Raw genomic sequence first — 72,089 nt, 5'->3', positions numbered from 1 at the left:
GGGATTCTATAAGGAACGGTGACGTCCTAAGAAGATGATGAATTATGACACTTAGAAACTAATGTCTTCAAAAACTTTATAATATAAACATACCTTAAATTCTATCTAAATGTGCTCTAGACTTATCTAGTATGTCTACTCTACCACTTAAGATGATTGTAACCTACTCTAGTAAGGTAAATTGTAGGTATGTAAATGCGAAAACATAAATAAGGTAGATAGACAAACTCAGCGCAAGGGATTTTTATCTGTGGTATCGGTGGCACACAAACCACTCCTAGTCCACGTTGAAGCTCCACAAAAGATATGCTCCTGGTCACTAAATCTCTTCCGATCACGGTTCTTGAGCTACCAAGTCACTAAGACAAGGACTCAAGTACGATAAGCTACCAAGCCACCACGACGAACTCTCAACTCTAGCATCTCTTCCAGTCACTTATACGCCATCTTCACTTCGGAGCTTTAGTCACAAAGACAAGGGCCTCTACGTCCCCGTACAATCTTCTTGCCGTCGCTTCACACCAAGTTAGAGGGTCAATAAGTTACCGACGAGTCATAAAGACTCTAAGGCGCCAGCGTACCTCTCACTACACTGTTGGATCACTTCTTGATCCACTATCTATGTTGCAGCATTTAACAACACTTCTCTCTAGGCCTATAAGCACTAATCACTATCTAATTTTGTACTTAATCACCTTGGATGATCGCTTTTAGCATTTTGATGTCTTGGATGTCTTCTCAAGTGTATATGGGCTTCTCTAGACTCTAGTACCTTCAAATGGCCGAGTGGATGGGTATTTACAGCCTCAAACCTGCCAACTAGTCGTTGCTCTAACAGCTCAACTTCATTGTGAACACCGGATGATCCGATGTAGACAGTTTGTTCTTACGGACCATCCGGTGTGTACGCCATCACAAAATTGCCTTTGAAACTCCACTTACAACTCTTTTGAACACTGGATGTTCCTGTGTAACATTCACTCCATCATCGGACTATCCAGTGTGTTGACTTGAGCCTGACCACGCCACTTCTTCTCTGTGCAAAAATCTCCAGCGTTCACAATCTTCATCACCGGACCTTCTAGTGTGTACAACACCATCTTTTCAGGATATTTCACACACTTTGTTAAATGCTCCAGTGAAGCCTCCCGTGTGCATATTTTCATCGCCGGACATTCCGGCGTGTTGATCTTCGGTCTTCCACTGTTGCACCCTCTCTGCAACAAATGCTCCAATGTAAGCATCCGATGTCTTCAATACTCTAAGCGTCGGACCTTCCGGTGTATGGAAACTTATCTGGCTTCTTCTAACAAGAATGTTCCGATGTGTCTAGTCCTCTGAGCATCAAAACTTCTAGTGTAGTCAATTTTCCTTGAACTTGTTCCAATTAAACCGAACTTTGTCCCAACTGTGATGGTTTCTTCATGTATTGCATCCAAGAGACATATAAACATATATTCTTGAATAACATGTTAGTCCCAATGGCTACGTTGTCATTAATCCCCAAAATCATAATCATGGCCTAATAGGATCATTTTCATTACAATCTCCTCCCTTTTTTTTGTGATTGATGATAACACAACCAAAGCAATAGGCAAATGATACCAATTAAGAAAATACAAGATTTCAAAAGCTCACAAGACCATACCTCTTTGCTTGGATGCATGGTAAGAACAAATTATGATACCAATTGTAAGGACAACCATATTCTTACCAACATTATATCTCCCTTTTTGCTACAATTTCCCTTAACATTATATCCCCCTTTTAATTGTGGCTGACATGTAGATAGTTCTTCCTTTTTCTCCATTGTCACTATCTCCCTTGATCGACTCATGCAAGAGTTTCTTCACCTTTGTCAATTCGAGATGCATCCCTTTTTAGCAACAATTTACCCAAGGTACTTCTTGCATCTTACTTCACCCTTGCATCTTGCTTCTCTTGCATCTTACTTTGGTCTCAAAATTCTCTCACTTTGTCAACAATCTCAAAAAGGCTACAAACACATGTTGAACTCAATGGAAAATATTAGAGCATTTTGGAGAGAGCTTCATAAAACATGATCTATATGAATGATGCCACTTATGAAGAATTATGAAGAATTGATATCAATTGAAAAGACATACAATTGTAAAGATATGAGACATTGATATCAATTGAAAAAAATAAGCAAGGATCATAATTCATGAAACCCACATGATATAATCTAAACTCCTCCTATATGTGTGTATACATATAATGAGATCCACTTGTGAATACCACATATAGGAATGTAGCAATATATGTATAACTAGACAATAAGTAGAAGTAGGAAGTTTAAACCATATCATGTATGGAGGTAACTTAAATGTAGGAATAAATTGATAATGATACCAATTGAAGCCTTTAAACATTGCATACCTCCAATGAATTGTAGATTACTATATGAGACTACAAAGATATCAATTGCAATACATATTAGTCTCAAATTCACAACCCATAAGATATGCTCTTCCTAAATGTGTGTATACAAGTTTTGAATACTTGTGAGATATATGCACTTGTTATTGATATCAATTGTGAGATATATGCACTTATTATTGATAACAAGGAACCCTTCAACTAGGTTTAGATCTATCTAAGCTTTTCAAGAACCTCATTGTAAACAGTCTCAAAGATTAATAGAAGATAAATAGGATGGAGTGCTATTATTCTAAGGGAGGCCTGAACATATATAAATATCTGTGTGTGATGTGTGATTTGACTACTAGAAGTATCCCCTATGAAGGGATCGGTGACGTCCTAAGAGGGGGGGGGGGGTGAATTAGGACACTTCGAACCTATTCGGCTCTAAAAACTAAACAAGATAAATCTATATCAATTTCTATCTAAATGTGCTCTAGGTTCATCTAGTGAGTCTACCCTACCAATCAAAAGAGCTTGCAACCTATCTAGGAAGGCAAATTGCAACAAAGTAAATGCAGAAATATAAATAAGGTAGAGAGAGCAAACTCGGTATAAGGATGTTTATCTCGTGGTATCGATGGCATGAATGCCACCTCTAGTCCACATTGGAGCTTCACAAAGGATATGCTCCCGGTCGGCACCCGATCACGGCTCTTGAGCCACCAAGTCACAAAGACAAGGCCTCCACCCGGATGAGCCACCAAGCACCAAGGCAAGGTCTCACCATTAGCCTCTCTTCCCGTCCCTTGCCGTTGTGATCACTTCGGAGCTTGACTCACCAAGGTAAGGGTCTCCACGTCCCTGTACACTTGTCTTGCCGCCGCTCCACACCAAGTCGGAGGGTAAACTAGTTTGAGCCACCAAAGCCTAAGATGCCAGCGAGTCATCAAGACTCCAAAGCGTCGACATACCACTTGGTACAATCTAGGATCACTCTTTGATCCCTTCTTCAAGCTACAGCACCTAGCTACAACTTACTCTAGGCCTATAAGCACTAAACACTTTCTAATATTATACTTAATTGCCTTAGATAATCACTTTAAGCACTTTGGTGGCTTGGATGTCTTCTTCAAGTGTGTATGCGCTTCTCAAGACTCCAACATCATGCCATGCCTTCAAATGACTGAGAGGAGGTGTATTTATAGCCTCAAACCCACGCACTAGCCGTTAACCCAACGGCTCAGAAAAGTTGTTAACATCGGATGATCCGGTGAGAACAATAGTACTAACACCGGATCATCCGGTGAGTACACTCTCACAAACTAGCCATTGAAACCCCCACTCATGCATCTATGAACACCAGACACTATGGTGTATACTTCATCTCCATCACTAAACTATCCAGTGAGTTATCCTGAACCACCCGAGTCTTTCTTTCTTCACTGTGTAAATTGCTCCGGTGAAAACATCCAGTGCATATCACTTCATCATCGGACTATCCGTTGTCATGAACTTCATTCTTCCTCTTTGCACTATTCATTATCCAGTATATTTTCCGGTGTAGCCTTGCTTCATCACCAGACCTTCCGGCATGTTCATCTTCGATCTTCCATGGCTGTAAACTTCTCTGGTGGAAATGCTCTAGTGTGTATCTTTCTTTGATCACTGGACTATTTGGTGGGTTGTTCTATTCTGCCTTCTCGATAGAAACACTCCAGTGTTGCCATGCTTTGATCAACAGACTATCCAATGAGACTTAGCCTTTATTCTTCTGCATGACACCCTTCTTTGGAAGAATTACTCTGGTAAGCACATTTGCTAATCACTGGACCTTCCGGTGGGTTCTTGAGGTTTCTCTCCCCCTTTGTCAAATATGCTCCGGTAAGCTCAACATCCATAGCACCGGACCATCCGAAAAGGCAAATCTTCTTGAGACTTCTTCAATTCGACCAAATTTTGTCCTGGTTGTGGTGGCTTCCTCATGTATTGCATCTATGCGATCTACTAATATATATTCTTGATAAACATGTTAGTCCCATTAACTATGTTATCATTAATCACTAAAATCATAATTATGGCATAATAGAGTCATTTTCGCTATAATCTCCCTTTTTTTGATTGATGACAACACAATCAAATCAAGTGGCAAATAATAAATGATACAAAATATAAAGATCATAAGTGAGCACAAAGTCTTATCATATTGCTTGGATGCATGTTCTTACCATTTAGTCCTCTTTTGTTGTGGTTCCCCCTTTCTCCATCGCCACTATCTCCCTTGATCAACCCATGCAAGAGCTTCTTCTTCTCTCCTCCACAATGTTCATCTTGCAACTTGCATCTTGCTTTGGTCATCAAAATTCTCCTCCTTTATCAACAATCTCTCAAAAAGGCTATATGCACATATTGAACTCGAAGGGAAAAATATTAGAGCACGTGGGAGAGAGCTTCACAAATCATGATCCAATTAAAATGATACTAATTGTATGGATATCACTATAAAATTGTAGGCTATGAAAACATATGGATCATAATTTATGAAACTCATATAATATAGTCTAAACTCCCCCTATATATATGCATATATACAATGAGAAAGAAATATGTGCATAACTAGACAATATGTCAAGATAGGAAGTTTAAACTATATTATGCATGGAGGTAGTTTAAATAAATAAAAGATTTGACAATGATACTAATAAAAGCATGTAAGCACTGCATACCTCTGGGGATATGTTGATTGTTCCATGAGACTACAAGAAATACAACTTAGAACATATGTTAGTCTCAAAATCACAACCTATAGGATATACTATCCCTAAATATGTACATACAAATGTTGAATACTTATGAGATATATACATTTATTATTTATAACAATAGGGATTTATCCTATAGATTGGATCATGGCACATGAAATATACCAATTGTGAAAATTAGTGCCATGAAATAAACCTATAACTAATAAACCATGTAGGTTGCTCATGGGTTAGAGATAAATACAAACAACTTACCATATGAAAATATACACTAGGCATTGCAATAAATTGAAATAAGAATATGCAATCCTAGACGAGACAAATAAGCTAAAAACAAAAAAAAAACCAAAATACATGAACATAAGTCTAGCTACCATTTTACCTTTTTTACCTTTGGATGGGGATTTGGTTATATGTTGATCATGATTTTCATCAAAGCATCCAAACTACTTGTATACTTAACTTCTTTGCTTGAACCTTCACTTTATCTTGTGAGCCAAGTCTCTAAATCCCTATAGCCACTTCGGGCTTCAAGTGTTCTTTGGAACCCAAACCGATTGGGACCCCTTCATGTTGGTGATGACTTCCTTAGGCACCTAAATGGGTTGGTTCCACCTCCAATCCTTTCTTCCAAACATGTGTGCAACCACCTTACCATTGTCTTTCTTCTTGAGCTTGTAGTGGTTGCTCTTGGTCTTGATCTTGTAGTTGGGCTTGGTGTAGAGATTGGACGTCTTGTTGGAGAAGTTAATCATCTTTTTTCCCTTGGTATACTTCTTCACTTGTTTGCATTGGAAGGACTTGTGGCATTCTTGATGCCATTTGAAGCATGTTACGGTGGACCCCTCCGTAAGCTTATTCACCATAAAAGCACGGTTATCTTGAGAAGGTTGGACCTGTCCTTTTCCCTTTAAACTCGTCAAATCCTTATTGAGCTTCTCCACTTCTTACTTAAGCTCACCATTCTCTTGTATAATGAGGCTGCTAGATGATTCTATAACAACATTCTCAATACAAATTTTATTGCAAAAGAGTGAGCTAGATAAAGCAATTAAATCATCACAAGAAGTAGAAGCATCTACCTTATGATTGAAATTAAATAGAGAGGTAGATTACTTCAAAGGGACCTTAGTTTGAGATTCAATGCACTCAAATTTAGCCTTAAGTTCATCATGCTCATTGTTTAGCAAATTAAATTTTCTCAATAATTGTTCTTAATTAGAAAGAAAGTTAGCATGAATGTCATTAAGTGCATTGAATTTCTTAAGCTCTTTTGATTGTTTCTTAAGATCCCTTTGTTTTTCATTGATCAAATGAAAGAGTTCGTCACAGGAGGGAGAATCCTCATCGGATTTATCATCACTTACATCGTTATCCATACATTTGGTCATGAGATACTTGTGTGATGACTTGCGCGATGACTTGTGTGATGATGACCTTGAGGAAGAGCTTCTCTTGGAGGGGAGGATGGTGAGATTCTCATCACTTGAGCTTGACTCTTTATTGTCACTCACCCATCTTCCTATGCTTGCAAATGCTTTGGCTCTTCCCCTTGTCTCTCTTGTTCTTGGTCTTCTTCTTCTCCTTCTTGATATGATCAATTGTTTTGACTGAGTTCTTCATAGAGATTGGGTGATCAATATTAGCATTGATTTTCTTGATGTTCTTTTCCACTTGTGAGATAAACTTTCGTGACTTCGGGATCTATCTCTTCATTCCCTGAGGTGCTTTGCTCTCTTTCTTCATAGCTCTCTTTATCTTTATCTCCATCATCTTCACTTGAGCTTGACTCTTGCTCTTGTCTTCTCATCCTTGCCTTCATATGTTGGCATTGAGCTTGCTTATTTGTGAGAGCAAGGTTCTTTGTGTTGGATGAGGAAGAAGCTTTCACCCCCATGTTCATTGTTATCTCATGTGTGGTTATCTTGCTGAGCGCTTGACTTGGAGTCATCTTCTTAATGTCATTGTTGTTGTAGATGATGGAGACTATCAACTTATATTTTGAAAGAAAAGCTTAAAGTATTCTTCTCACCACTTGATCATCTTCAATTGGCGTCAAACTTAACCCATTGATCTCATTGACAAGAATATTAAAATGTGAGTATATGTCATTAGCACTTTCATAGGGTAGTTACTTGATGCCATTAAGCTTAGTAACAAGCATATGATATTTCTCATTGCGCACATCCTTTGTACCTTTATGTATTTTAATGAGACTAGTCCAAATATCATGTGCATTGGTGAGAGAATAAACACGATTAAATACATTAACACATATAGATGATAAAAGGATAATTTTGCCATTGCATCTAGTTGCCTCTCCTTGTTAGTGATGCGTTGCCTCATCCCTTCCTCGATGACTCTCCAAACATCTAACCCTCGGGCTTGTAGATAGCAAGTCATTAGAATTTTCCACCGAGAAAAATTTGTGCCATCGAAAAGTAGAGCACTATGGGAATCCATCTTAGCCCTGGACGTCACAACTCACTAGACGGTGAAGCCTAACCGATCACAATGAGACTAAGTCTCAAATGCCATTAGAATTGGCGAAACCTTGTGAAAGGTGTGAAGCTTTAACATAAATTGAAGAGCTAGATGTGAGCCCTAACTCTGATACAAATTGAAGGAATCAGTGACGTTCTAAGAGGGGGGTGAATTAGGACACTTAGAATCTATTTGACTCCAAAAACTACATAAGGTAAACCTATATCAATTTCTATCTAAATATGCTCTAGTAAAAAACGGTGTTGGTCGATTAGACCGCTGGGACCAGCAGTTAGATCACTACTTTGCGGTTAGACTGCTGGAAGTCCAGCGCTAGCAGTGATCTTTCCACCGCATTCCGCACATGACAAAACCTTTCAACTGTGAGAGAGACTCGATCCAACAACCACGATCATCATCTCAATACGTTAACGAACATATCACACTTAGGGGCATAGTATAGCTAATTAATTGTTCAAAAGCTAATGGAAAAGAGGGTACACTCTATTTGCTTCTCTTATCTTCACCATATTTGGGCCACTCGCCTAAAGGCGATCATCCTTAACCCAATAAGAAGGAAATGAGTCAGGAATCAAGATTAAACATTTTACCTACAAGAAGATGTACGACAAAATCTAAGACAAGGTGAGGAATAAAGGAGAGAAAACACTTAATATCTAAAGATAAATTTTAGTTGGTTGCTTTAGTGATGTTGACACATTTTATTAAACCACATCTTAAGTATTTTTTGGCTACTTCATTAAACCAAGCTCTGATACTATGCTATAACGAACCGTCCAAATAGTATTCTAATTATTCACTGAGTCGATCATTTACATAGTCACTAACACAATGATTAATCAGAATATCATCCCGGTAGTCCTAGCATGTGTTTTGTGCCCAAGATCAGAACACACTCCTTCACAATATATATCAGCACAACAAAGCTTAATAAGGAGTGAGTAATGAAATTATATTACAAATCTTTAGAGGATTATCATTTACAATAATTTATAATACAACACTCAAACACTAGGAGGATGAAAGAACAGTCTCACCACCTAGCCACCTAGAGATTACATAGCGTAAAACAAAATCTATGGACAACAAAAGATGGGTGAAGCCATTTGCCCTGAGGCACCACTTCAAAACCTTGTCACTCGAGTAGTTTGCACTACTCCTGCCCGTCACCTATATCGGTGGGTGTGAAGTAACCAAACACTAGCTCCTCCTCACCTATAGCACCTGTAAAAGCAGCGTGAGTACAAACGTACTCGCAAGACTTAATTCATATAGGTACATATAATAACCCGACTTAAAGGATTATGCAGTTGGATAAGTTAGCAAGGAATCGGCCATAAGGTTAAGTAGATTCATATGTAAAAGCAATTTTTGACACAAAGGTGTGAGCATCTATACTTAACCACATATACCCTTCTATCCTGAAATTCCTAACAGAAATATATCTGTAACCGAACCATCTTATCTCATCAATAGCCTTCACCAAACATGTCCCAACATACCATGCCATCATCCCACATCGGTACTCTACGACTGTTGCAAATGAAAAGAAGCATGCTCATGACCGAGAGCTCGGTGATTCGAATTGTTCTTACACCCTACAGGGGGTACTCTTGTACCCACACAACACGAGATCACCGCCCATACAACCTGTTAGTTGCGAGTGATGATTCACGTACCCACCCCAAACCTTTGTTCCCATGCCGAGCCATATGGAGGCCACCTAGATCCCGAGCCTACGACGACTTACTGGCACAATCTCAGACACCTCTAAAAGCATTCTCGCTCACATCTTGGCGCATGAGTCAAATGAACGCGTTGACTTACGGTGCTTGGTTTACCCGTCACATATCCTGGTACGTGGTAAGTAAGATAAGTGTAGAGCCAACTGCAACAACGGTTGGTGCTTAAACGATGCAAGCAGTGTATAGCATCCGGGTTCCTTTTCCGACCTACCCCTAGCATTGTCCACATTTCACCTCATTCTCAAGACTCATACTTCCCAATATCATAATTATCTTGGTGAACAATAAAATAAGCCCTAAGATCGTAAACAATGATTGAATCACTGCTCAATTTCTACCGATGACCTATGCATTGCTAAACATTTTGGTCAACCTTTTTAGTTAGGCATCAACAATATTCTACCCAGGCTACAATGATATGAATCATCAATAATTCAAAGTAGAAGTAATGCATCAACATAGGTTCTACCCATATAACCCAATACAAATTCACTAATATGCACAACATACATATAGCATAATTTACCATTTAGACTCGACATGATTCAAAATACAAGGTGGAATAGGCTTAGATGCTTGCCTTGCTGCTTCGACGCTTCACTCATTCACAAATCCAGTTCGGCGTCGATCTTGACCACTTGGACCAGCGGCGCATCAGTCTCTAAACAAAACACGAATGCATCGAATAAACGAACGAACAATGGAATGCATGCAACATGTTTGATAAGAAAAGCATCATGTTTCAAAAGCATTTACAAAAGATCGGCAATGAATGGGGTTAGAAAAGGTTTGAACCTCAACTTGGACAACTAAAGACTACAGTGCATTGTGTAGCTAGTGGTCAGAACAGAAGAAGTGACAGTCAGACCATCGGCATGCAGAGAGTTTCGTGCTCTGGCGATCAAACCAGACCCCTGGATGGTCAGACCGGCCCTAGTGGTGGTCTGACTCCTGACTACGGAGTCTAACTTGTAACTAATTGGCTAAGTTTCATCCCGGTGGTCAGACCAGCCATAATGGCGATCGGACCGCTGGGCCTACTGGTGCCACCTCGGTGAGGTTGCCGGTGAAAGCACCGGCGTTGCCTTCGACCATGAAGGGTACCAAAATGCTCTAGGAGACTAGTAGAGTGCTTCTAGGGTGGTTTGGACAACATTCATCGAGCCAACTTGGAAAGCTCCATGGATGGGATCTAGGCTAGGGTGGAGCTCCAGTCTAAATTGAATGGGAACCGATTAGGGCTTAGGAACGACGGGAAAAGGATAGGAGATATCTCACCTTAGCATATGGAAGCTTTCTATTGGAGGGGATCACTCCAAGGAAGCTTCGATTTGAAGATCGGGCTCCAGGGTGGTGTATGGGCTTAAGGTGAATGAACGCGCGTAGTAATTCCTCCGACAAAGATGAGGTAGGGGATGAGCTCGGGGAAGCCTTCGGGAAGCTTAGAGGATCCTCTCCCATTGATCTCCGGTCGTTGGGGCCGTCCTCCCTTCTCTCCCTCGGTTAGTGTGAAGAGAGTGAGTGAGAGTGAGAAGGAAGTGAGAGAGAGAGACCGATCGATGGTTTAAGTGGAAAGCCACTGTAGTTGTTAGACCACGAGCTTGGATGGTCAGACCGTCCTGGGATAGAGGCCAAAATGGCTCTGCACGCCTCTGGTGGTCAGACCGACGGTAGTGCGGTTGGACCGCCAGGAGAGGGTCTTCTTCCAATTTCTTCCTAAGGATTTAGGGTCTTCATAACCATCTCCAAACTATTTCTACTTAAAATAAGTGGTGAACACATGTATAAACTTAAGACATATTTTTGAAACATGTTTAAAATACTTAAAATATGATTTTAAGACACCATGATGATTATACATACTTAATTACATAATTAACACCTTAAGATGTGACAACTAGGTTTACATCTATCTAGGCTTGTCGAGAACCCCTTTCTAAACAGTCCCAGAGATTAATATAAGATAAGTACGATGTAGGGCTTTTATTCTAAGGGATGCTTGAATCTGTATAAATCTCTGTGTATGACGTGTGGTTCTATTGCTGTAAGTATCCCCTACTTCATTCACAAGTTCGTAAGATTTGCGGTTTACAAATTGTCAATAATTTAGTTTAATTCCTAAGAATTACGTGTCCCAAATTTAAATAGAACCAACTAGAAATTATAAATTTGGGACTAGAATTATTTTGGGGATTAATGAAATTAATTTAATAATCCATGGTTGTAATCTGACTAAAGTTGTTTATAATCATGAATTGTCAAATTTAATTCTTCGCTAATGAAATAATTTGTTCCTTTTCATTTATGTCTAATGGTATGCGGAGTAGAGTTAATTTCATGCCAGATAATTAATTATTAATTTTATGATATTCATAAATTTAATGTTTAAATCTAGCCATGAATCCTTCAGTAATTACTGGTACCTGAATGGAGTATAACAACTCACTAGGACTAATTTTCCTGCTTGAAAGAGCATATTCTCATTGTTCTTGGGGTTATAGATCTAGATTAAGCACTTAGAGAATCTGCTCTCACTGCACCAGCCCTTGAAGATCATAACCTTAATGAGAAAACTAAGGTCTGTGAGGCTGCAAAGGAAAAGTGAGAACGGTCCAACCATATTTCTCTTATGATCATGAAGAACACAATATTAGTTGGGATTAGGAAAGCAATTCCTAAGTCCGATTGTGCTAAGATGTACTTGGCATAAGTGGAGGAGCATTTCAAAGTTTACACTAGTGCAGTGATCATGAAAATACTAACAACTAATATGATAATTCATGCGGTGATAGAGAATATATCATGATGATGAATGATATGGCTGCAAAGTTAAATGGTATAGACATGGAGATTTCTGAGGGCTTCTTAGTTAATTTCATTATGACAACTCTCCCTATTGAGTATTGTCCATTCAAGGTCAACTATTACATGCATAAGGAGAAGTTGACTATGACTAAGCTCATTGATATGTGCGTTCACGAAGAGGAGCAGCTAAAGGCTGAGAAAAAAAAAGGATTATGCTCGTCTTGCCACCATGAACCTAGGAAGAGAAAGTTCAAGGGCAAAGCTAAGTCTAAGAAAAAATTGTGCTCTTTGCCTAAGAATGAAGCAAGCAAGTCAGGGCTTTAAGGTCCAAAACAGATGCTACTAAAGGCCTCAAATGCAATTTTTTGTAAGTATAATGGGCATGTGATGAATAATTGCAAGGGATTTAAGATATGTCTTGCTAAAAAGGGTGAGGATGCAATTTCCATGGTTGATGAATCCTTTTTGTTGATTTTTCCCTTAATACTTGGTGGATTGATTCTGGTGCCACCGTGCATGTTACTAATTTCATGCAGGGATTCCTTACCGTGAGGACACTAGAAAGGGGGAGCAAAGTCTTAGAGTAGAAAATGGGGAAAAAAAAATTATGTTGAAGCTATTGGGATCCTTCCATTAGTGCTAAAGAGTGGTTTCACCCTCCGTCTTAAGAATGTCATTTATGGTCCTAGTATGAGGAGGAACCTTATTTTATTTTTATATTGAATGATGATAAATTTGAATGTAACTTTGGAAACTATAAATGTGTTATTAAGTTTAATTCTAATAATATTAGTCTTATGACTAAACAAGATAAACTCTATATGCTTCTTCTGAAAGAGTACTCTGAATCCATAAATATGCGTGATATGACAAATAAGCGTAAGGGGAGTGTAGGTGATGAGATTTCATTAAAATTGTGACAATGTCGTTTAGGTCACATTTCGAAGAGAAGAATGGAACATCTCATTCAGTAATGGATATTTCAAGCTCTAGACTTCTTTGACTCATGCCACTACATTGATTGTATTAAGGGAAAATATGTAAAACAAATTAAGAAAGAAGTCATTCGTATTATAGGACTTTTAGAATTGATCTATACTGATATTTGTGGACCTTACCTTTTCATGATTGTGGATGGATATGATTCTCTATTACGTTCACTGATTTTTCCCGTTATGGATATATTTTTCTAATTCGTGATCATTTTGAATCGTTTGATAAATTTAAGATGTTTAAAGCATAAGTAGAAAATTAGCATAACTTAAAGATTAATGTAATGAGATCAGATTGATGAGGAGAATATTATGGGAGGCATGCCACTCATGTATAAATTCCTGGTCTCTTTGCTAAATTGTTTCAAGAAAATTGTATAATTACCTAGTATTCAACACCTAGTAAAACTCAATAAAATAGAGTAGCTGAAAAACATATGGTACAGAGCATGATTAGTAACTCCAGTTTGCTAGGAGCATATGGGATGTTGAGTTAAGAAATATATCTATGGACTAAAACAAACATCTAGATAGTGGTATCTTAAGTTTGATGAGGTGATAAGGAAGTTTAATTTTAAAGAAGATGAGGTGGACAATTGCATATACATTAAGACCAGCGGGAGCAAGTTTATCTTTTTAGTGCTATATGTAGATGATATCATATTTTCCAGCAATGATTTAGACATGTTGTATAAGACCAAAAGATTCCTTTTATCTAACTTTGACATGAAAGAAGTTGAGAATACCTCTAATGTTCTAGGCATTAAAATTCACCGAGATAGATCTAAAGTGGTGTTAGGACTATCCCAAAGAGCTTATATTGAGACAGTCCTTATAAAAATATAATATGCATAACTGATCTTTCACTCCTACCCCTATTGTTAAGGACGATAAGTTTGGTGTGTTTCAATATCAAAGAAATTAATTAGAAGCTGATCAAATGAAAATAATTCTTTAAGCATCAACTATTGGGAGTATTATGTATGCTTAAATATGTACTTGTCCTAATTTGGTATTTGTAACTGGGATGCTTGATAGATCTAAGTCTAATCTAGATCTCTATAAAACTACCAAGAAAGCCCTATACTATTTGCAAGGGACTAAGAACCACAAGCTTATGTATAGGAAGACTGATAAGCTTGAGGTTTTGGACTACTCATATGCTGATTTTGTAGGATGCATGGATACTAAGAAATCCACGTTAGGATATATTTTACGCTTGCAAGGGGAGTAATATCATGAAAGAGCTGCAAACAAACCCTTATTAGAGCTTTAACAATGCAATCTAAATTTGCGGCATGTTATAAGGCTACACGACATGTCATTTGTCTTGAGAATTTTATCCCGAGACTTAGAGTGGTGGATAGCATTTCTAAACCACCAATATTATACTACAATGACAAAGCTCCATAATTTTCCTTTCAAGTAATAGCAAGTCAAATGGTGCTATCAAACACATTGGCATCAAGTACCTTGTTGTGAATGATATAATTTAGGATCAAACAATTGATATTCAGCATATAAATACTAAGTCTATGCTTGTTGATCCCCTTACTAAATATTTGCCACCAAATATCTTTCGAGAACATATTGCCGACGTGGGTCTAACGGAAAGCCTATAATTTTGGAGTAATGATGATATGGACATGAGATCTCAAATTTTGATTCTAGATTAAAGAAGTTTGTTCTTTCTCTCACTAAGTTAACATAATGGTTAATGACAAGCAAATTATGATGAGGAACATAAGAAGGGAGTGTGACTTCATGCATATACAAACTCTCAAATACCAGAAATAATAACATATATCAAGATGAAGTATTATACTATAGATAATGAAGGTTTCAATGATAATTAGACAGTCGTTGTAACTAAATTACCTTAGTATAATGCTTTTGTCGAGTGCAAAATAATGATGTTACCCATTCAATCAAGTAGTAGAATGTTAGACCATAATATGATCTTGGGCTAAAGTTAGTTCATAACTTAACATACAATATGACTTAATTAAACAATTAAGCTATCATTAAGGGTTAATTAATAATTGCACTTTTGATTGGAGGGCTAAATGCAAAATGTTAGATCCTAAGTTAGTTAACAATATAAATAAAAGGGGGGCAGCCTTGAACTCAAGTTTTAATCACAATCATTAACTCTAGTTTAGTAACTGTCCCCTAAAAACCCTTCTCAAAATCCAATCCGGAGGACGCTAAGCTGATCTAAATGCCGATTCATGCCGCTGGGGATCTCCCTCGACTATGATCAAGCCAACTACAACAACTAAAGGGGTGGCTTAGCCTAATTCAAGTTAATCTCTCTTAATTCTATATTAATTAGCGCTCCTATTCATGTGATTAGTGAAGTTCTTGGTCCTAAGTTTAGATTACTTCCTAACATTCAGGTAATGCACTACACACACGGAAAGTTCAAGAGTCAAGAGAGAATGACAAAAGATTATGACAATTTATTCAGGTGCACTGCCCCCTGCAGCGATCGGACTACATACACTGGAAATTAACGAGTTTACCATTGAAAAATACGGTGGTAAACGAGTGACGAATCGAATCATTTGTTACAGGTTTTTTTTTTCTGGTGGGCGTGTGTGTGCTCCCCCACGGGCGCACGCACGAGTTAGAGGGAATTGAACGAACGAATGTAATACGCGCGCAGGCAGCCTGGCTCGACAGACGGACGACACCCTTAATCAGAGCACCTTTGGCCTCCTTCCTTTCCCCTTTCATTGCGCCGCCGTCGTGGTCGTAGTCATGCCTTCAGCTGCAACCCGTCACCTGCTCCACTGCAGTACACAGTACAAAAGATGCCGCTAGGTTAGTTGGATGAGATCTCGCGGTTAGTTGTTTGTGCCTACCATGTCAACTTGGCGCCGAAAAATGATGCCAACTTGGCATCGTGCGCGCGTGAAGTTGCACTGGTGCTGGCAGTGAGCTATGGATCTAGGAGCTGCAACATTTTGTCATCAAGGCTTCAATGTTGCTACCTTTGGGAGGAGGGGCCACGACAGTGGGCTTGGAGATGATGGCAGGGACGGCGGCGGTGGAGATCGGCGGGAAGAAGTGGGCGGCGGGGACGCCCAGCCCCTGCGAGCTGTGGTACTGGTATTGGTAGAACGGGTACACCGGCATCATGCCGTTGGGCGCCACCATGCCGCCCTGTGCCGCCGCCGGGTACGTGAAGTGTCCCTGCAGGTAGGACCCGGCCGTGCCTGCGGCCGCGGCTTGGCCTAGCTTCTGCTCCCAAATAACAACACAAAAACGCACAGAGATTAGCTCATTGATCCAAGCCTACGAGTTGATCTGGCAGTAACATTATTAATTAGTAAAAGAGATGGTTGAAAGAAACGAGAGAGATCAGATTATTTACCGCGTTGTAGCTCAGGTCAGCGACGTAGTTTGGAGAGTACCTGAACAGAACGCGTTGGCGTTGCACAAAACCACACATCGATCAGTACCGGTATCACGTAGCCTAGTTGCAATAAACAGGACCAAGAAGCGACAGATCTATGGCGTTGTTAACTACGGTGCTCCTTTGTTTCAACACATGGCCAGTAGCATTACATTTCCCTTTCTTTTCTGCTGCCGTGCAGGCCGCCACGTGGGCACGTGCGAGCACGACGAGGCAGCTGGCTGGCGCGCGCGGTCCGGTCCAGGTCCAGGTCCAGCCTGTGCGCGGCTGTGCCTGTGCGCCCCCGCCTGTCGCGTACTCGCGTGCTCCCAAGCCTCTGACATGCAGGTGTGCCCACGCGACCGGTCCCCGCGCCACCCTCTGACGTGCGGGCCCCGCCTGCCCCTGGGCAGAGGCGCGAGCCGTGCGGTGCCCACCAGCTAGCGCGCGGCCGGACACGAAAACCTCGTAGCCCCGCACGCACAGAGAATTCGCGGTGCTCGTGGCGCGCGCACGACGGATCGTAATTCCGTGGCGCAAATTTTCGCTTGAAACGTTGGAATTGTAGGAGCGTGCGCGTACGTACCCGTAGGTGGTGGCCGCGGGGTAGAAGGGGAGCACGCCGTGGTAATGCTGTTGCGCGCCGTGGGCGTAGTGCGCGGCGGGCGGCGTCGTCGTCGTCGAGGGGTGGTAATACCATGGCACCGGCGACACGCCTCTGGACCCCATCGCGATGGCTGCGAGTTCATTCCCGCGAAGCGCGCGCGCGCCAAAAACATGTGATCGCTTGTCAGTACGCACGTTAACAGCAGTGACTAACTAAACATGTGAGCCTACCTGGCGCGGGCTGGTGAGGGGAGGGGAGAGCGGGCGCGTGCGGCGCCGGGGTGGCCGGAGGCGAGGGGCGGAGGAGGTGCGGCGGCTGGGGCCGCGGCTTGGCCCCGAGGGAGGCGAGGTTGCAGTTGGCGCGGCGGCCGTTGATGACGGGGGTGGCGTCCTCGCACGCCTTCTTGGCTGCGTCCGCCTCCGTGAACGTCACCTGTCCCATGGATGCATGCAAATTGCGGACGAGCGCGTCAGAAGAATGCCATGCCATGCGATGCGTGCGTTGCGAGCAAACTAAACCAGGGAGGGAAGGGAGAGGGACTGACGAAGCCGTAGCCCTTGGAGCGGCCGGTGAGCTTGTCGGAGATGATGACAGCCTCGAGGATGTCGCCGTAGCGCTCGAAGTGCTCGCGGAGGGTGTCCTTGTGCGTCTCCCACGCCAGCCCGCCCACGAACACCTTCGTCAGCGTCGTGTCCCCGAACGCTGCCGCCACTGGCTGCGGCTGCTGCCCCATCATCGTCATTGCCGGCCGGCTGCGCGCTGCCTTCTTCGTGCCGAGCTCAACGGCGAGATGTGCGCGAGAGTGGAATTGCAGGGCGAGAGCGACTGGTGAAAGGAGGCGAGGAGGGGTTGGCGTTTTATATAGGCCGGAGTTTATAATTCGGGGGAGGGAGGGAGAGTGGTGGTTGGGCGGGCGGATAACGGAAACAGAAGCGCTACTCCTAGTCTGTCGCCTGGTCCTCTAGCCTGGCAACAATTGCCTCTGCCTCTAGCGCCCTGTAGGGAGAGGAGAGGGGGAGATTCCCATCTCTCTTCACCTCCCCTCTCATGCAGCTCTGCATCCGTAACAGAAAAGATCTCCATGTCTTTTTCTCACTCCAAGCATAACTAAACACACCACTGCCGTGGGCCATGGTTAATCCAGCAGCCAGATGGGGTTTTAACCGGCGTGCATTGATAAATTCTACACGGTGGATACTCTCGGGTGTGATCAGAAATTATTCATTCATTCACAGCCGGACGGCCCGGAGACGAGCAGATGGGCGAGTGGGCAGCCAAAACGGATCGAGGTGGAGGAGCTTTACCACACAACGTGCTGGCGTTGCTCTTGCAGATTTGCCTTCACCACACAACGTGCTGACGCCTTCCCTTTCCTTGGCTAGCTATCATCTCGCTCTGCATCATCCCCTGGCGTGATTAACAATTGCACTAATCTAGCAACCCTTCTGATGAAAAGGAATCCTTTCCATTTCCTTTCCTTGTAGTATTATACTGCCAGTACAGCACATGGGGATACAGTTGTACATGGGTATTTTTATTTTTAAGAGGAAAAAAGTGCACTTATGACGCGCTACTCCCGAAAGGCATCTACAGTAGATCATGCCACGCGATGCACTGATGGCGCAGGGTAGGATCACACATTTCCTGGCAAGAAAACATGAGACTGACAGACCCGGCCAAATGTAGGAGTATATATAATGGACAAAGTGTCTCTGTTCAGAAATAAGTATAGATATTTTTTATTCGATTTTTAAAATTTTATTTTGATTAAGGTTTTTTTATAAAATATATCATTTATATCTATAAAACATATATAGCGTAAAATCATTTTGAACTATGAACTTAATTGTATAATTTTTATACGCTATATATTCTTATAAATTGATTAAATGTTAATCAAAGTATATAAAATTTAATTTTTCTAAAAATAAATACACCAACTATTTCTGCTAAGAGGGAGTATAACTCAGCAGGTACGGTCAGGGCCGTTATACACGCACTTGTACGTACGGGCAACAACCAATGTATGCGCGCGGACGCACTCCTTATGTTTCAACCAAGAACAGAACTGCTGGCTTTTACTCCGTGATCCAATAATCGTCATCCTTAAACAGACCCCGGCATCTCGCATCATCGATCGCGTGGCGTGGCAACTGGCAAGGCACGGGGCGGGGCAAAAGTAGATCGAGTATTCCCGGTGACGCCAACACCGGGCGGGGCTACGACGTACGCCCAGATGCACGGCGGTCCCCAATCGCACGTGAGACGGGGGCCCAAAACGGCTCGCGTGACCGTGTCCTCCATTGGCCGATCGGTCGATGGATCCGTCGCTGCCAACTGCGCGCGTGCCGTGCCGCCCGCCGATCGATCGGGCGGGCTCCCCTTTTCTCGTGAAACATCATCGTCCCGGGGGGGCTCGCACCGGCGACGCGCGTGTATATGACCTGGATCGATCCATCGATCGGTGTCGCTCCTTTTCTCTGCCATGCACCACTCCAGTCGCCGTCGTTGTTTCTTTCCTTGGACTGTGCCTCTTTTGGCAACGCGCATGTACGTACGTGCAGAAGGCACATGGACACGGCGTACGGACGAAGCAGTCGGCATACAGGGGAAGCTCGCAAATGCATGAGTTGAAGCCTGACGAGATGCCTTACGTGAGCACGCAGATAGCTGCAGGCCATGACTCTTGAGTGTATGTATTCTAGTTCGGTCGAGATATGTATCTGGGTAACGGAAGCACTAGAAATACAAAGACGGTACGGTGTCAGCACGGTTACACGAGTCGCTTACGCCGAAGATGAGCTAGCAGATGCATCTTGAGCTAAGCCATTTTTCCTTTTCTTTTTTGATGTTTTGAAGCAAAACTATTTTTCTTTTACATCATATTTTCTCTCTCCAAAACTCAAGGCAAACTCAAAGAAAAAAAAGGAGTTCATCTCCAGGTAATCGTGAGATCAAGAACCGACAATCTGTCAAGGGATCATGCAGATATGCCATTTCTCCAAATGGAATCTCGAATTTCTCAAACTAATGTGGTGCTAGCATATATGCGGAAAAAATGTCACCGACTGACCACTGCTGTTACAGAGAAAAGAGTTACATCGTACTGTCAGAAAGATACGATGATGCAATCTTGGACGGAACGGGATGTACGTACGTACGTACATTGATTCAGATTGATGCAATGCATGTGGTTTGTGGCTGTCTCAAACATTATTTTTTGCGTGCAGCGCCACTGAGTTCTGACTAGTGAATGCTTCGGCAACATGATCTCTAACGTGCGCGCTGTAGCTGTTGGAGACCAGTGTTCATGCATGTGAAATCTTTTTGCTACCACATGATGCCTCTGCTCCACACAAGAAGCTTTTCAACCATTTAACCAGCATATTCTGATCGAGCAGGAGCAGGCCGGCAATATCAGCAACCAAAAACAACGCAAATTTGAAACTAGCCAGCCTCCAAAAGTAGCAAGTCCGCCTGGTTAGTTTTTAGTTAACCATGTCTGCCTCACTGCCTGCACGCAAAACGTCCGGTGGGGCCCCGACATCAGCGCAGCAGTAGCAACACCATGCTTGAAATACTGTACCGGTGCGGACCCGGAGAGCATGAGCAGAGCTGCAGAGAGCCAGACGCTTCTAATATGACCATGACCAGATCCGGAAGCCCAGATGTGATGTGACTATCCTCTCCTCGCTCCGATCCCCACGGCGCCCGGTGCCGCCGCAGCACACGCCGATGGACGGAACGGAACGGACGGACGGATCGTGGCGATGGGTACGTGATGATGGGCGGGATTGCGGGGATCCGCCCGTCCGCGCGCGCACCGCAAGTGTCCGGGGGCGGGCACATGCTCCTCCCCCGCTTGCGAGAATCTCTGCCCCCCTCCGCAGGCCACCCACTGCTGCCCTGCGTGCCCGCAACGTGGACAACTGGAACTCCTGTCTACATGCCTGGATCGATGTCCCCTTCCTTCCTGTCTCCGCATTACAGCGCTGGACTGCACTAAGAGAAGAGATCTATCGATCGAGGTTTGACTGGACCGGGGGTCGGAGGAGACTCGCGAGCAAGCTAGGGACAAGGCTGGGCTGGGAGCTAGCTGTAAGACCTGAGCCATGAGCTGGCAGGAAAAGGGCAAAGGGAGAGAGAATAACCCACCAGATGGGGTTTCAGACTTCAGAAAAGGTGTGAGAGAGGGAAGGAAGAGATGGCTTTGTTTAGAACGTTTTTAGATTACAAGACAGGCAGCTGATGGCCCATGCGTGTTTTTATCGAGGGCACGCAGTGACTTTTGCGCCCTTCGATTTGCACGGTCGTCTCTCTCGGCTGAGTAATTAACTGCTAAGCTTCTGAAATCTGAAAAGGCTGCACTGTATATATGCATGCAAATATTTTCTGATGTATTCTGGAAGGGAGCTGTGTAGCTCCAAAGTGAACTGGTAATTTCCGAGCCTCGCAAACTTCTCACTGGCGGGTACACTGCCTAATTTAGCCACGTACCTATATTCTAGCCAGTACGTAGTTTCTACTGAGAGTTTATAAAGGGTGCACTTGCATGTAAGAACAGCGAAGCTTGATGAGGAAGAGGGATGGCTGGATCATGGACGCAAATGTGTTAAGTGTTTATTCGGTAAAGCTCTAGCTCGAAGAAGATATATATTTTTTTAGTTTAAATAATTTTTAGAGTTAAAGCTCACTTACACCGAATCAGAAATGGCTAAATGGGCGATCCGATCCGACACGGTACGGGCTCATTGAGGCATGGCCCGTCCACGGTATGGTAGGTTCGATGATTTTTTTTGCCCGTCAGCTCGTGGAAAATTAAAAAAATCACAAAAACTTGCTTTCACTCGGAATCGAACACCCGACCTTCTATTTGAGAGTCAAAAATACTATCATTGCACCACATATCCTATATGGTATTAAATCTAAACAAATTATATAAAATACTAAAAAATATAAACAGTTAAACGGACCGTACCGTGCCGTGCCGCGACTCTGGCCTAAGTAGTCGTGCCATGCCGGCCCGGCCCGTTAGCCATCGTGCCGTGCCGTGCCTAAGCCGGGCCAAAATGGTCGTGCCTCGTGCCGACCCATTTGGCTCGGCCCACTTAGCCATCTTTACACCAAATATGTTTGTGTGAGATATTCTATTTATATTTTACACTAAAAACATATTCTTAAATAATTTTATTTTAATCAACAAACTTTAAATCAAAGGTGTAGTCCGAAGCTAGAGCAGTGATAATCATACCTAAATACATGATCCTATGGTCGCCAATGCTCTGTCTTGCTTTAGTTCTTTCAGTTTTTATAATCTAAAATTAAAATAAATAAATAATTTTTTTATCATAGTTTTTTATAATTCAATTGAAAGCAAGAAGCTGATTTCACTCTCTCTTTTTTTATAGATAGTGAATGTCTATTTTACTGAACTATCCATCAAAAAAATTTAGAATTCACAATCTAAAAGTCTTTTACAATTCAATTCTTTACGATCTATAACCTATATGTTATTTTTTATAATCCTTAATTGAAATAAACAGACACTTACAAACCACCTCCGCGTGACGTACAAACTTCAAATTAGAGTGGAGCCGAGAGCTAAGCCTTAATGAACATATCTAAGTACAATAAACCCACCACCCAGATGGTGCACTGCGTGCACATGTGTGAGCAAGCTGGCCAGCAGCCATAATGGACAGGAAGGAGATCTGCAACTTATCATCCATCTGATTGGACCATCTGCCCATCTGTCTCAGCTTCTCTCCCAGCTTCTCATACTTTCATCTGCTCTTGTCTGCATCATAGCGATCGAGTCATGCATGCCGCTACGTTGGATACGAACATACAAATGGGCGTCGTTTCGAGGCCTCCCGCCTGTGTTATTTTCTCTAACTATATTCCATTCCTTTCCTTTCCTTCTTATTCTTATTTTCTTTATTTTTTTAATCTTCAACAGTTTCTCTTTAAAAGAATTCATATAGAAAAGGAGAGAGAGTCCTGTTATAGAGGGAATGATCTTAATAATTCCTTCGTGACAAGAATCTTGAAGAAAAATCGTTGGAGCACTGAAAGAAACAAAAATTCCTTCACGAATGAATTCTTGTCCACGAAAGGACTCCCTTTGGAGATGATCTTAGTACCCCTGCCGCGTTTGCCCAGTGCATGTACTGATATGCAGTGTGCGGGTGCAATGCTGCACACTGCATATCAGTACACATGCAAACGTGTGGCATGCAAGTGGATTTTTTTTCTCAAAAATTGACACTCTGGAAATCCATCCGGTGTAGTCTCCGGTGAGTTCATTTCGGCCATCAGAATATTCGATGTATGTTAAGACGCAGTTTAGGGTTCCAACCGAATTAAACTCGCTGGAAGGACCGGTGTTCAGAAATCTGTTCTCGCCGGAACATTCGGTGTTCAAACCAAATCCGAGTCGGTTTAGATTCAAAGATTTGCTCAGATTTCTTTCGTATTTTTAGCCGAACAGGACGTGTTTAGGGTTAGAATAGAGTCCTACTTTGATTTCCTATGACCAAGAACACATCTCCCTTATAAATAGTTGAGGGTGGCGGTCGATTGAAAAAAACAACTCAGTCAATCACAACTATTGCTACTTTTCGTTCTACTTTACTTTTATGCACTTTATGGTAGTTTTAAGTAGTTCTTTGCTACTACTTTGAAACCCCATGGTAGTTCTTTGTTGATTTTCTCGTAAATTGTTTGGGCGTAGATTCCCAAACTTGCCGGTCGAAATTCTTTGCTTGTTTGCTTGTAAACAAGTCACGTGTCGCTGTGAAAATCGATAGTTATCTAGGACGGATCTATGTGTTACGTGGGATTGCCAAATTCCTCACCCTACATAAATTGGCGACTCCGCTGGAGAACGACGATTCTCCCTCAATACCTTCACCTAGGGTTTCGATGTCTACTTCATGACCAAGCTACTACTGCACCATGTCTAAAGAGGAGGGAGCTGAAATCAACATGGATAATATCATATCGCCGACGCTTGAGGAGCTTCCCGAGGAGGATCGCCAAGCTATTAAAGCCAAAAGTAGGAGGTGGAGAAGATGATGCTTGCTTGCTATCAGAAAACAAGACAAAGCGTCATCAAGAAGAGCAATCCTATGTCGATCGTGCACGCCAAGCTTGAGGTAAAGACTAATGTAAGTGATTCCACTCATGATTTACAAGAACACATTGCACATATAGTTGATCAATTTGTTGGTACTGCTATGTTTAATAATTTTAAAATATTGGTGAAAAGTCTAGATCATGTGCTATCTAATTGTGTTAGGACTTTGGTAATTGAATTGCAAGATGAAAAAGTAAAAACATCCACAATTGCATGATGCTAGCACCTCTAATTCCAATGGTAATAACCAATTTCAGAAAGTACATTTAGGTTCATCAGCAGAATTTATAACACCTTTGCCTACACAACAAAATATGCCGATGAAACAAACCCATAAACGAGCCAATTTGGGTTCGGCCAACATGGTGACACCTACATTTAATACATTAAGTACTAATGTAACACCCTGGTTTTTATAATTCTTTAAAATTTTCTTAGAATTTAATTAGGGTTTAACTAAATAAAAAAGGTTAAAACCTATTTTTAAAAATAAATTTAATTTTGCCAAAGGTTATACCTTGGTTGTATACATTTATGCTGAATAGGTGCATTAAGGTTTTATTATGTAAAAAAAATTGAAAACCTCGAGGCGTGCTGTTTGAATTTTGGAAAAAAAAAAGTTTGAAAATGTCTCATAAAAAGAAAATCTCTTTTCTTTTCTAGGCCAAATTTCTTTTTCTTTTCTTCCTTTTCCTGTCGGCCCACTCTTCTTTCTTCTCCCAGACTGAGCCCACTCTCCTCTCTCCATCTCTTGGCCTCCCCTCCCGCCTGGGTCACATGCTGGCCTAGCCGCTCCTCCCCGCCTCCCTCTGTTGGCGCCTGACCGATCCCCACCTCCCTTCTTCCTCTGATGCGCGGGTCGTGCGTCGTCTTACTCCTCGCGCCTAAGCTAGACTCTGTGTCACCTGTTCCGGATACGAACGCCGCCGCTCTCGCGAGCCCGTATCCTAACAACCCCCAAGCCTATCTGATTCCCTCGTGTTCTCCCCGCCTTTATAAGCCCGCACGCCCCCTTCTTTTGATCTATTTTGTCAAACCCTAGCCCCCTGCCACCTATCTCCATTGCCGATCTCGCTGAGCTCGCGTCGTCACTGCTCCGGAGTTGCTCTGCCCTCACCGACCGGCTCGTAGACCCCTCCTTGTCACCCATCGGTCGTCGAAAGAGCTTCTCCGTCTCTCGTCGAGTTGCACTGCCGTTGAGTCCTGTGGACGCGCTCGTGTGAGCCTCGGTAAGGACCCCTTCCCTCTCAAACGGGAAAGCCTTAGCCTCCGTGATGTTTTCCGTCGCTCGCTGTCGACCATAGCCTGCCTTGGCGTCGCACTGGTAAAAATTAGGTGAAGCATCGCCGTGCTAAGACCTCTGCCACAGCTGTTCCCCTTCCACCGTTGTCGGCGCCAATTGCCTCTCCTCTCTCATCCACTGTCTAATCTAAAAGCCACGGTCCAGATTAGATCTAGAATACCTCTTTGTCCACCCAATCACATGATGACACGTGGTTGCATAAGCTCAGTCAGCACTTGTGACACCTCAGCCCGCCATGTCAACAACCACCTCAGCCTAAGAGCCAACGTATCAAGCCACGTCAGCAGAGCCTTTACCCAGTTAATTCTAATTGTTTTTAATTCGGCAAAATTGGCAATTTTTCACTTTATCCCCTAAATTTCTCGATATTTACCAAAACCCTATCTTTTTATAGTTTAGTCCCTAAACTTTTTTTATTTACAAATAGGTTCCTCTATTTTTATAAAAAGGCCCCTATCCTCTCTGTTTTATTCAAAACAAGTCCTTTTCTTTTACAGATTTAACCCTAAACTTATTTTTAGCATAACTTTCTCATTTTAGCTCCGATTAAGATGATTTTTGTGCTCTTGTGTTCGTAGCAGCATGTACTATCTTTTAGTACTTTTTTCATGGATGTTAGCTATTGTTTGGTATACTGTTTCTAGTTAGTTTTATTATGTGCTTTTTTTTGGTGTGTTTTGAGAGCAAACGAGGAGTAGTTCGAGAATCTCCATGACCAAGTCTTTGAAGAGTCTGAGCAGCAAGTTGGAAGAGGCAAATGCCCTTAGACATTATGATCCTCGTTTTTTTAAATATGTTTTTTATTCCAAATATGCATGCTATTAATTCTGAATCTTATTTACATATAGTACCATATTTCATATACATGAAACCTTAGATCTTGAGCAAAGATATGCTAGTGATGATGGTTACAGTTATATTGTTGGTTTGGCAATTGCTCAAGTGACCTAAATATGGACCGGTTCATGGAGCGATAACCCAAGAAGTATCATACCAACCACAAGACCTGGTATGTGGCATGCTTAACCTATTAATTAGTTGATTCGAGTGTTGTGCATGCCAAAACATAATAGTGGATGTGTGGGGATGGATAAGGCCAGAACTATTTGGTTAGTGGTATGGGATGTGTAGTGGAAGGAAAGAGTGAAATCTTGCTGGAGCTACAAGGTGCAAAAGGGGACTTCTGGGTGGCATGAAAACCACTTTGACAGTGGTAAGTGGGCATGCACATACTGGATGAAACTTTGTAACGGCCTTGTAATGATTTTTCGGACAACACACTATGGGTGTGTGTTAAGTGTTTCATGGAAACATCAATAAGGAAAAAATGACTCGTGGAGAAAGCTAGATAACCTCTACAGAGTGTACAATCTGATATATCAGTCGTGCTCACGGTCATAAGAGACTTGGATCCTTACATGATTAGTTGGTTTGGATTAGTTAGTTTGGTTGGATGGTTCTTTGTTACCTATGATGGGTATCAAGTCGGATGGTTTGGGAACCTGAAGTGGTTTCAGGTAGTTAGGAAACATGTGGAGATGTTTCTAGGAGAGGGAAGTCTAATGAATCGTATGGATAAATAGGATGCTTTTGGCAGCCTTTCCTTGAGCAGCTTTTGGCAGTACAAACACAGATTCTACAAGGAGTGGCCCAGACAATGGCCCATATGCAGCAGAATACCCTCGCCGCCCCTGCACCGCAATACCAACACTGTGACAAGCTCAGAGAATTCCAAAGGACTAAGTCGCCTAACTTCTTTTATGCTGCTGAACCTATGGATGCTGATGACTGGCTCAAGGTCATTGAGAAGAAGCTTTCAATCTCTTAGTGCAACATCAGAGAGAAAGTTTTGTTTACTTCACACCAGCTGATGGGATCTACCGCAGGCTGGTGGGATGCCTATGTCACTGCTCATGAAGAACCTAAGGATACGAGGACCATTCGTCTTGTGTCACCTGCTCAAGTGCACGCGATTGTCACTGTTGTCTAGCCTGTCATCGTCGTCTAGGCGAGAAGAAAAGGCAGGAGGGAAGCGACGCATCGCCGGACGCGCGATGGGTGATGAAGTAGTGCCGGTGGGCTCATGCTATCGCTGTCAAGGCCGACCTGGCCTGCTGACCTAGCCAGCACGGACGGGTGGCCGGGCCGCGTCTGGCCATTTCTTCGACAGAAACGACGGACGTAGGCACCGATTTTTTTTATTTATAAATTCTTATTTTTGAAATTAGCATAAATATACGTTCATTTCAAAATTAGCAAAAATATGCTCTTCTCGTCTTTTTAGTAGGCGAGATATATAAAAATCACCCTTCAGAGAGCGAGGAGATATCACAGTGGTCTACTCGGTTGCCACAGAAAGGAAAAAGGTTTCATCCGATGGGCGGGCGATAAGTTAAAAATCTCCCGCTCAGCAGGCAACAATGCCCCCTCCCCCCGCCCTTGGTGGGGGCCAGAAAAGGTATCGCCTGCTAGACGAGCAACAAGTTCAAAAAATCGCCCACCTAACGGGTAACAATAGTCCCCCTCCCGCACCATTGGTGGGGCCAGCAAAACTTTTCGCTTATTGGACGAGCGATAGGATGAAACAAATCTAACAATTGCCTGTCCCAGTTAGGCGGCACACCTCCTGTACTAACGCATCAGTCACAGGAGGAGTATGTGATGCCTACTCCTAGCGGCCACCCTACGTGAACAGTGATCTTGCCATACCCTCTCACGTACTCAGCGGATCACATGAGAGCATGAGACAACAAGCTGGCGAGAAGTGGGATGCTTAGGGGGATCGCCTCAAAGTGGGAACGAATTTAGGGACTAGTTTGTATCATATATTTTGTACATATTATTCTACTTTGTTTGTTTGTACCGTACATACGATTTCTTTTTTTCAACTTCACTCCCCTATTAGCATTGCAACAGAGGACTCTAAGCAATTGTTCTATGCAAATAGAAAATGAAAGGAAGGAGGGGTAGAAAGTGTTGGCTCAGCCCAGAGGAAGAACGAAAACAGGGTGACAAAAACACAAAAAGAAATGTCCTTTAGCACAAGGTCTTCTCGGTTTTCTATTTATTTAGGATGACCTTAAATTAATTATAAGTCTCATTTAACTACTTATGTATAATTGCTTCATTAATATTTTTGTTAATTAATTTACTAACTATTAATTTACCAATGTAAAATTGTGTTATTACATCATACCAGGGTGCCAAAGATTCATGTAGAAATAACCCCTCGGAGTGCCATATTGGCATGACTGTCCATTGTGCTTGTATGGCCACCAAGCCCGAATGGCGACGTCTTTCGATGGGAAGACTTTTAGTCGGAGGTTCTTTCGGTGTCCCGGGATAGAACTTGATTTCATATTATCCCCTCCTTTCCGACTCTTTCATGGCTTCCAATTTCATATTCTAAACTACACTCCTTACACCACGTTTATCAACGACAACTTTGTCGCTTCAAGCAATAGATCGACATGGGGGTGAATTAGAGAGGTCAAAACCAAAGGGAAGTACAAACTTATGATGGAAGAAGCACGCCAGAGGCAGGAGGCACGTTAGGTGCGACATGAGGAATGTCAATGGTGAGAATAGGCATGCAAGCGACAGACTGAAGAGCTTCAAAGGTGGGAGGAGGAACACCGCCTTCGAGAGGAGGAATTAAAGAGGCAGGAGGACAAACCTTAGAGGTGTTAGGCTCTCCTACGCTTCCAAGAAAAGGAGCGCGAAGCGATGTATGCGAGAAGGTGAAAATATCCCCAATCCACACAGTAGAAATTTTGTTCTATCCCCAATATTCTAATATTCAAAATCATGTACCACACAGTAGAAATTATGTACCATGATCTTTATAATAACCCTAGGCATGTATATGTGAGTAAAATACCAGATTCTATTCCTCTTCATAAAACTTAAATTTCTTAAAGTAATATATGGAATCTTCATATGACTGCAGTTTAAGAAATGGAGGATGTACAATTTTTTTTTTTAAAAACACTTCTAGCCCACCAAGTGGGAGAGAATTACTTCTCTTCCATTGGATGGGTGAGAAGAGCCTTTGCAATCCTTCTCTGCCACATCGACATATCGCCCATGGGTAATTTTTATTCATGTTTTGTTAATTTCTAAAATGGACCCATATTTTTGCTAATTCTGAAAATAAAAACATATAAATAAAAAATTGTAGCAACGGATGTGCACGGTGACCGGTGGCAAAACCACCGACAGGTTCATGAGCTGGAATTTTGTCCAAAACAGAAAGAACTCTAGCGCAAATCTAGCCTTTCCCAGCCGTAATTTAAAGGTCCCAAACACCTTTATCGTCTTATCGGGATTGCCTCCTTCATAATTCCGAGCGATCAAACTGCAAATTCCTTCATCTCAAAAAAAAAAAAAAATCTGGAAATTCGTAATGGCCGTACCCAAGAATTTGAGGCCCTCGTGCGAAACATAAAATGAGGCCCTGTGCCTAAGAAATGCCATTACCAAAATACATTTTTATATCGCCATAATTATAACATATATGTTTTTCTTGAGAGGAGTAAAAAAAATATGCTTTTCTTAATCACAATACTAAGAATTACATTAAACATTTATGCTAAAAGGGTAAAGGTAGCCTTCACACTAACCGATATCTTAACTTCTGCTGAAAAGCATCATCCGTCTAGTATTTCTTGAAATGAAATCTTCGATTATATCTTCATAATTAATCTTATCTAAAATATCACTTTCAGTGTTATCGTTATCAATTCATTGAGTCTTTCTTGTGTCATAGTAGAACGTAAGTAGGACTTTAACAGCTTTAGTTTAGAAAAGCTACTTCCTACAGATGCAACAATCACAGAAATGGTTAACAAAATTCTATATGCAATAACGGTATAACCTAGCCTTTTCACAAACTTTAGGATATTAAGAGGGTCCAAATTTTTCTTAGAGATGAAATCTTGGATGAACTTTAACTCCACATACAATTATTTGCCATCAATGTCATAATATTCTCCACTCTTAAGTGTAGCCTCAAGATGACCATAAGAAGATAACAAACTCTTATCATCCAAGGAGCATGATATATGCGAAGTAAACAATAAACCAAAAGTATTTTGGTGCCCCTGGTATTGTTCAAACCTCCTAGTAAGTGAAGTGATAGCTTGATCAACAACACGTATAAAATAATTGACCTTAAATGACTCCTCTACTGATTGTGAAGGAATAGATACATCATCAGAACTCCCGTCAAATTGTCCTTTTCTTTTGATTTTACGCTTGGTAGGGAATGTTGGATTAACATTCATCTCAAGTGCAATTTCTTTTGCAGTTTCTAATACATCTAAAAACCAGTTTATCTGTACTTACAAAAAAGGAAATTAGCCCTTGTACTTTATCAATTGCAATATCAATAAGCATATCATTTGCTTGTAACTACTTCTTGACCAAATTAACAGCAAATAATATTTCATAGCAGATGATTATTGCCACTAAAAAATCAAAGTCACCAAGTTCATTGCTCGCCAAGGATGTAGCTTCACTACTTGTTTTTGGATCATTATCATTGTTAGCTACTTGGAGTAAAGCTTCCCTTATTTCCTAAATTTGAAACCTTATAGCCTTAACACTATCAACATGACTCTACCAATGAGTAGATGATATTGACTTGAGAGTCAATCCTACCATGTTATCTTTCAAAATTTGTCATTTCTTAGTAGAATTAGCAAATATTGTATAGATACATTGTATAACTCCAAAAAAATCTTTTGCTTTACCACAAGTTTTTTCCATATTACATAGTGTTAAATCAAGACTATGACAACTACAAGTAGAATAAAAAGCTCTAGGATTTATATCCAAGAGTTTCTCTTGTACCCCTTGATTTTTTTCTTTCATATTTGACCAATTGTCATAGCCTTGTCCTCTCACATTGTCTAGATCAAGGTCAAGATTTTTCAATTCATTTTATAAAACATCAAAGAGTCCTTATCCAGTGGTATTATTTATATCCAAAAAAACCTAAAAAGAATTCTTCAATGCAAATAGAATATCAACATATCTTATGATCAAAAACAATTATTCTTGGTGGCTTGCATTGGGTACAGTCAAGTATAACTGAGAAATATTTTGATTCTTCTATTTTTCTAATAATTTCAGACCCGATTGCTGAAAAAATCAAATTTATTAACTCATTTTGGATGCCATGACCAAGGTAATGGACTTGAATCTCATCATTTGTGATGCGATGAACATGCTCTTGGATAATTGGGTCAAATTCAACCAACATTTCAACCATGCCTAAGAAAATTCTATTACTATCTTGGTACAACTTGCCATTAGTACCGCGAAATGCTAGATTATGTTTTGCAAGAAATTTCATAATCAAAATAATTCTAAACGAAACTTTTCTCCAATGGTCCTTTTCCTTCTCAAGTTCTCGCTAAGCAACTTTATCAATAGTTTGATTCTTTTGCATCATGAGACACAAATCATACCATATGGTCATATTCAAATCATGTTCTGCACTAGTTTCATGCTCTTTTAAGTCTAGTGCTAAGATGTGGCCAATCATTGAAATCCTCATTTGCTAACGGATCTTTTCCATGCCCCCTTCTAAATAATTTTCAGCATAAATAAAATATTCTATCGAGCTCTTTGCAATATACAAATCATCTCTATCGCACTTCTCTCCATTGATAGAACTCTAGTGTATTGTACTGTAGAAAACCTTATAAAGAGTCTTATCTTTAGGGCCTTTCTGAATCCACAAAGCTTTTTTAGACCCTTTTGGACCAAAATATCAAATAAATTTAGGATCAAATGCATTCCAATTTCTTAGATCAAATATATTAGGCTGAAAAGAAGCATCCATATCATTGTTACTTTCAGTACTAGATGACCTATCCATGCTTCCGTCAAAATCATCTGTTTTACCGCTAATTTCATCAACATTGTTATCAGGATTAATTGGTCCCGAATCAATTTATGCTATGTGAGCCTCAGCATTGTTAGCGTCATTGCCATGACCCTGTCAACATTAGCATCACAAGTTTGATTTTCAGAAGTAATTTGAGATCCTTTTACAACAAATCTGTCAAGAGCACCCCTTTGAGTATGAGCTAGCTCTTCAAATCTTTTTTTTCCTCTTACACTCTTCATATCCAAAATCATATTTCCTAATTCTAGAAGATATGATGAGAAAATAAAAATTCCTCTTTCACAAATAGAACAGAACTCATGTCTGAAAATGAAGATTCCGACATCAGGAAGCTCATGCCAGCAAGAAAAGAAAAGAAATCTGCTCGTACCTTGATGCGATTTGCGATGTAGAGTTGCAGACCTGAAGTCTAGAAATTCGGAGCCCGTGGCTGCACTGATGACTGATCGCACACCTCTTCCTTGGCAGGTTAGCAACCAATCATCGTAGCCCCATGCCCCCAATCTGAGCTCAGTAAGAATCATAGAATGAACAGACAAGAGGAGAGGGGATGGATTGTCATTTTTGGGGAAATTAGGAGGGGAGAAATTAATTTTCACGTACTTGATGCGATTTGTAGAGTTGTAGACCTGAAGTCTAAAAATTCGGATTAAGGAGAAGAAGCACCATAGGCGTTCGACGGGGAGCTCGCCGAGGAGGATGTGCGGTCCATGAGGGAGAGAGCTTTGTGAGGAGAAGGGCCGTTAGCCTGTTAAATGGAGAGAGCGGTGGTTGCTGCTGCAAGCTTTCCCTTCGTGTTGTGCATTCACTCGTGTCTAAGATTATGAAGAGACAAAGATACAACACATGGTATAGACCTTTCTTTTTCTCGAATACGGGGAGATTTATATATCATTATATTATATTAAAAAGAAGAAGAAAAACTAAATAGCTAAGTTGACTCAGTTTTAAAGAAAACCGGAGCTAAAAATCTCACAACGGCAAGATTTGAAGATACTGGCAAACAACACTGATATGATAATATGATCTCAATTCGAAATAAACCCATATACCAAAAGGTACAACCTGATAGACAGCTCTAACCCAACTCAACTCACGCGCTAATCAACCAGACAACCGTGTCCCTCTCAACTTGATCAGCAGAGCCTTTCCCGCGCCGCATCTCCCTCACTCGGCCAGCAAAGACCTGCTCCTAAATCGTTATCATAAAGCGTCAATCCAGCAAGAAGAGTCGTCACAGACCGAGGAAGTAGGAGCAATATCTACAAAGAAATATGCAGATACTGAAGGGCACGATAGCCATCCGAGACAACGCATTCGAAAAGAGAGCAACGATGACACCATCATCACTCGACCAGAGAACCGATCAGAATTTTCACCTAAGTAGCCACAAGGAAGGAATAGTCCCTAAAAATACCAACGTCATCGACACCAGCATACAGTTAGGCAAAGCTTGGCCTGCAACTCCTCTACCCAGAGCTCCCCACCCCGACTACAAAGCCCCCTGTCGAGCCCGCCGACCCAAGGCTGGCCAGGCAAACACAGCTGCGACATCCTAACTTCAAACCCATCGCTAGCACGACGGCCTTATTCTCGAACGTTGACGCTGATGGAGGGAGGAGTCACCCTGGAGGCAGGGTCCCTGAAAGAACTATATTCCCGCTTTATACTAAAATGGTATATTATCTTATTAACTCATGCTAAGTACTAGTACTTACGTAATTTTTTTGGGCCCCTAATTTTGGAGGTCCTGTTCCGTCGGGCACCCTGAATTTGCTCATCTACGGGCCCGGTATATAGCAAGTCACGCTCACAGATAAAACTAGACAAGAAACAGTGGCACTAAATGACCACAGAGCAATTGCAACATAGTCCAATAGACTCGGCAAAGATGTCTGAAAGAACCAATTACACAACCTTACAAGACATAATAGTCCACATCATCCACACACACATCCCTTCCAGAGGATGAGACCATACGAATCGCCACAGAAAATCCACATTACCGGCACACACACACATGAACAAACCACACATTTACTCTTCGACAGCATCGGTTGCTCTTGCACACTTGTTCTCGCCCAGGGCTGTCTCTGCAAACGCCATACTCCCTAAGCCACCAGCACATACAACGCGTAGACGATCCCCGGTATGTACCCGAGTATTGTCAGCACGAGATCGATCCAGAACTCCACCTGCATCATGCGCACCATCCATGTCATTAAAAAAAAAAAAGCACAACACAGCGTATACGCAAGAAGAACCTATGCTTGTAGAACTGGTTCATGTAATAAATATATCGTCAGTTTCACTTACGCCGCAGCCGTAACGCAGGAAGACGCCGACGGGCGGGAGGAAGATGGCGAGGAGCACCTCCAGGAACGTCGCCGACGCCATGGCTCACTCACTGTCTAAATCTGCTCCCTTTCCAGAATGCTTTCTTCCCTCCTCTTTTCTCACTCTGAAAATTCGTCTGGGATTAACTACGCTCAATCCAAAGTGCCTGATTGAAGGTGGCACACGGCCCGTTTATATAGCGAATTCGCGGCAGTTTTTTGGCGACTGCCCGGCCCATTCGGTCGGGAGAGGGTACGTGTCCCGGGGGTGGCACGAGGCAGGGGCGGTTGCGCCCCACGTCGGCGGTTCTTGCGTGCGGGACTCGGGCACTGGAACTGTGCGGATCAGACGCGGGCAAACGCTGCTTTCAGTGGCCCTTTCTGGTGCCTTCTGTGTGATCCGCCGTGGCTCCGTGGCCCTTTTTTCCAGAGTACAAGTAGGACGTACACCGACAGTCTCTTACTCTAAAAAATGGGTCCGAGACGAGTAGGCTAGCTTGGCTGTTTGCTGATATGATACGATCGTAACAGGGGCCTAAACACTGTGGGTTTGGAGAGTTTGCGGGCGATTTGTTTTTGCCTTTTGCAGTAGCCACAGCTGGCGGTTCGTCTTTATCGCCGTACAAGGCATGCATGACTCTTGAGTTCGTGTGGTTAATGTGATGCGTTTTATTACAGTTTATATACAGTCATATACGTCACGATTCTCCACTCGTGATCAAATGGGTTCACGATTGTGATGAGCGCCGGAGGGTTGAAACTGTAGTCGTGCTGTTGTGGAATGTAGACTAGCAATCTACCGCTGCGCACCGGTTGGCGATGGCATTGATGCGCTTCAGTGGGCCGGGCCTAATCTTCAAATGGGGGCGGGCCTTACCCGTGGTGCCTGACTGGCCCTTACAAAAGCATTGCAACAGGAGTAACTTGCACAGAGGGTAAAATTTCACTGGCCGTATGAACTATCAAGACTCTTTATCTGCGTTGAAATTCATTTTGAAGATATATGTGAAAAAATCATAAGATACGTAAAAAAATCAACAAATAAATGAATATCATGTAGAAGGAATAAACGGAGGAAATAACTTATATGTCCACACTCTTTATGGAGTTGCCTTTCCCCATCCTGCACAGGTGCCCGCGGCCCATATTTACTCGCAAGTGGGAAAGAAAACCCGAACGAAATTCACTTGGAAGTATGAACAAGCATCAGATCCGATGGACTAATCGGCAAACTTCCGCTGAGAAAAGACCAACTGGCATACTGAACTCTGAACAAACAGCATTTTTTATGGGTGCTTGAGCATGCAATTTTGGATCTGAAGAATCATTTGGATATTCGATATTTTAGGTTTAAGGCCGTCCATGAATGCCTTAGAGTGTACACAGACAGACAGCATCGTCCGTGGATGCATATGTACAGTCCGTAATTTTGCCAGATTTCAAGACACGCCTAAACTATCCCATTTTTGTTTGGAGCAATCTAAACTATCCCATTTACAGCGCATCGGATTTATGCGACCTCGCTGCGCTGATGCCGTCAGGCCTAAGATATCGCATCTAGTATGATTCAGCCAAGCCACCCGAATCAAATGGATCATCGCATGAAAGGAGCACTAAGTGCAGCTCCCCACAACCGCGATCTCATCTTTGAGAGTCTTCCTCTTGCCCTCGTGCTTGCTCCCGGCCTTCCCAGGCTTTTTCAGCGTCTGCAGTGGCACATCAGCGAATTAACGTATCAGAAGTTCAGTCAGAACCGACAATTTTCAGAAGTGCTCCATCGCGGCATAGCTCCAGTAATTATATAGCTGGTGTGATATACCGGGACAACGCTCGAGTGATTTTAGCTTGTACGAGACACTGACCTTCTTGAGCAGCATGTCAGTCTGCCGCTCCATCTGTCGGATCTGCTCCACGGTCATGCCGTACCACTCGTCGATCCACGCGAAGCACAGCCGGTGGCACGCCAAGAACAGCGCCCTCTCCCCCTGCAAGGACGGAATCGGCTGCGTTTAGCCCTGAACTTCTGAAACTCAGAAGGAAAGAAAAAAGCTCTGAACTTCTGAACGTTTCGTCATTGTGCCAAGGTGCAGCCTGACGGGCTAACTGGTGATGTTCAGAGAATGCCAATACAACTGCAAGGCATGATCGCAACATACCGTAATGATGCAGTCTTCGAGCCGTTCGCCCAAGCCCCAGATAGGAGCGTCCATGATCACCAGCTTGTATGTGGTCATTACCGGACGGCACGAATCCTGCAGGAAACACCAACCACGCACACGCATATGTGATATGTATGTCACTTGACGACTGCAGTAACAGGATTCTGAATAGCACCATTGGCAGATACTAATTGAGAAATTCTGTATGACTGCATACCATCCATCCCTTTAGAAGAGGGCCTCGCTCTGTTCTTTGTGACTTGAAGGTTGTCAGGTTGATGTTTGGAGCACTGATAACCTTACTCCAGTAGTCTCGCGATATAGATGCGATGTCGATGATCTCGACTTCTCTTGCAGCTAATTGCTCAGTGGTCAAATTATGCGCCTGATGTATAGTAGTAGTACATTCTTAGTATTTTGTTCTTTGAAACACTGATATTCTTACGATGGTTACAGTGAACTAACATTTTCGGAGCAACCATTGTCAGGCCTATTTACGGTGTCGATGGTCAATGAACACTTGCTGAAAAGTGGGCACTGATGACAAATGATGAAGACAACCAAGTTAGCTCTCAGATATCTGTTATCTTAATATTTGAGAGAAAAAAGAGCCACCAGTTCGCTCTTAAAGTCATAAAATTACCACATTAATCTAAAAAAGAAAATGATCTAGACTACTCATTGTTATGCCCATGTTATGAACTCTAACACTCTAGATTAAACCAAAGAATTCATAACAACGATTAATAAATAGGTAATTCGAATTGAAATATATAGAAAATTCACAGTTCAATTTCCATATGGTTTGAAAAGCAAAACATCTAAATAAACAGTCCAAATAAAATACAATTAATACTAATTGAAATTGGTGTTAGAATAGAAAAGAGAAGGATCCATATCAAATATAGTCTTAGAAAAAAATCAAATTATTATAAAAATCAAATACCTAAATAAAGAGTCCATGCAAATACAATTAATGAATAGCTAAAATTCATAATAAAAAATAATGAAATTTTTTTCAAAAATTTTGCTAAGATAATAAATTAAGAAGTATCGTGTAGCTTAAGACCATCACATCAGGCACACAGTAGGCAAGACATAACACGGCATTTTTTATATTTGTTGGGATGCCTACACTTGACACGCAATTTTGATTAAAACGTATACGGATCGAACTAATATATGTATACGATTCGGGTACAAGTTTGAAATATAAATAATTTTCTCTTTCGCTAACATAATTTTTATCTCTTCTTCTAATTTTATGCATTTTGTAATTAAACGACATTAACCTCGTAAAAAAGCTAAATAGACTAATTTTTAATCAAAGGTTATTGTGACAAAATATTACAGGGCCGGCCACCTCGCTAGTTCAGATATAAATGAAGTGTCTGGTTTTGAGAAGTACTTTTAAATACCTTGGTCACTAGTGCGTGTCAGAGTAGATGGAGTTCACCGCACACATGAAAACATAATGGAAAAAGTTAAGCGCAATTTTTCACCCGCCGAATATTACATTGCAGATTCTACTTTAAAATAGCCAAAATGTAATTGCTAACCTGTTCTGCTCTTTGGAAATGCACACCACGAGTCATTATGCACTGTGAGAGCACTGGCGGGCGCAAAGCCCTTCATCCAAGATGGAATTTTGCTGGAAACTTTTAATTGTTAAACAAACAGAATTGGATAAATTGGAAACTCATGGTCCTAGTTAATTACATATTTTGCATGACAACTGTACTGATTGCCAGTAGTTTGCATGGTCTTCATTACCTTTGTCTTTGTTTATTCAGTTATTCTTGTCAAAATGTTAATAAAAAGTTTAATCCATAAAATAACTATCCCCTAAATCTTAACAAACATGTTTCTGAAACAATCTTAGCATTGCTTAAAACAAATATGCTTAAAAGAATGAATTATATCATGAAATAAATATACATACATACCTCTGCAAATGATAAACTTTTGATCTGAATTGGCCCTTGCCAAGCTGCTCATCCTCAAATGGAACCTGCTGCAGTACCTCTACACCCTCTTTGCTGTTTGTGTTTTGCTGCTCCATCTTCATGATAGTATAGCTGATCCCTATTTCGTACTGTAACACAATAGTTTATCTTGATCAGCTCATTTATCAACTCAACTACAAGAATCCAAAACTTCAGTTGAGAACTTTCTATTTTGCTTTTCGATCATCGTACCTCTTCCATGGACATAGGCATGACGATCCGGCTTTGTGCAAGATTGAAGTCAAGGTATGCCCAAATTCATACAGAAACACAAACATGGGCAGAAAAAGTTGCGTACATAAAGTAAGATTCTGTTAACATAACAATTTCGGAAGGATACAACTCCTTGATCTGAACCATGGCTGAAGTAGTATCAAGATGGCCAAGTTTGATGGCTTCCTGAATCGCTGTTGAGAGGGAGGAGAGGAAGAGCTTTTGCCTGTTTCCCTCCTATTTGGTGGTTGAAGATGGCAATGGAGAAAGCATGGAACAATACTTAATGCTTCAAACTGTTGTTTATATTTATTCCATGGATGCCCTCCTACAAATGTGAAATCCCATGCTCCCCCCATTTAGAATATACTAACGCATCAACCTGTGCGATTGCACAGGCTAGAAATTTAGCATACAACTGAATTTTAGATATTTGTGTTAATAATAATTGTATGCTAAGATACATCAGCTATTTATATTTAAATATTAGAATATAAAATATAAATATAATTTTTATTCATAATATTGAAATCATATTTATTATTTGTGAATAGATCTAATTTATAATTTTCATTTTATGTGTTATGCAAATTGATTTTTATTTGTTTCTTGATTTTTTGAAATTATTATTATTTTTAATATCGTCACCGTATCTCATATTATTTTTTTGAAATACATTATAAATTCTTTGATATTACTTTTATGTGATAATCCGTAATATGTTTGCGTTCTGTTGTTTTAATTTTGTAATATTTGATTACACGCATATTTAATTGGCATATTTTAATTGATTTGGAAAAGTGTGTTTATTGCTAGTAACTAAGTTGGAGTTTACTAACGTAATCTCGTTGGACAAAGGGTATCTATAAAAAAAAGAAGGAAAGATCAGGAAAGAAGTAGTCTTAGAGTTGGACTCTGATTTGTTTTTTAATCTTTTGTTTCTTCTGATTGTTGATCTATGGTTACAGTTAGTCAATCAATCAATTCGACGGTTGGATGTTTTGCTTTTTTATGAGAATTTCTAGGATTTTCTTAGGATTAATGTGGAGGCACCAAAAGAAGCCTCCAATTAGTAAATATAAGATGGTATTGCACGCATCAAAATTCAGAACAGGGCAGAAGGGATTCATCCTTCCAGTGTTAAACTGAAGTTTTAGGAGGATCAACATGCAAAGAATCTTAAAACAAAGCAAATATATAGGTCTACATCAAGCGAGCTGTGAGGTGCGGTAGTTACAAACGTCACTGGTTACCTTTATGTAACGTATCTTGCAGCTTATGGAAAAAGATGCTGGCGTCCGCCCGGCCGCCCATACAATTGTGCCCACCCCTTTTCGTTCTTTTGCCAGGGGAAAACACCTGGCCAGGAGGAATTTATGTCCTGGAAATGCACCATTCTATCACGCAACCACGAAGTCTTGGCTGTTGATTGTCTGATCCAGTGGCCGAAGCCGATTGCAACGAAGATCGCCAAACATCACCTAATAAACCCCTTCCTGACAGGCTTGCACTCAAGAATATATAGCAACAAATGGTTTAAACCGATAAAGTATTAGTATTAGATAGCTTCTCACAACTATTTCTAGGATGTCTTCAGCAACTTTCCAGCCTGAGTCAATTTACATGTTCTCTATAAATATATTCACCATGCTTTTCTCGGTTCCTGTAATTTGAAACTGAGAGCAAAGTATATCTGAATATATGAACTCCGAGACTGACATTTTACTGAACGCTAATTGTTTCATATGTATGTCCGGAAGCTTGCTGATCATTCAATCATGGTACAAGTGGACAATGGAAGAATTGTTTTGATTAATTGTAAGTTCAAATAAGTGGACTTGGTCGGCAACAGCTAACACCGACACCAAACACAAACTGATTTTTCTAAAAAAAAAATTAGGTGTATAAACACAAACAGAGCAGCTCGTGAAACGGATAATGCCGTCTAAATGTGCGGCCGTCCTAATTCGTCTGTTGGCGAGTACTATTGTTTTATCCCAGGAATTAAATTCTGGAGTTTAAAGGGTTCTCTATAATTGAAATGAAATGGCAGCGCTGAGGCCGTGGAAGATGCGGTAGGGCACCATTTCTTTCTGAAGTGAGTTGGGAAGAAGATTCTGATGGATATTCCATAATATACCAGTGGATGGTCCTTGTACCATTTTGCCTACTTCTTCCACCCATCACGTAATCTTGGCTTGGGATTACTTCTTGGCTTTTTTCTTCATCTCATTTCTAATGCATTCATCTGCAAAGAGTTCCTTCAAACATTTGAAGTCTCCCCCTGTTTTTTAGCTTGTTTACGGTCTTACCAAGAGGTATCAAAATTATAACTTAAGTTTGGTACATGAGGTAATAAAATTTGATACAGGTACCAATTTTTATTACCTCTCAAGTTATAATCAGTGGTACCCTTCTAATGATGGTAAAGAAACTCTTTTTTTTTTCAGGGTACAATTTTTTAATCATTAACTCTTGCCCGCTAATTTTGCTCTTTTTTACCCTTCATTCGACATATGCAGCTCTCCGTGTTTCAATTAAGTTTGGATTTGAGAACAGCGAAGTGCACACAATATTGGGTTATGAAGATACCGACGAAATGAGATCGGAGGCCCGAGTAAGCATAGCGTCGCCTTAACAGCCCGTCCCGTATGTGCTATTGGGCTTTGAGAGCCCACGAATGAATAACACGCTGCGATTTTAGTTGCATGTGCGTTTGCAGGTAAAAAAAAAAAAGCAACATATTTCACCGTATTTGTAAAAAGAGATAACATATCGGTGTATTTATAAAGCTAGCACTCGTATTCAGTACCTCAAATTCTGAAAAAACCTTGGAACGGTGGGCCCAGTGCCGAATATGGGCAACAATGTCGTATTCGGCACCTCAGGTACCGAAAATTACCTGTATTCGGTACCTGAGTGCTGAATATGGTGCACAATGCCGTATTCGGTACGGCCCGGCCTGCTGTGCGGTCATATCGTGTCTCTGCTTTCGGCACGCGGTCATGCCGAGTCGTCTCGTCGTCACTTCGTGTCTCTGTTGTCCCCAGTAATTAGTGATCCTCGCGCTGTCGTTTTTTGCTATAAAATGAGAACGCGCTTGTGAGGAGTAGCATCAACGCATGCACGAGCCGCAATGCGAGAGGAGAGCAGAAGCACGAGTGAAGGAAGATAGGAGAGGAGAAGCAACAGTGCAACGCATGGAGAGGAGAGGAGAGGAGAAGCAACGCGAGATGAGGAGTAGTAGCAGCGCGAGGAGAGGAGAATCCGCCCGAGGCGAGGAGGAGTAGCCGTGATATACAATAAGTACTTAAATTATATTTTTAATTAGTACTTACAGCAATAATAGTAATTAGAGTAAGTAAAGTGTTTAATCCATTTAATTACATTTGTTCAATTATTTGCTTGGTTTGATTATATGAATATGATTATTTGCTTAGTTAGTGTGATAGTAATTAGTGTGAATTTGTATAATAGTAATTAGCGTGATGTTGTGTAATAGTAATTATTTGCTTAGGTTAGTAGATTATATAATAGTAATTAGCACGTAAACATCTAATTAGCATTGTTAATTACTTAAATATTTAGCATGTGTATCGTGCAAACATCTAAGTAGTAATTTTATTAGGTGTACCTTTGTTTAGCAGATACGGTATGATTTTTCATATTTTTTATGGAGAACGTCCCGCAGTTTTGCACGGGAAGCTTGTAACAATTTAGAACTATCAGCACATAGAGAGTTCAGTTGAGGTGCCTAATGACCTAGATGACCTGAAATCACATGTTATGAGCCTTTTGCATGTAAATCAGCAATCATATAATGTTGTCATGGAGGGTGTGCGGCCACGGGTTGTTCCAAACAGCTAGGTCATTGTCCATACATTGTTCGAGATGAGAAGGAACAACGTATGGGCTTTGTACTCACGCAAGGCATTAGGGGAGAACTTTGATATGAGGGTTACGTAAATATAGTGCCACGACTGATGCATGGTGATGCAGTGACTACCGTGGAAGTATCAGGCCATCAGGTGATGCATGAAGATGATGGAGGGTATGTAGGGGAGGGCAGTTCTGGTAGGGAGGGAGCTAGAGTGGACCTTTCTGATGTAGATGCAGGATGCATGGATGATTAAGCCGGTGGTAGAGGGGATGAAGAAGATGCTAACAATGATGACCCGATACTGGTGATCCAGTACTTTTGTGGTGTTGGTTTGCTGGATTGTGACATCATTGAGTATAACACCTTATCTAACTAGGGATACCAGAATATGCAATAGTTTTGTAACATGGGGGAGGTCATCCACTTTATTAGCAACTATGCTGTAATGATAAGAAGGGACCACAAGTGCGCACGGTCTAATCCTATAGAGTATGAGGTCAGGTGTATCAAGCACCTGATTTGTCCTTACTTCGTATGAGCACATAAGCCGAAATATAAGAACTATTTTGTGATCAGTAGACACATCACACATATATACAGCAAAGAGGCTATTAGAATATGAGCCATGCCATTGATGCGAGGTTTATATCCCAACTCCTCATCACCCTTGTTGGCACGAACATTTATTTGTCGCCAAAATCCATTATGGAGGAGGTGCAGACTAAAATGTGTATGCTGATCAATTACCATACCGCATGGTGAGTGAAGCAGAATGCATTGAAGATGTTGTTTGGAAGCTTCGAGGAGTCTTACAACTATGCTCCGAGGCTACAGCAGAAGATTGTCATGATGAATCTAGGGACCCAGTGGGCGATGGCAGATGAGCCGATCAAGCTAGAGGATGGATCATACATCACCACTGACCGATACCTCATTAGGTTATTATGATCCTTTGGACAATGCATCGAAGCTTTCAGATATTGCAGGCCGATTCTATGCGTGGATGCCACATTTCTGAGTAGCAAGTATCATGGGACCCTTATGACAACAATGGCGGTGGATGCAAATAATCAGATAATTTCTCTCGCTTTCGCAATGGTTGAGAGTAAGAACAATGATAGATGGTTGTGGTTCCTCACTTTGTTGAGGACACATGTCGTGGGCAACAGAGAACGAGTTTACATCATCTCTGACCGCAACAAGGGCCTTCTGCATGCGTTGGACGTGCTGCATGATAGCATAAACTACTCCATTACATGACCTGATGTGGAGAGAAGGTGGTGCATGCACCACTTGGGAGCGAACCTGTACACAAGGTACCGTAGCAAATCTCTTGTAAAGAGATTCAAAGGTTTGTGTCTACATAACCAGCATGCAAAGTTCAACGAGATATAGATAGAGTTAAATGAGACCACTCGTAAGATAATGACAGATCAATAAGAACAGGAGGACCATCTGCGAACGCAAATGGTTGGGGAACAAACTATCGCTAGCCGTTCATGTGCTACGTTTAGCCAGTGGATAGCGGGGAAGCTGGTGGAGCGTTGGGCCCTAATCCATGACACTCACGGTGCTAGGTTAGCACTTAGAATTTAAATGATCATATTGAACCCTAGTTATGCAAATAGGCCTTCTAAATTTTTTAATGCCATGTTAGGTACACCATCATAACAACAAACATAGCGGAGGCGTTCAACAATGTCCTAAAAGAGTACGAGGCCTTCTGTTGTGTGCCATCATTGAGCTCACATTCTATAGAACGATGGACTAGTTCCAAGACCATGGTAATGCTGCTATGAATTACAGCACGCAGTTTGCACCTAAGATGGAGGCAATCTTATCCAGAAGGAGGAATAAGGCACACTTTCATCATACGAGGATCTACGACATGGCCAACAATGACTTCAAGGTCATGTGCCGTTGTAGGTATGCTTCACGGTATAGTACGGGGGACACTGTACAGCAATGTCAACTTGGGCCTCACGAGGTGAAGTGCACATGCAATAAGCCAAAACTGCACTATATCTCGTGCTCGTATGTCTTAGCCGCTTGCAAGGACATGAACGGCAATGACGGATCACAGTACGTAGCATCGTACTTCACGATAGATGCATTGAGGAGCGCATGGCTTCCAAAAATGCGGTCCTTCAACATCGAAAGTAGCTACAAAACGATCGAAGGGTCTACGTGGGTATCTTATCCTCAAGCACGACGCACGAATCCTGGAAATCCTAGATCTACAAGGCTGCAAGGTGACATGGATGAAGCAGATGCTGTTGACGGCCTACGCAAGTGCAAACTTTGCAAACAACCTGGCCATGACAGGAGGACATGCCTGACCCGATAGTAAACTATCATGCACTATCGAACTGTAGTGTTTTAGATTTTGTTGCATTTTATTGAACCATGAAGCTTGTTTTTACCTATTTATTGAACCATGAAGCTTGTAACATATTCAAATTTGGTATTTACATACTTATTGAACCATGAAGAGTGTAGTATATTCTTTTTTATTATTCACATACGTATTGAACCATGAAGTTTGTAATGTATTCATATTTGCTGTTCACCTACTTATTGAACTATGTAGATTGAAATCCTTGTCATGGTTGATGTTGGTCTTCCCAAGCTTATTCAGCAGTGGTACGATGAGAACCATAGGGGACAGATGATTTTTACAAGGCAGCAGGTACTACAATTATATGTGCTTTTTAGTTATCAAGATAATTTGCTACTAACTCAATACATGTATTGGATACCTTTTGCAGTTGCTTCCGTTGCAAGCCCGATGTGTCCACATGATTAAGGAGTTGGACCCTTGATTCCACAAGCCACTCGCACGAGCAGGCTCACTACCTTTCGCTCTCATGATGGTCGGAGCTCCCATGACAGGTGGTGGTAGGACACCTCTCCCGCTAATTGTGGAACCACTGCTCATAGGTCTCGTTGACCGATGGTGTTCTGAGACGCACATGTTCCACTTTCCTTTTGGCAAGATAGCCGTAACATTGAGGGATGTAGCCATGCTAACCGGGCTGCCAATTAGGGGTGCCCCGTTAGTAGTTTCGTGACCAGCAAAGGAGTAGTGGAAGGGTTACGTTGAGGGCGGGTAATTATTTTTTATGTACTGCACTTCAAATATTATAGTGCTATTGAAGATTCATTGACCCTCTGTATCTTGTAGGTTTGATGTTCCATCTGACAAGAAGGATGTTGGCCTCTCCAAGTCCTGGATTCATGGGCTGCCACAGTCTGGTCCATACCCATCGGATGCAGACGAGGCTACAGTTATACATCACTATAAGGTGTACTTGTATGTCCTGCTAGGAGGCATCATGTTCTACAACACGACAGGCGATTATATCATTTCCCATATTGTATAGTTTGTGAGTCAGCTCTCTTCACATCCTTATGAGTCGACATCTTACAGTTGGGGATCTGCTGTGCTGGCTACTACCTACAGAGGATTGTGTAATGCAACCTAGCGATCAAAGAAGAAAGGATTTGTAACAGGCTGCCTACACCTCTTACAACTATGGAGCTGGAAGTACCTCCCAGTTTGTCAGCCTTGGATGCTCAAGAGCTACTATCCAGTCCCCATCTCATATGGCATCAGATGACATAAGGCCTACGATAGGGTATCGGTGGATGCATGCTAGGCTGAGATGGAGTTAGCAACAAGACCATAGTAGCTACTCCCGGGTGATCAATGGTTTGGACGTTCTTAGTGCAGATCTCGTGGAGTGGGATCCATGGCGTATGGCACGAGTGACCGAAATTACGACTGGCAGGAGCATCGCATCATATTGTTGGCGTGACTCAGGCTTATGGATGACTATATGCTTCTTATTGTATATGAACAACATGAAAGTATATTCGCTTGAGCATGTATAGAGGCAGTTCGGGTACTGACAGGTAGTGCCAGTACCTTCCCCACGGGACGCCGATTGGGTGCACGAGTAAGTGTATTATTATAGGTAGCATTAGTATCTTAGATGATCAATGTTAATATATTATAACTGTGTATGTCACGTACAGGAGGAGCGCACAGGGGGGCGTAGGCATGTGAGACTGGGCATCCATGAATCCCGAGCACATATAGAGGTGGACGAAGTCAACCGCGGTGGATGTCGTTGTTTCTGCTGCACAATACGGCGATGGCACATATTGGGAGTACCTTTCGTGGTACCATCCGCACACACGTTCCACCTTACTCAGCGGATTTATACAGCCAACCACCAGACCATTCCCTAAGAATCGTGCCCGCCTTCTTCATGTTGTGGTACGTGATGCAGTACTTATAACGATTTTCATTGGTTAAACCTCCATATTACTAACATGACCCTCATCTTATATAGACCAAAGAGGCGTACACGATGCATACGCAGGCAGAGCAAGCTTGTGGGGAACCAAGCTGGTCATCAATGCGGAGGGAACATAACCCTCTCTGGGAATACATGAAGACGAGAGGGTCCCGCTTCCTATCTGCTATACGTGGTCTAGGTGATTGTGACCCACGTTAGAGGGGTATGACGTACCAGCAATGGACCCATCCTATGCCTCCCACAGTATGCGCTTGTCCAGTGCCCGTGATGAACTCATTCGCGCACAGTCGTAAGAGGCATCTTAAGCTTTGGAGCATCATGTATCACGTACCGGTACTGAGGTCGAGGAGTGCACACATGCATCTTTGCCCGAGCAGTATACACTGGGTTCACAGGCCCCTAGTGGACACAACCTCCTCATACTACGATGACACCTTCACCTGCAGCTTCAATGCATCATGAGGACGTCATTGACTGTACGCAGGAGACGCCTAACTGGAGCGGTACGCATAATTTTGACTGGGCTACTGCAATGCAGACCGCAAGCTTCACCGATCTCCTCAGCAGACAGTACCCCCAATATCCCAATGCACCTAGGGTTCACATTGGTACCAGCAGGATGAGCCTTCGGGACACCAGACTCCATCGGGACACGTTCTAGGGGTGTCGACATTTCCTTATGAGGATCTGTCATCATGGTACATGCAGGGCCGAGTTAGCGGGTCTAGATACACGTTCGGTGGGGATCACATAGGGCAGGACGATGATGACGAATCAATTATTGCTGCTGAGACGCGTGACCTTATCCTTTCTTCTATAGTACCACACATCTTTCTCTCTCTATTGTAACATCGTTCAAAGCATCAAATGCAAACACAAACTGCTGCAACCATACCCTGCTGTCATCACAACACCTCTGTCGTGAGTCAGACTTTAGACATGAAGTGACCACATGACATAGCTTGAAGCATGAAATGACAACACCCTACTGCCAGCACAACATCTATGTCTTGACTCACACTTTAGCCAGGAAGTGACTACACGATACACCTTTAACCATGAAATAACAACACCTCTGTCCTGACTAATGCTTCATACACGAACTAATCACATGACTCAGCTTTTACCATTCACATCGGATTCTATCAAGCATACCTCGAGTTTGATGTTAGTCACAATTCTGGCAACTACGAGACATATCTACTCCACGAATTGCTTGACCTTGATATTAGTGACAACTCTGATACTTCTATGTACCAAGTCTGTCACTCCTGTGACTGAGCATAATAGTCAAAACATTCGGAGGAATGGATGGTTGCACCATTGAAGTCCTTCAGCAAGGTCATATGCACAGAGACAAATCGACCACACGAATCTACTCTCCAAGTAAACCTAGCCATGCTGGGGTACCACATGCTTTTTCTTTACATTGTTTTGCAAATTAGATACAATCAGATATATACTCAACTTTCTGTAAATATCATTTATCATTGAGTAAAAAGGCATCACTGTCAAATGTCCAAACAAGAACATGGTGCTTTAGACATTAAATGACCACATGACACAGCTTTAAGCATGAAATGACAGTACCCTGTTGGCAGCACAACATCTCTGTCGTGAATCACACTGTACACACGAAGTGATCACACAACACAGCTTTAAGCATGAAATGATAACACCTCTGTCGTGAGTCAATCTTTAGACAAGAAGTGACCACACACCTTAGTTTTAACTATGAAATGACAACACCTCTGTCCTGACGCAGGATTTAGACACACCAATTCTTGTGCTAGTGTCCTCTTATGACTAATGTTGTAGCACGAGCACCTTAGGGACTAGAATAGACTAGGGTTATATCACTAGCATCTCGAGGACTAACATTAATTGCAGCTCTAGCATGAACCATTTGATTGTATGAACCGTTCAACACATAAGAATTGCTTGCTTTAGGATGAATGCTTGAAGCAGCCATTGACTTTGGATCAAGATCAAAGGGATAGATGTTACTTCCACACCCACTAAAAATCTATTCTACGAGCAAACATGCCTCCAAAATCATGCAGTCACAGGCAACTACAACAATTTCTCAACCTTCAGGGATGAACATTAGTGATAAGAGGACACCAGCACAACATCTCTGTCTTGAATCAGGCTTTAGACATGAAGTGACCATACGACAGAGCTTTAAGCATTAAATGACAACACCTCTATCGTGAGACACCCTTTATACACGAAGTGATAGCACAACTCAGCTTTAACCATGAAATGATAACACCTCTGTCGTGATTCAATCTTTAGACAAGAAGTGACCACACTACATAGATTTAATTATGAAATGACAACACCTCTGTCGTGAGTCATGCAATAGACACGAACTGACTATACGACTCAGCTTTCATAGAAATCCATGCCTCCATACAGGGGCAACAATAACTCATGTTGAACTTTTGCAGAATGAAATGACCACACTAAGCAACAACTTTCGCAGGGAATCTCTGCAAAGTATCAGTGCCACAACTTTTTCAGCTTTCACAGGGAATCCTATGTTCCAGCCCCTAGCCAAGCCTATGCACTGAGTTCATGAACCAGCCCCAGCCACCAAAATAACCCCACCCTCATCCATGGATAGACCAGTCCTTCCTCAGCACTCTCAACTGCAATGTCTTCCTCAGCTCCACCAAGCCCACCCAAGAAACATGGGGGGATTTTCATCCTCGTGGGGTCAAACTACCGATGTGCTTCTATGGCGACTATTGTAGGCTTCGCGAGTCCCAGGACATCTCATACACCTATGATCTACGCTTCTTCATATGTGCCAACTACCAGTAGACAAGTCTCGACATGGACCGTATAAGTACTCACCGGTATAGCGACATACATCGCTCATGTGGCACTTTCCATATGATTTCATGCACTATCTTACTAATCTCTCATCTTCATTCATTTCTCTAGTCTCCTCCACCTCTTTGTGACTTCATAGAATGGCTGGATATGGATCAAAGTGACGACCAGAAGCAATGGGTCCAAATGAGCATGCGGTGGAGGAGGGAAGCGTACGAACGCTAGAAGTACGAGCAACAGCAGGAGGAACTATGGCTTAAGCGTCAGGAGGAGGAGCGCATGAGGAAGGCAGTGGAGGAGGGCGCCGCGGCTGAAGCTCGCGAGTATGAGAGGGAAAGGAAGCGGGAGATAGCCCGTCACGCTAAGGCTTCGGGCCCCGATTCTCTGAGGAAGGGCAAATATCCCAGGTGCACTAAGTATGGAGCATCTTTTGTAAACCGATCTATTCCAGGGTTTTTTTTTCGAAATTTGAAGTACCGAATACGAGTGCTAAATTTGTAAATACACCGGTATGTTATCTATTGGCAAATACGCCGACGTATGTTGTCTATTTTTCCATCTTTGCCTCTCAAATGATGGCCTTGTGCTAAAAAACAAATACGTGAAGACAAAGTATTTTTATCATTTCATGTTGAATTATTTTATTCAAATTGAATTAAAAGAGAATATCACATAAATAATAAAAATACATATAAATGGAGCATTACAAAGGAACTCACTTTTTTATCAAATAATATAGGGTTGAAAAAAAAAAATTTATAAATTAGTACGTCACATGAGAAGAATTTTAATGAATTTTTATAGATTTTTGAGAATTTATTTGAGGCATTAAATATTGCTAGAATTTATAAAAGTTTGCTTATTTGAAGAATTTTAATTAGATACTGGCTCAGGTTTTTTGGATCAAATCAATTAAAATGGGTTGCTAGTGATCTCTAGTTTGCTCGTAAAAATGTTTAGAATTTTTGGACTATTTTTGTACTAAAAAAATCATGAGTTAAATAAAAACTTATATTTTTTTTTGACTTCTTAGCTTCTGCTATAGCTTCCTAGCTTCTTGCGAGCCTGGTGCATGGCAGAGGTCGTATTCGACACTCGAGGTGCTGAATATGGTACTGTTCATCATTTTTGGCACCTCAGATGCCGAATACAGGGAGTTTTTGGCACATGAGGTGTTGAATACGGTGAATAGTCACGTATTTGATACTTCAGGTGCTGAATACAGTGGGGTCGGGTTTTTTTCGGTGTTTGAGGTACTAAATTCAGGTTTTGGGATTTTGAGGTGCCGAATACAAGTGCTAGATTTGCAAATACGTCGATATGTTGTTTATTTTAATAAATACACTGACATATATTATCTATTTTTTTATTTTTGCCTCGTTTGAATTGTAAAGTAGACTGGTCGTACATCTAAATATCATCGGAGCGCTTCTATCTCACAGTTAACAAGATACGTTCACAATACATCTGCAAAGTTAGTACCTAGATGTGCACACATGACTTCTTCCCTCCCGAAGAACTGTCAACGACAATACAATATTGTTCCATCATCATCTAGATAATTTTAGGCTCGCTTGGACACTCTGAATGTGGAGCCAAGGATCTGTTTGGATCCATGCGGCATGATTCCACGGTGATAGCTAGCACACTGGAGATCGGCCCCTAGCTAGCTCCTAGCATGCACTGACAGAATAGTGAGTAGTTTCCAGGAAGTCGTGCATGATTAAACAAAGACAGCACCGGCAATCGCAGACAGCAGACTAATGAGGTTCGACAATTTGGTACTTCGCCGCCGGCGACGATGACCGTGCGTCAGGCTACCCACGGCGGGCATCGATGGTCAGGTGCATGGTTGGCATGAGAGCGAGACTTGGAAACCGTTAATAAGACGGCATGCATTAATGCCAGTCCAAGTACGGTTTGGAGATAAGAGTTAGGCAGCCTTTTTTGGTGTCTTTTGTGATGGCGAGTTAGTACCTCTGTTCTTAAATATACGTCGTCTTAAAATATACAATCAAATTTTATAAAATTTAATTATTAATATACACAAAATTATTAGAATTTAACATATTAAAATAATAATAATACATTTGCCAAAAAAATACTTAAATATCTTCTATTTTTATCAATTTTTACTAAAAATTAATTATCAAAAATAGTGATCAAACATATTTATTAGATACCGTGTGATATACTAAACAATGAATAAAAGAGAACGGAGTAGTACTATATAATTCGTGGGCACATCACTTCGATCAGTTCCGGTGCTGGCGTGGGCTCATGTTCCACACAAAGCAACCATGTCTTCTGAAGTGCCACGGTGTTCTATTTTCCTGTTTCAAATCCAAAATGATACAATAACAGGGTCTTCTTTACCCCTTTTTCGGAGCTACTACTCTGTTTCTGTTCGAACTTCGCACAACGTGATTATATATATGCTGGTCTGAGATATCTCATCATGGTAGTGCATGCATCAAGAAGGCGTAGTCAAGGAGTACTGCATGGAGTTGTCTCCGTACCGTTCGTTCGAGATCCATTAAGCCGCCTAATCGCCTAAAATCAGTTCATCTAGCAATACTGCAATAGCACAAATATAATTTAGCAGTGAGCTGCAGTAATTAACCCAACTGATACGTCACGTTATGGGAGTACTACTCCTACTTGTGTACGTATATGATCGTAGCATTTCGTCAGCATATGCACAGCATCGGCCAGAACTAAACCAAACCTGTTCGTTGCGCAAGATATGGATTCAACAGCAAATAATCGTACGTATGGACGGAGTACTCATACAGGCATAATTACGGCCGGCTACAACATTCTGCACGCAGCAGCCAGAAAGCTAGAAACGTTACTGTTCATTCCTACACGGTTGTAGCACGTATGTGCTACGTAGTATGTACGACTAGTAGTGCTCTACTGCTCTTAGCTGCTTGTGTTGTGATCTAGCCGGCCTGGAGTCAAGTCCAGAGCTGGGCTTCGTGATCCGGCCACGTCGCCGTGTCCAGGTCCCACGAGTCGTAAAACGTCTGGTACGCCGCGCCGAAGTCGCTGCCGCCACCGCCGTCCAGCAGCGACGGCGACGGGTGCTGCTGTTGGTGGTGGCGGTCGCGGCGGTTCGCCATCTCGACGCAGACGAGGGCGAGGAGGTTGGCGTGCTGCGCCTGGGCGTTGAGCAGGTCGGCCTGCGCGCGCGCGAGCTGCACCTTGAGCTCGTTGGCCTGCTTCTGCAGCCGGCACACGGCCCCCGCGCACCCGTACACCGGGTCCCGCAGCCGAGCCTCCGCCTCGTACACCATGCTGCTCACCGCGTCCGCGCGCGAGCTCTCCGGCAAATCCTGCATGCGCACATATATATATGTACTCGTCAGAACATTGCCATGCACGCTCGCGTGCATACATAGAAATTAAACCATGCATGTCTGTGCCCGCACGCGTCTATATACACACACCTGGAGGAGCTTGATGATGTTGCTGGCGCCGAAGACGCGGTGCGCGGTGGTGAACTTGGCCGGCTCGGTCGGGGGGAAGTAGGGAGCCAGAACGCAGCCGTCGGCGCAACGGCGGCGGAGGATCTTGCACGCCGCGCACGGGCTCAGGACGACGGACGGCGGCACGTTGCCCACTAGCTGTACGGCGGGATGAGGCGGTGGCGAGCACGACGACACCCGCGACGGCGGCGACACGGAGCGATAATACTGCTGCGCCGTCGTGCCTGTGCTCGCGTTGCTGTAGTCCATGACTGAGATCGAGGGGTACTGCTGCCTACTACTAGTTAGCTAGGACTTGAGACGCACGAGAGCAGAGGACAAATGATCCGCTGGTAAATCAAGAGCCAAATTTTAAGGGCTATATATAGAGCGGTCAAGACGTGAAGATTTTTTTTCTTTCTTCCACAAGAGAAACGCGCGCTTCGTGGAATGTTGTAAGAAATGCTGGAATTGCTGATCAGATCGGTTGCAGTTTACTAGTACGTACGTCCGTGCTGTGCTTGGCCAAGTTTGGCAGGTTTTGAAGGCTAGCATGGATGGTTAGTCGACTTGCATCTGCTTAGTTAACTACCGTGCATGCCATGCCTTCTTCGTGCTTAGATTAATGGCACTAGGAAGGGACCAATATGCTTTGTGCTTAGGCCAGCGGAATTTTCTTTTCCGAGTAGAGGTCAGCAGGATGTTAAGATGGTATGCATGTATGCTAGCTTACAGAACCAATATCGTACGTCCGCCGTTTTGATTTCGAAATGTTTGTCACATGTAAATCTTCCAATGCCGTATTTCCGGGTGAGGTGACCCTGAAGCCGACGCCGAAGAATTGCTGGTATACTACTAGGGAACACCTCATATGCAACGGTTCGCAAAGGCTACCTCTAATGGTGGGATGAACCGATAGAGATAATTGGTCAGTTATGAGGAAGTCTCATTTCTAACATGTGAATAACCGATAGTGAAGTAGTCATCTGTAACATTTTATAAAGCAAAGCCGTTAATGATCTATCTGTAACAAGGTGGTAAGGCTCATCAATAACGGTGATGGCCTCATCTCTATTGGAGATGTAGGTTTTTTCTTTTGATTTTTTTATTGGCTAGCCTCAGGTTTTGCTAGCCATACTTTGAAAATGACAGATCACATATGTTCACAATTCATAGAATTCGATATCACAAGTTCACATAATTGCATATATATCATAGTTTATATAATCACATACATATCACAGTGCATACAATTGCACATCACAGTTCGCAGTAAGTTCAAAAAAATGATAGGTAAAACATGTAAGTAAAATTTCAAAGAAAACATTTGCAGCCCTGCCACAGTCAACAAACTCCGAGTCTTCAATTGAAAGTTGCAATAATTAATATAATAATATAAGGTAAAGTAGGTAGTGCACATAAAAAACATATAGCGAGTACGAAAATGAGAGGTAAAGAACCGACCACAATTCTGAACTAATCAAAGCAAATATTTACAACACAATAATAATTAGTTTGCTTCATCTGTTGTGGAAAGGTCTTTTTTCGTTGATGACGCTTAAGAATATAAAAGCGGCTAGCCTTCCTCTAATATCGCTCAAGTCGACCTTATCTATCTTCCATATGACCTGATAATCATAGAAAAGAGTATTATAAGTACACATTATTCGCAATGGTATTGGCGATGGAAATTTCATAAGTGGTATGAGTTAACAAACCTCAGGATCAGATTGAGTCACCTGACTTGTGAGAATTTCCATGTGGTTACAAATGAAGAAAGCACATGTGTTGCCATACTGGGTTGTTGGGGGCATGGGTAATCGAACCTATGTGATAGGTTGACCGTATTGTCTTTGTGCTTGCCTCCACTTGTATCATATGGTTCCCACGCCCTCTTGATTACATATCTAAGACAAGTGTAATCGTGCTTTTTCGCTTGAAGGGAGTCAAGGTATATAGCTTGATCCATTTAGGTACTATGACCCGCAAGGATCCAATGGTTGCTGTAGAAACATAGTTAGTTATGATTAATTACTACCTTTTGAATTATACAAGAAGAATAATGAATAGTTACAAGCACTTACTCTTGATTGTAGGGTAGCATTATGTAGTCCCTATCTTCATAGCTCATGAGGCAGCGGTTCAACTATTCCACTACATTATCAGGCTGAGCTGCTATCATTGTCGTGTTCACTATTTGTGGGTCAATGAAACCAACCGCGTGTTTGTTCCGTTCTGCTTCCATAAACATAGCTCTAAAAATGACAAGAGCTGTTCTTAAGCATTTTTTTTCTTCATTAATTACTGGAGTATAGATAAGAGAATAAGGTACTTACAGACAAAAGCATTTGTGGGGTGACATGTCCAAAGCATTTAGATTGTACAGGTCCTACAAATCGTTGAAGCCAATAGAGATGAGTGTTGTATGTGTCTGGAAAGGCTCAAGCTGTGTTTGGCAACTATGCTTTGGACGATTGGATCTCTTGGAGTTCATCATCTCCATGTACCATGCATGCAAGCGCTGGTAAGCCATACCCATCCTATTTAATTCATCATCACCAACCGATGGTCTACCAAGCACGAGACTACTTAGTTACAGTTTCTTTGGATCCAACGGGCTTTTGGCCTTTGCCTTTCCTTGTGTATTTCTCCTAGTGTTCTTTACATGAGCTGCTTGAGCCTTGGTTTTGATTGGCGGAAGTTGTGGTGGTACTTCATCGATAGGAGCATCATTGAAATTCGGGAAGTTGACTTCAAATTGATCCTACACTGGTGCTAGAGGCGGTGGATGAGATGGATGAGGGACTACTTTTATTACAATATCATGCTTTAACCATTGGGTGAAACTTCCACAAGCTACACCTAACATCATCATTTCATCTGAGGGAGGCACATCCAAAGGACCTCGGCTAGTTGTTTTTGTGCTTGTCCCGGCCGACGATGATGAAGGTTATTCGCCAGACATTTTCTAGAGCTACATAGACATACAATTAAAACCTAGTAGATCTATTTGCATGCACATTTTTTAGAGCTGCATTCAAAAAGCACACTTGCATTCAAGATAATTCATCCACATTCATCCTAATAGAGGAAAGGGGAGGAGGCACCGATGGAGCCCGAGGTGGAGGTGACGGTGGAGGAGAGGGCGATGCATCGGCAGTTGATGATGCCATCGGAGTTGAGTAGGCCTATTCAAACATCGGGCCAGGCCAGATTTCGGGTCAGGCATTTGAAAAGCCTAACAAGAAATCTGCAAGCACGAGCCCAGCCCGAGCCCGACGTCAAGCCGAGTTTCTAAGCCCAAGATTAGCCTGACATTGGATATTTTGGGTCAAGCTTTTTTTTTGGTTTTTTGGGGTCGGATTGGGTTTTCTCATGTTTTGGGCCTATTTTGAAGCCCAAGCCCAGCCCAGATGGAATTACAGACCTATATTTTGAAGCCTAAGCCTGACCCATGCACTAGTTGGTTCGAGCTGGGACGGGCTTTTTCGAGCCAGGTTGGGTCAGGTTCCTTGGGCCGGGTTGCCCATGAACAGGCCTAGAGTCAAGGAGAAGGCGGAGCGTTGGCTGGTAGTAGAGGAGGTGGGGGAGGCGCGTCGGTGCTACAAGGAGGATTCCGGGGCGATGCATCGGTGGAGCGAGGATGAGCCTGGGGCGACGCGTCGGAGGTCGGTGCATTGGTGGAGTGAGGATTAGCCTGGGTGGCGCGTCAGTGAAGGGGTAGCGTGTCAGAGGTCGGAGAAGGGAGTGGTGCATTGGTGGTTGGTGGCACGTGTCGAAGTTGAGGAGAAGGTGTTGCATCATGTGAGGACCGAGCAAATAGTATTATAATTAATTATTAAGTCAATTATTTGCTTAATCATGACTACATAGATTAATCAGAATACCATTCCGGTAGTCCCATCACATGTTTTATGCCTAAGATCGGAACATATGTCTTTCCATCATATAGCATCACAACAAAGCTTAAGAAAGAGTGAGCAATTAAATTATACTACAAATTCTTGAGCATTTAACCATTTACAACAATTTACATCAAAGGGGAGCTGGGAGGATAAAGAATTGATTACCTCCTAAAAACTAGAAACTACACAATGGAAGATTAACATCTATCAAACAACAAAAGCTAGGTGAATCCATATGCCCTTAGGTTTCACCCAAAAACCTTGCCACACGAGTATTTTGCACTACTCATTCCTGCCACCTACATCAGCGGGCATGAAGTAGTCAAACACGAGCTCCTACTCACCGGTAGAACCTGAAAGAGCAGTATGAGTACTAAGGTACTCGTAAGACTTAATCCATAATAGGTACATATTATAGCCCGACTCTAAAGATTATGCAGTTAAGTCATTAGCAAGAAGTATGCCACAAGGTTAAGTAAATTCATATGCATAAGCAACCTAGACACCTATGTGTGAGCATCTACACTTAACAAAAAGTATCTTTCTACCCTAGAACCATCTCGTGAAATCAATAATCACAACCAACCATCCCAACATACCATACCATATCATACATCCCCAAACTCGAAAGCTCTACGACTGGTGCGAATGGACAGAAGCATGCTCATGACCAAGAACGCAAAAATTTGAATTGTTTTTACATCCTGCAGAGGGTACAACTTTACTCACACGACTCAATGACCATACGACTTGAGTGGACACACAGGCTCACCTAAGGGGGTACTCGTATCAACCTTTCCCACTTAGCCCCAACAATTTGAATCAGGCATCACTCGGTGCGAAGCCCACTTAGATTAACTCTCAGAGCAACCACGAGTGTCTCTACAAACCCGCCCGCTCACACCATCGATGTGCAAGCCCAATGATCACAGCTACAGAGGCATTCGGCTTATCTTACCATTGGATCAACATGTGGTTAGTACGAAAAGTGCTAAAACCAACTCCACCAACGGATTGTGCTTAAACGATACAAGCGGTCTATGGCACCCGGGCTCCTCTCCCGAACTACACTGAGGAACTCCTCCGGTACAGAAGATATCCCTAGCACCACCCACATCTTGCCTCATCCTCATATCTCATACAACCTATATTATTGTCATTGTGTTTGTAAATAATAATTAAGCCTTAAGCTCACGAACAACGGTTGAACCATTGTTCATCTTCTACTGAGGACCTATGCATTGCTAAGTATTTCAAATAACTTGTAAGTCAGACATCAACCATGTTGTCAAGGCTACAAGGATATGGATAATCAACAACTCAAGGTAGAGATAACACAATCAATAAAGGTTCTACCCATATAAACCTGATATCGATATTACTAAACATGCAAACATACATAAGCGAGAACTTATCAATTTAGATTCCATTCAATTCAAATTAAAGGGTGCAATATGCTTAGCTGCTTGTCTTGCTGCTCTGGTGGTTGCCTGATATTGCCCGCACAACACTCGTAGAACTCAGGTAGCTTGACGTCGCCTTCACTTGCTTGGACGACCAGTGTAATGCTCTCTAAACGAATCAAGAATGCATTGCATAAATAATCAAATGATGAAAAAGTGTATATATAATGCATACTTGAATATTAATAGAGCGTCGTGTTTCAAAAATATTTACAAGAAATCGCCAAAAGATTAGGGTTTTAAAGTTTGAAACCTCGAACAAGGTAACCTAAGTATATACAGCCTTGAATGGCTGGCGGTCAGACCGACATGGAAGTGACGATCATACCACTAGCATGTAGGATGGTTTTGGCTTCTAGCGATCAAACTAGACTGGTCAGCGATCAAACCGCGAGGTTTCGCGATCAAACCGGCCAACGGCGGTCCAACTCCTAACTATGGGTTCAACTGGGGTTTTGATTTTTTTTAACTAGTGGGTCAGACCGATCTATTCAGCGGTCAGACCACGAGATCTTGCCAGCAGCACCTTTGTGAGGTTGTTGGTTCAACTATAAAGGGTACCAAAATGCTCTAGGAGACTAGGGGATGTTTCTAGGGTAGTGACAACATTCACCGAGCCAAACTTAGAAAGCTCTATGGATTAAATCTAGGCTAGGTTGAACTTGGATCTAAATGACATGGGAATTATTAGAGCTCGAAACGACGGGAAAATGGTAGGAAATGTCTCACCTTAGCGTAGAGAATATTTCTATTGGAGGGGTTTGCTCTGGGGAAGCTCCGATTTGGAGATCGGACTCTAGGATGATGTAGGGGCTTGAGGTGCATGAACATGTATATGAACTCCCCCGACGAAGAGGATGAAGGGCATGAGCTCGAGGAATTTCCCTCCATCGATGTCCAGTCATCATGGACGTCGTGGTCATCTCTCCCTCTCTCTTGGTATGGGTGAAAGAGTGAGAGTGAGAGTGTGTAAGAGAGTGAGTGTGAGCGAGTTGGCCGATTTTCTTAAGTGGAGTCTCTATGCAATGGCGGTCAAACCGTGGGAAGCCTATTTGGCTGTCTCCTGGCGGTCAGACCGCGTGAGACCTGGTCAGACTGCGAGAAGGGTTCTTTTGCTGAAATTTATGACTTTTCCCCTCTTTTCATTCTTTTTTCTTTTCTCCTTCTCTCCAAGGCACTTAGAGTCTTCCTAAAGATCTATAGGCCAACTCTAAGTATTTTGAACACATTTAAAACTCAAATTATCAAATGAACATGCATAAACATAATGTTATGATGATTATACATGCTTAAACACGTAATTAGAATTTTGGGATGTGACATGTTGGCTGGCAGTGAAGGAGGAGGCGGGGCAGCGCATCGGTTTTGGGAGGAGGATCCCAAGGCGATGCGTCGGTGGAAGGGGCGGTGCATCAGAGGTCGATGGAGGGGTTGATATCTCGACGGTTTTCTGAGGATGAGGTGGCATGTCGACAAAGGAGGGGGCAGCGGTTGAGGAGGAGGAGGAAACCCTAGATTTGGTAGAGGACTGAGTGTCCAGCGAAAACTGGTATATTCTGGAAAATGGCAATACTATCGGCTAGTGGTTCAGCCGGCAGTGATAAGTGGCAAGGTCGCCACATCTATAATGGTTCAAAGCTATGAACTGTTATAGATGTGAATTATCTATAGTGGTTCTTAGTTATGAACCATTACAGATGTGTTTTCCTCTATTATTTCAAACTCCATAATTACAATAACTTATATCTAAATATACATATTTCAGAGCTCGATATTGTTTCATTACAATATATTGGGAAACGGAGCAATACAAATTTTTTCATTACATAATATTGACAAACAGAGCATTACAATAAAATTGGCAACGGAGTAGTCAACTTCTACATATATATTCCTTCATCATGATCTTGACATACGTAAATAGCTTCTTTTGTTGGTTGCTCATCATCGAGAGTTATGGCATGGCCTAAAGGGGGCAACTCGTCATATTGATTATATTCTTCCTCATCAACCACATGCTCAACTCCAACAATTTTTCTTTTGTCTGGTAGAACAACGTGAAGCTTCTTATTTGTTGGGTCAGTTACATAGAAGACTTGTACAACTTGTTTAGCAAGAATGAATGGTTCATCTTTGTATCCAACCATATTGAGATCAACAGCTATGAAATCTCGTGAGAGTTGGACCTAACGGCACCAAAATAATGGTATCTTGAATTTTATATAATTTCACTCCCAGATTTCCTCTATGAATCCATAGTACGCATTGCACCCGGTTCCATCTTGAAACGCATCTATACGAACCCCATTTTTTTGGACAAAACTTTTATCATCCTGTGCTCTTATATAAAAGGTGTAGATGTTAATATCATATCCTTGCCAACCAATATAATGTTTCACTCGATTGAGTGGTACTCATCGATATTAATTCCTTCAACCATTCGTTGAACCGAGAATTATGCTCTTTAATGATCCAACCGTCCGTACATCCCAGATTTTCTCAGAAAATCTTATCTTTGTACTCTTTGAAATATGGGGCCACTTCTTTGATGTGTTGTAGGACAGTGAAATGGGCTTGCTTATATCCAAGTCAATCAAGATTTACCAATTTCCTGTCAATTGTGTCGATGCTTGCAAGCCTACCCTTATGACGAGACTTAGGCACTCCGATAGGTGCAGTCATAATCGATGCAAAGTTCAATGACCTCTTCAGTTGTGTATCCTTCGACAATACTCCTCAGGGCAAGATCGATTTCTTACGTACACCTTCAGAATTCCCATGTATCTCTCAAATGGGTACATATGTCGTAGAAACACTAGACCACATATTTTCATCTGCTTCACCAGATGTACAATCAGATAAACCATGATATCAAAGAATGATAGAGGAAAGTACATCTCGAGTTGACACAGGGTTTTCACCAATTTTGCTTGAAGGTCATCAAGTTCTTCGGGGTCAATGATCTTCTGAGTGATGGCATTAAAGAAATAGCAATTGGTAGAATATGTGTCATAAGCACGTGACATGGAATTTGGTTGGCAAAATATTTCTAGTAGCAATTGGTAGAATATGTGTCATAAGCATGTGACAATCATGCGACTTCATACCAATTAATTTCAAGTTGTCCATTGATACAAGCTTACGGATGCTTTCTAGGTACCTAGAAGGGACTTTGATCCCATGCAAGCATTGACACAATTCTTTTTTCTCCTCTTTGGACAGAGTGTAGCATGTGGGAGGGAGAAAATTTCTGCCTGTTGCAGTCTCTGTTGGTGCTAGTTCACTCAAAATGTCCATATCAACTATGTTTTTCCTTGAATTCAATCCATCTTTTGTTTTGCCTGGAATGTTCAATAACAATCTAATAATATTATCGCACACATTCTTCTCAACATGCATCACGTCAATACAATGACGAACCTCAAGGTACTGCCAATATGGTAACTCCCAAAATATTGATCTCTTCTTCCACAAGCTCTTTTGTTGAGCTTGGAGGTTTTCCTTCTCTTTCCAAACACAGTCTCAATATCCTTAACCATCTCATGCACCTATGGTCCGGTAAAGTTCCTTGGAGGAAGTTCCTCCTTGCGCGAGTTATTTAGCCACATACTATTCGTGTCTTCCAAGCACTCTGAGCATGCGTTCGATCCTTTAATACTTTGCCCCGATAGGTTGCCAAGTACAGGATAGTCATTAACCATGCAGAAAAACAGGACACGAAGGTTGAAATTCTCTCATACGTATGCATCCTAAGCATTCACCCCTTCGGTCCAGAGTGTTGCAGATCATCCACAAGTGGTCTTAGGTACACATCAATATCGTTACAAAGTTGTCTTAGCCCTTGGATTAACATCACCAGCATAATGTACTTTCTTTTCATACACAACCAAGGAGGAAGATTATAGTTGTAGAGAATGACTTGCCAGGTGCTATAACGACTACTCAAGTTGCCAAAAGGGTTCATGTCATCCGCGCTCAACGCAAACTTGATATTTCTCAGGTCCACCCTAAACTCCAGAAAGATCGATCGATATTCCTCCATTGGATTGAATCTGTAGGATGTTGTAGCTTACCATCGGACTTTCGATCCTCCAAGTGCCAACAAAGCAACTTAGCTTCCTTAGCATCTCGTTTCCCTCGGGAAAGCATGTCCTCCAGTAAATCTAATAGTTCTGTAAAACTCCTGTCAGACCATCCATTACTAGCCTTCAACTTCATAAGCTCTAGCACAGCTAACAACCTTGTGTACTTTGTTTTGCAACCAGAGTACAAAGGTGTCTTTGAATCCTTAACCAGCCTAGTGAATTTATCATAATCCCTCTCGTTGTAACTCATATGTTCTGCATCACGTAACATTTGGTCAAGATTACCATCAACCTCAAACATATCACCACCCCAAAAAAAGAAGGAACGAACATGTCATCATCTTCCACTTCATCGCACCCCCCCCCCCCATCAGACACATCGGTAGCTACATCATTGATAATTTCCTCTTCAGCATGTTTAATCCAACAAGTATAGTTCTTCATAAAACCTCTTCATATCAAATGAGACTGTATCGCACTCTATCGGTGAACATCCTTTCATTTCGACAATCAAGGCAGGGACAATGCATATATTCATTTCCCTTAATTGCCTTTTCCTCCTCCGCCACAGTTAAAAATTTAGACAAGTCATTCATGTACTCATCACTTGTGCGATTACCATACATCCAACTTTGATCTATCTAAGGGAATAATGCAATTTCATATTACCAATACAATACATAGCCATATTAAACAAATATAAACATTACAGTGCAATATTCAACAATAAATTCAGCAATGTATAACACATTTCAGTACAGTAAAAGTATAATGTATGTACAATAATGGACCTTTATTTTCGACGAAAAAGTAAAAGACTTGAATTCTGACTTGACATGGAGCAAAATTTTGCCCCCAACCCCTCCCAGCTAGATGATCTACAGTGCATCTGTCGGGGATGACCCTACATCTAGTCCAACATGACCTATATAGATGACGGGGCGAGGTCATCTCTAACGGTTTACAAATTATGAACCGATACATGGCATCTGCAACAATCCGTATTGTACCAGCTGAAAGGATCGAATGGCCTAAGAGGGGTGTGAATTGGGCCATTAAAAAAATTTACTCCTACCAAATTCTACAACAAGCAGCAACCTTACCTAGATAAATTGAAATACGACTACACAATTAAACTAGACGAAAATATGGAAAACAAGCAAGCTAGAACACAAAGTAAATATGGAAAGTAAAGCTTACAAGTAAGTAAAATGCTCAAATTTAATACGAGAAAGTAAGAATATGGACAAGAGAACGCCGATTTTTTCTCAAGGTATCATGGAGTTGGCACTCTCCCTAATCCTCGTTGGAGCATCCACAAAGGATATCGCTCTCCCTTGAGTCACGAAGTCTCAAGTGCTCACTTTTGATTGCCACTTCTCCATCTCCAGATTGGCAGGCATCAAACCAAATACATAGCTCTTCCCAGGGCTCCCACAAGAACTCTAAGAGCTCACGAGACACCTCCAATCACCAAAGACCGACTAGATGTTACTAACCACCAAGAGTAACAAGCCAATAGCTTCACTTAACCAAGATCATGCCTAGACTACAGCTAGATGCACACTTGCTACTCTCCAAGCATTAAACATGTCCTTAAACTTCAATTAAGAACATTGGAATTCACTAAAGTGCACTCTATTGCTTCTTGATGACATACACAGTGTGTGAGCTTTTCTGGGGTCGCAAGAGAGCGAACTGAAACCAAGTGATGGGGTATTTATAGCCTAGAGATCTAAATTTAGCCGTTGCCTTACAACCTACTTTTTCTGTTAACACCGGATGATCCGGTGAATATCTCCTCATAATCATCAGACAATCTGGTAAGCACAATTATCAAAAACACATTATGCTAGCTGTCATTAGCCGTTACTGCTGAGCATAGTTCGGTGTATGCATCCGGTTATCATATCTTTAGCATCGGACCATCCAGTCAGTTGACCTCCAATTTTCAAACAACGGCACCCTTCTCTACAAGAATTGCTCCAGTGCTCATTTTGTCTATCACCGGATAATCTAGTGAATTGACCAACTTTAAACTGTCTGAAGTAATCTTTCTGCAAAAATTAGTCTTGTGATTCCTCTGCCTTCACAGGACTATCCGGTGAGTGTAGCTTCCTTTGAAATGAAAAATTCTTCTATGTAAGAAAACTCCGGTGCTCCCATCTTTCCATCATTGGATAATCTGATGAGTTCAACTTCATTTTTCCTAGGAAAAAATTGTTTCTGCAGAAAAAGCTCTGGTGCTCTCACAGGGGTAACATCGCCATCTGGTGCAACACTTCAAAAATTTCAAGACATGTGCCACAAAGAAAATGTTCCAATGATGCCTGCATGTTAATCACCGCACCATCTGATCAACACATGTGATTGCTGTTTGAACCAAAAAATGCTCCGATAAGAACATGAGTCACATCATCATACTATCCAGTGAAGCTAACTTCATTGAGCTCATCCAATTCAATCATTTCTTGAACTCTAACTTCATGACATCTCAACCAATGGCTTCTATGAGCTACCTAGTGCTAGAATTTCAAAGTGTACATCAAACCAAGTCTAGACTCAACTAGATCAAACTACTACTCTTATTCCATCTTTATAGTACGATCAAAAGACTAAGAAAGAATGCATATACTACTATAAGTGTCATTCCTCTCCCTTGTGATACTTAGAACTAGAAGATTCTTAATCTTGATGCACATCTTATTTGATCGTCCATATAATCATCTTAGAGACCAAGAATACCCAATCATCATTATAAACTAAAATGTTTGATACCCTTTAACTCTCTAGACACTCATGCTAAGACTCTCTCTCCCAACTCCTCTTATAACTAGACTCCCCCCCCCCCCTTTGGCATCTAAACACTAAAAAGAGAACACTAAAAGGTCGCGCCACAAACTAAGAAGCGTCAGACTCGGAGTTGGAAGAGTCGAGATCGGTGGCGGTGACGACAACAAGAGAGTGCGATCATGCTGAAGACTAAATAGATGTAAAGGAGCAGGAACCTCTATCGACACTATGTTGGGACAGGGATTGGAGTTGGAAGAATCAACACCCGAGTTGTTGTCTGCTGAAGAGTAGCCTCAAGCTCGTCAAAAGCTGACTGCACAATAGAAGATGGCTCGACTGAGGGGTGCTGAATTGGGACGGTCAGCTGTGGAGTGTCCTCGAAGCTGAGAGGTCCATTGGTCAAAGGTGACATCAACGAAGGAAGCACTAGCCTCTGAGAAGCCCCGACAGGTAGAGAGAAGACTCCAGTGGTGAAAAATGCTAAAAGTGGGAAGCCTAACACAGGAGTACTAAAGAGACCACCAACACTGCCAGGGAGAGGACTCGCAGCTGGCAACTGAAGACATTTATGCTGAAAAAGGAATGAGAATGTCTGAGCATTATTCTCCATGTCTGTCTAAAGTGCTGCAAACATGGCCTGATGCTGCTGCTAGAGTGACTGCATGAGCACCGTATGCTGCTCCTGCTGGCGAAGCATATCAGCCTGAAGCTTCGTCTGCATCTTTGCCTGGGTTGGCATCTGTTGTTGCATCATCATCTGTTGTTGTTGCATATGCCTAAGAAAGAGGGTAAACTTAGAAGGTGGTGCAGTAGGAGGTACAAAAGGTGTCAAGTGTTGAAGAGAGTGGAACTGAGGTCTACGATGCAACTTAAAAAGAATCTCCTGCCTCGACGCGGTGAGACCTACTGACTGGAGGGAAGTACCCAACGTCCTCTGAGTCTGAGTCACTGCCGCTGTCAAAGATGGCATAAGGGAGCTCTACCTCGGCCTCTGCTAAGGCCTGGTACTCAGTTATTGCTCTCTCCCTCTCACTAACTGAGATATGCTCCTGGGCATGAATCATGGCACGCTGACTATGGTGTCTGACTGTAGGAGCACTAGGGATATACTCCTGAAATAGAGTAGGAGAATCCTCATAGGCCTCGAGGAACTTAGGATACATGATCATGCGAACCAGCATTTGTGAAATAAAGTGTGCATATGGCTGCTTTCTAGCCAGAGACATCCCCTCTACTATGACATCCTCAATCTCATAGATAATCAGATCCATTATATTAAAACACTGGTGAGTGAGGATATAGAGGATCAATCACTGCTGCAAACTGGTGATAGCCTTTCCGTAGCCAATCCTAGGCAACAAGCTGTGTCTTAGGGCCAAGTAGATAACCTTCGCCTCAGGTGACAACATGTCTGGTAGTCTTAGCGAACCTTGAGCGAACAGCTGCCTGAACAGTGGCATGATCTCCTCATCAGTGGGAAAGACACCACCAGCGAGAGGATGATGATGGGGCTCGGTGTTCTAATGAATGACCTGTGAAGAAACATGGAACTCACCTGAACCCCCAGAGCTGCAAGTATCATATTCCTGTATAATCTGATGTGCTCTCCCTGGAACATGAACTCAATGAAGTTCCTCTCTAGTGCAACCCACATTATGGCATAGAAGACTCTGACCCACTCCTCAACATATGTGACCACACCTGTGAGTAGAGTTGTAAGACCCAGGATGGTGTCAAAGTGGTGTATCACGTCCACTCCCCCTATAGCCAACTTCTTATAGTGTCAGTTGAGCATCCTGTGCTGGCTCAACTTGACCTTCTTCCTGAGATAGGAGTGGAAGAAACTCTCCTGCAGAATGGTGTAGAACATGTGATCTACCCCCTCATCTCTAACCAGGGGAAACCACTCATTGATCATCACAAACCTCAATTTCTTGATCTTTGGTGACTTGTAAGAGGTCAAGTCACGTAAACGGATCTCTCCCTGGGGCAAAGGCTGCTCTATCTGCTCTGGCTCAAACTGCTCCTCTTCCTCCTCCTCCTCCTCTGGCTCTGGCTCCTAACGAACCCTCTTCTAGCTGCATGACTAGTCGAAAGGCGTCAAGTCCATCCCCGCAGCAGGATGGGTGCGGGTGGACCAACAAGGAGGTGAAGCAATGTCTCTGATCTCAAAACCTTGCTGAGCGTCTACTGCATCTACCACTGTAATGGCACGATCAATCTCTTTCTGAGCCTTTAATTTCTTCTTCTTTGACTGCTCAACAGCCTTGCCCTTGCCCATATCATTGCACTAATGACCCATCTGACAGATACAAAGATGATAACAAGGTGAGAGAGTGCTTCGGGTTTTAAGGATTTGATATGAAATTACCCGAAATTGAACCCTAAGTAGAAAATTGATATGAACTTTGATGAACATGATATGGATTCGAGCTTGTGACAGCAGACATTGATCAATTTCAGAGAATTTGACTAGAATTTGAACAAATTAATCAAATTTGGCATGAATTTGAGGCAAAATTGCTTGGATTTGAAAGAATTTAGCAATTAAAGCACAAAATTTGATAAACGTGCCCTCAATTCATGACAGTTGATTGGAATTGCAACACATTATAGCAAATTTGCACTGAATTGATCGAATTTTGAGGCAAATTTGCTACAAATTGGGCCTATGGTTTGCAAATTCAAAGAACCAGCTGAATTTGTGCCCACCATGATGAAAAATGAGGAGAAAGCCGACGGTGAGGGATTCACGATGGCCGGAGACGATGAGCGGCGGCACGACTACTCTTGGTGCGGGAGCTCGGGGCGCTGGACGCGGTGGAGCGGTGGCGAGCTGGCAGCGGTGAACAGCGGTGAGGGCATAGGGTGCACGGACGGCGATGGCAAGTGGCGGTTTGGGTGGCGCAGAAACATAGTGGTGATGGCGAGAGGCGAGGGCGTACGGGTGGCGCAAATTCAAACCAGAGAGAAAGAGTCAACCAAGAACGAACACTTATATGGCAGGTGGGTCCCACAAAATTTACAAGCACCGGAAGATCCGGTGATGCTTAGACATAGCACCGGACAAGGCACCGGACAAATATTTGTAGAGAGCATGTCAAACTTCAGCCGAAACCAAACTCAAGCACTGGATGCTCCGATGTGATTATACTGAACAACGGACAGATCCATCGGACAAACTCTCAGAGAATTTCAAAACTAAACACTAGATATTTCAGTGACACTGCACTAACCACCGAACAGATCCATTGGACTGAATTTGAGACCTTCTGATTTTGGTTGCCACTGACTAAACATCGGAAGGTCCAGTCCAGAACACTTTTCTAACATCAGACCTTTTTCTAAGTGAAATTCCATTAGCAAACAACAAATTAACCACTGCCAGATGAACCCACTAGACCTTTATCAGGGATAAGCTGAACTAACTACCAGAAGCACTGAGAGCTGGATGATCCGATGAGGAGAAAGAAATGATCACCGAACTATCCAATGAGAAGAGAAAGATTCTACTGAACTAAAATCTCTCACTGAGTCCAAACTTTGAACAAACACGCAACAAAAACACATGTTTGAACTAGTTTGAATGAAATCCTTACCCTTCAAAATACTCATTTGCAAATAGTTGCCAAAGCGGCTATAGTATACATAATTTTTCAAAAGTCAATAAGAACCAATAAAAAGAAGTGAGAAAACTTCAAGAAAATATATGAGCCATAATGCCTATAAACTTAAAGATTGAGACTTTAAATTCGTTAGGACATGACTCAATTGGCATTAAGAACTTGAAAGGATCGAACATTGGCGTGCTACTTCCATTCTCGGAGGGTCATTGCTCTAGGATTTTAAGTCTATCAAGAGCATGAGGCTCTGATACCAATTGAAATGATCGAATAGCCCAATAGGGGGTAAACTGAGCTATCAAAATATTTACTCCTACCGAGTTCTACAACAAGTAGCAACCTTAGCCTAAATAAATTGAAATATGACTACACTATCAAACTAGACGAAAGCATGAAAAACAAGCAAGTTAGAACACAAAGTAAATACGGAAAGTAAAGCTCGCAAGTAAGTAAAATGCTCAAATGTAAATACGAGGAAGTAAGGAGATGGACAAGAGAACACCGATTTTTTTCCCAATGTATCGTGGAGTTGGCACTCCCTCTAGTTCTCTTTGGAACATCCACAAAGGATATCGCTCCTCCTTGAGTCACAAAGTCTCAAGTGCTCACTCATGATTGTCACTTCTCCATCTCTAGATTGGCGGGCATCAAACCAAGCACATAGCTATTTCCGGAGCTCTCACAAGAACTCCAAGAGCTCACTGAGACACCTCCAATCACCAAAGACCGGCTAGGTATTGCCAACCACCAAAAGCAACAAGCCAATAGCTTCGCTTGACCAAGATCATGCCTAGACTACAGCTAGATGCATACTTGCTACTCTCCAAGCACTAAAGATGTCCTTAACCTTCAATTAAGAATTTTGAAATTCACTCAAGTGTACTCTCTTGCTTTTTGATGACATACACAGTGTATGATCTCTTCTAGGGTCACAAGAGAGCCAACTGAAACCAAGTGAAAGGATATTTATAGGTTAGAGATCCAAATTTAGTCGTTGTCTTACATCCCACTTTTTCTATTAACACCGGATGATCCGGTGAGTATTTCCTCACAATTACAGGACAATCCGATGAGCTCAACTATCAAAAACACATTATGCCAGCTGTCACTAGCCATTACTGCTGAGGATAGTCTGGTGTATGCTTCCAGTGATCATACCTTTAGCATCAGATCATCCGGTCAGTTGACCTCCAATTTTCAAATAGCAGCACCCTTCTCTACAAGAATTGCTCCGGTGGTCATTTTGTCCATTACCGGACTATCCGGTGAACTGAGCAACTATAAACTATCTGAAGCAATCTCTCTGCAAAAATTAGTCTGGTGATTCCTCTTTGCTTTCACCGGACCATCCAGTGAGTGTAGCTTCTTCTGAACCAAAAACTCTTCTCTGCAAGAAAAACTCCGGTGCTCCCATCTTTTCATCACTGGATAATCCGATGATTTCAACTTCATTTTTCCTAGGGAAAAATTGCTTCTGCAGAAAAAGCTCTGGTGCTCTCACGGGGTAACACCAGACCATCCAGTGCAACACTTCAAATATTTTAGGACACGTGTCAGAAAGAAAAGGTTCCGGTGATGCATGCATGTTAATCACCGGACCATCTGATCAACACATATGATTTCTGTTTAAACCAAAAAAAAATGCTCCGGTGAGAACATGAGTCACATCATCAGACTATCCGGTGAGGCTAACTTCACTGAGCTTGTACAATTCAACTTTTGTAACTTCACGACATCTCAATTATGGACTTCTATGAGCTACTTAGTGCTAGAATTTCACAAGTATGCGTCAAACCAAATCTAGACTCAATTAGGTCAAACTACTACTCTTAGTCTCTCTTTATAGTACGATCAAAAGACTAAGAAAGAATATCTATACTACTCTTAGTGTCATTCCTCTCCCTTGTGATACTTAGAACTAGAATATCTTTAATCTTGATGCACATATCTTTTGATCATCTATATAATCGCATTAGGGACTAAGAATATCCAATCATCATTATGAACTAAAATTTTTGATACCCTTTAAAATAAGTTTATTGGATATAATGATACAATTATCATTAAATCACTAAAACACTTACAACTTATGTAGAGGCATAGATGATACACCAATCGTTAGAGATGAGTAGATGGCGAGGGAGGTCATCTCTAACGGTTTACAAATTATGAACTGATAAAGAATATAACGTTTTGTATTATACCAACCGTTAGAGATGTGAGCTCATCTCTAATGGGTGGTAGTTATGAACTGATACAGAGCATCTCGAACGGGTCCATTTTCTAACCGTTCCTCCCAGTTGTATCTCGAACGGGTCCAATTTCTAACCGTTAGAGCTCATATTATCTCAAACGGCTATACTCAAACCATTAAAGATACCCATCACGGATGAATATTTATGTTGTAGTGTACAAAGCCAAGACCATTTTGTTGT

At 42.1% G+C, this 72,089-nt stretch overlaps 4 protein-coding genes across 4 annotated transcripts; all 4 read right to left on the bottom strand.

The window, feature by feature from the left end:
• Positions 1-15,616: 15,616 nt before the first annotated feature.
• LOC133916349 (probable RNA-binding protein ARP1) lies at positions 15,617-18,068 on the bottom strand. The gene is made up of 6 exons (XM_062359985.1): positions 17,743-18,068; positions 17,429-17,630; positions 17,178-17,328; positions 16,571-16,610; positions 16,188-16,437; positions 15,617-15,986 (listed from the first exon to the last, which is right to left on the bottom strand). Exons 1-6 carry the CDS (start codon positions 17,938-17,940, stop codon positions 15,961-15,963), a joined length of 867 nt encoding a protein of 288 aa, XP_062215969.1. The 5' UTR covers positions 17,941-18,068; the 3' UTR covers positions 15,617-15,960.
• Positions 18,069-34,414: 16,346 nt separating this feature from the next.
• LOC133916348 (low temperature-induced protein lt101.2-like) lies at positions 34,415-35,072 on the bottom strand. The gene is made up of 2 exons (XM_062359984.1): positions 34,872-35,072; positions 34,415-34,750 (listed from the first exon to the last, which is right to left on the bottom strand). The coding sequence occupies exons 1-2, from the start codon at positions 34,950-34,952 to the stop codon at positions 34,667-34,669; spliced, it is 165 nt and encodes a 54-aa protein (XP_062215968.1). The 5' UTR covers positions 34,953-35,072; the 3' UTR covers positions 34,415-34,666.
• A 1,127-nt stretch (positions 35,073-36,199) lies between these two features.
• LOC133916347 (uncharacterized) lies at positions 36,200-39,566 on the bottom strand. Its single transcript, XM_062359983.1, has 10 exons — positions 39,397-39,566; positions 39,249-39,279; positions 38,997-39,145; positions 38,610-38,701; positions 38,469-38,476; positions 37,516-37,587; positions 37,268-37,435; positions 37,048-37,143; positions 36,754-36,876; positions 36,200-36,597 (listed from the first exon to the last, which is right to left on the bottom strand). The coding sequence occupies exons 1-10, from the start codon at positions 39,414-39,416 to the stop codon at positions 36,505-36,507; spliced, it is 852 nt and encodes a 283-aa protein (XP_062215967.1). The 5' UTR covers positions 39,417-39,566; the 3' UTR covers positions 36,200-36,504.
• A 13,496-nt stretch (positions 39,567-53,062) lies between these two features.
• On the bottom strand, positions 53,063-54,168 carry LOC133914375 (LOB domain-containing protein 1-like). Its single transcript, XM_062357491.1, has 2 exons — positions 53,768-54,168; positions 53,063-53,653 (listed from the first exon to the last, which is right to left on the bottom strand). Exons 1-2 carry the CDS (start codon positions 54,053-54,055, stop codon positions 53,276-53,278), a joined length of 666 nt encoding a protein of 221 aa, XP_062213475.1. The 5' UTR covers positions 54,056-54,168; the 3' UTR covers positions 53,063-53,275.
• Positions 54,169-72,089: the final 17,921 nt, after the last annotated feature.

The sequence above is a fragment of the Phragmites australis genome, chromosome 4 (genome assembly GCF_958298935.1).
Source record: "Phragmites australis chromosome 4, lpPhrAust1.1, whole genome shotgun sequence".
In the NCBI taxonomy this organism is placed as follows: domain Eukaryota; kingdom Viridiplantae; phylum Streptophyta; class Magnoliopsida; order Poales; family Poaceae; genus Phragmites; species Phragmites australis.
Note: the sequence above shows the minus strand (reverse complement) of the source record. Positions and strands in the feature narration are given on the sequence as shown.

Coding starts and splice junctions, on each gene's coding strand:
- LOC133916349 (XM_062359985.1), bottom strand. CDS start 17,940: ATGACGATGATGGGGCAGCAGCCGCAGCCAGTGGCGGCAGCGTTCGGG. Junction 17,631..17,742: donor GCTCCAAGGGCTACGGCTTC/GTCAGTCCCTCT, acceptor TCCATGGGACAG/GTGACGTTCACGGAGGCGGA. Junction 17,329..17,428: donor CCCTCACCAGCCCGCGCCAG/GTAGGCTCACAT, acceptor ATGAACTCGCAG/CCATCGCGATGGGGTCCAGA.
- LOC133916348 (XM_062359984.1), bottom strand. CDS start 34,952: ATGGCGTCGGCGACGTTCCTGGAGGTGCTCCTCGCCATCTTCCTCCCG. Junction 34,751..34,871: donor TCCTGCGTTACGGCTGCGGC/GTAAGTGAAACT, acceptor CGCATGATGCAG/GTGGAGTTCTGGATCGATCT.
- LOC133916347 (XM_062359983.1), bottom strand. CDS start 39,416: ATGGTTCAGATCAAGGAGTT. Junction 37,436..37,515: donor ACAATGGTTGCTCCGAAAAT/GTTAGTTCACTG, acceptor ACTATACATCAG/GCGCATAATTTGACCACTGA. Junction 36,877..37,047: donor TCGAAGACTGCATCATTACG/GTATGTTGCGAT, acceptor CCGTCCTTGCAG/GGGGAGAGGGCGCTGTTCTT.
- LOC133914375 (XM_062357491.1), bottom strand. CDS start 54,055: ATGGACTACAGCAACGCGAGCACAGGCACGACGGCGCAGCAGTATTAT. Junction 53,654..53,767: donor ACATCATCAAGCTCCTCCAG/GTGTGTGTATAT, acceptor GTGCGCATGCAG/GATTTGCCGGAGAGCTCGCG.